Below are 60948 nucleotides of genomic sequence, written 5' to 3'. Positions count from 1 at the left end.
GAGCCAGCCTTTGCCAAAATAAAAAAAAAGAACAGTAGGGATCACCAGTAAAAACACGATGCTGGGGAAACTCAGCTGGTCAAACAGTGCACTTCATATAGCAAAGATAAACCAGTGGGGCTTTAGCCCTTCATCAAGGTATGAGCAAAATGTAGGGTGGGGGGGTGGGGGAAGGGGCAGGGGGAGGAGAACAGTCACACAGGCAGGAGGTAATAGATGGATAAGAGAGGGAGGGCAGAGCAGCAAATCTTTATGGCGTCTGAGTGATAACTTCACAACAGCTTCTTTTGGGTTTTGCATCCGAAGAGTATTCATATTTAATGGACTGGTATTTAAGTTGTGTTTCCCTTCCCCATCCTTTTGCTGCTGCCCAATTTCCCACCATAGCATGTTGAGTTTGCAGTCACTTTATGTGCTCAAATACCTCTGCAGCCGCACAAGGCTCTAGTTCAGTTCAAACCATCGGTTATCCTTACCTGGATCCTTCAAGCTTGCTACTCCAACATTCTACAACAATAATTTCCATTAAAAAAACTTCAGCATCAAATTATCCTCACTACACCTGTCTTCAAAAAATTGGCAACAACCTCACAATGGATCACGGCCCTATATGCCTGTTACTGGGCACTGTTGAACAAGCCCCGTTGTGATAGAGGCCCATTCGTGGGTTTCTAAAGCACTGACCTAATTCAGGATATGGACTCCTTTGACATGATTCTGTTGCCTCTAGTGCCACATGTACCATCCCTGCTTTGATCTCCCTGGTCCATGGCAGTGAATTGTGCGACCAGGCATATCAGCAGCGGGTCAGGGATCAGAAAGAATGTATTGAAACTGCGCTTTATTGATTTTGTGGTTTCTGGAGAAGCAGATATTCTCCTCAACAGTTCACATACATAGTTTGGGCCCTGGCAATCCATTCACACTGGCACCTTCTGCACTCTACAATTGTAGGTTAAGGCTGGTGCCCAACTCAGCATGGTGGCACCGCTCTTTCCTTTGGGTAAGAAGGATGTGGACAATACTGGAGCATAAAACCCAGACTGGCCCTCTATAGAAGAGCATGCCATTGGTTTTGTATCTTTATCTTTCCCTATATATATATATAAACCTGTTTGATTTTCTCCAGGTTTGTGTTTTTACTTCAATCATGGTGTCTGCAGACTTTCATGTTTTAATCTGCCCTGGTGGAGATGCCATTTATTGAATTAGATTCAATATGAGGCTCTCTTCAAAAGTAGATATTCCCAGAGCACATCTTAAAAAATAGCAAAAGCATCTTGCAGTGGTCTGACTGGTATTTACTCCTCAACTGTATCATCAAAGTGAAATACTCGTTCTTTGTGGGATCTCAGTGTGCAAATTGGCTGCCCCATTTCCTGCATTACCACACTTTGAGAGATATTGCTGTAAGGTGATTTGGGGTATTCTGAGTTAATGACAGGTGCTATATAAATCTCAACACAGTAGCAACATCAGCTACCATCCCAACTTCATAAAAGTGGCGATGGATTCTCCATGATACGCGGCATTTGAAAGACGTCCTCCTTTGTGTGGTGGAGCGAGGGTATCATTTTTAACTCTGAAGTCTTTAAGCAGCTCAGGCACGTTCTCGTGGCCCTCAGAGGATCAATGGAAGGAATTCTTTTGTATGGCAATCACTCTCCTTTAGGAAAGATTCCTGTCTTTAGAGAAAGACAAAAGTGTGTGAGTTTGAGGAGAGGGGAGAGAGCAACCAGCCTGCCAGCTGCAAGCAGTACAAAGAGAAAGACAACCTCTGACCCACGTGCAAAACTCCCGAAAATGGTACATTCTCCTCTTATTATAGCAGTTTAAACAAAAGTCCACTTTTGTTAACTTTGTCAGTTGGTGACTAGTTAACACAGGTCTCTTTTGAAGTTACATGCCTCAGTGCCTTCCCATTTATTTATCCTTGGGAATCTTTGGCTTTCTGCCTTAAATGTCTATGCATGAGTGCCGCAAATTCAATTAGTTATGGCCAACTGCAACCTAAAGTTGGAGAAATCCCTTTAGATCCATGCAAAGATGGATTTATTTTGGAACTCTATTTTGAATGTGAAAAGTGTGTGGGATTGGGATTTTAGCTTGGTGTTATACTGGCTTCCTCTGCCAGTTTACGCATTTTATGGAGAAGGTTTTGAAACCTTGTGGATCTATTCTCTCTGCTGTGTTACGTGGAAATAACAAGGTGACAGTTCTAGGCCCCAAGCAAAAATGCTTCAAAGTGCATGATTTTGAAAGGATTGATTTGCAAATTATGCTGCACATATAAAGGAGAGGATTGAAGGTGTTTTAGGGGTAGAATTTCCTCTTGTTTCCAATTGTTATATGAGTTACCAATCAGGCAAAAATCTACATAACCAGCACATGCAGGGAATTTAAAATATGGATTGCACCCCAAAACACTCAAACTTGCCTTTTGCAAGATCTTTTACTCTAGTTCAGGGTTTGACCTGCCTGACCATGTGCTCCTACTCATAAAGCTGGCTGCACACCCAAGGCAAAAATGAAAAGATTCCAATCATTGCACGGTATTGGATGGCTCTTCAAAATAATCTTGCAACATGGCGCAGTACGGTTGGTCTAGCGGTCAGCTCAACGCTGTTATAGCGCCAACAATCGGGACCAGGGCTTGAATTCTGCACGCTCTGTAAGGAGTTTGCATGTTCGCCCCGTGTCTGCGTGGGTTTTCCCTGGTGGGGGGGGGGGTTCCGGTTTCCTCCCACCATTCAAAGCGTACGGGCATTGCAGTTTGTAATTGGATGGCACAGGATTGTGGGCCGAAATGGCCCAGTTACTCTGCTGTATGTCTAAATTTGAATTTAAAAAGCAATATTAAATTTACAAAAGAACAGAACACAGCTCATGATTTAATATGCCAATTAAATAATTTGAAATCAGGTTCATTTATTAAAAAGAAACTGTATAATGGATTTGTTTATCACTGTTCTTAAAACTTTACTTAAAACAATTCCACATTAGCGTATTTTCTATTACCTTGCTTCAAAGAAGAGTTGGCTCTGCGATTCTGAAAATGGATTTTAATAGCTCCTTGAATGGTAGCTAACATGTGCATTTAAGTGTAAGTTGAGCACTGTTTCGCAATAGTATCTAAAGCAAAAACACTACAGCCTAGTTTTACACTGATAGCTGCTGGGTTGAAGTCAGTGGATTCAATCAGTGAACCTCAAACGCTCCTGGATAATGGCAGATGGCACCACATCTGCTCTGCGGCTGAACTCAGCATGAAGTCTGAGAATGAAGGCAGATCTTGCTGCGATTCGCAGTAATAGGCTGGGGCATCAGCCAGCTCACACTTGGCATAGAAGTAGAGTGATTTCAATGGAATTCCGAGCCTGAGAGAAAGTAATTTTTATTACATCATTGTAATTACTTCTGACTTTCTTTTGTTTAATTGATTTTTTTTAAAACTTAAAATGTAATTTTAATAAACATTTATATAAGTTTAACTTCATATAACTATTAATGTGAATTGAACTAGTTTTTGTTAAAAACTGTTATAATGCCTTGCAGAACTCAAATTGTGTCTCAAGCTTCCTTTTTTCAAACTATATTTAAAGATAGAAAAAACATAACATACAGTCCAATAATCGTCAAAAATTGATTTTACAAAGATATATATGTTTAAAAAACAAGAAAAAAATGTAAAATAAAAGAAAACCAAACCCCACTCTCCCACCCCTTTAGCCAACTCCCTTAAGGGGAGCCAAAAATATAAATTATATATTAAAAAATTATAAATGTTAAGAAAAATTCAAAGTATATCTAAATGCATATATTCCAAATGCGGAGACCATTTGCTAAGAAAAAAGGAATAATTATCATGTAAATTATAGGAAATTTTTTCCATAACAATATAAGTTTTAATTCATTATGCCACATATTAATCTCTGTATTGTCTTTCCAAGTACTCATAACACATTTACGCGCTACTGATAACACCAAACGTACAAAAGCAATTTGAATTTTATCCAATCCTAATCCCCACAACGAAATCAAATTACCCAACAAGAAAATCGTTGGGTCTAATGGTGATGTAAAGTTATACAATTTTTCCAAAACTACTTTAATTCCTTGCCAGAAGGTCCAAACAGCATGTAAAAAAGTTCCAATACATGAATCACATCTAAAACATGAGTCTGAATTACTAAACCCATATTTTTTCAGTTTCTCCGGAGTCAAATATAATTGATGTAAAAAATTATAATGAACCATTCCATATCTTACATTAGTCAATTTGATTACATTGTCCTGGGTGCGGTTTAAACTAATTTGGCAGGGAGGAGGGAACCTGTATGATAGGGCAAAGGACAGAAAAGATAAAACAGGAAAAGTTAGGTTAGGCAGTGAAAGTAAAAAATCAGAAAGAGCAAGGAGGGTGAAAAAAGCAAATCTGAAGGCTTTATATCTTAATGCAAGAAGCATTCGGAACAAGGTAGATGAATTAGCTGTGGAAATTGAGATAAACAAATATGATTTGATTGGGATTACACAAACATGGCTGCAGGGTGGGCAAGCCTGGGAACTTAACATCCCGGGGTATACGATATTTAGGAGGGATCGGCAAGAAAGAAAAGGGGGTGGGGTAGTATTGATGGTGAGAGAAGGGACCGACCGACACGATTGACAGGAAGGATATTAACTCAGAAGATGCGGGATCTATATGGGTAGAACTGAGGAATAGCAAGGGGCGGAAAACGTTAGTGGGGGTGGTATATAGGCCTCCAAATAGTAGTGTAGAGGTGAGGGAAGGCATTTAAAGAGAAGTTAGAAAAGCGTGCAATAAGGGAACAGCTGTCATCATGGGAGACTTTAATTTGCATATAGATTGGACTAGCCAAATTAGTAAAAATACAGAGGAGGAGGAATTCCTTGAATGTTTACAGGACGGTTATCTAGACCAATATGTCGAGGAACCAACTCGGGAGCAGGTCATTTTAGATTGGGTATTATGCAATGATAAGGGGCTAATCAACAATCTTGTTGTGCGAGGCCCTTTGGGTAGGAGCGATCACAATATGATCGAATTCTCACTCGACATGGAGAGTGATGAAATTAAAACCGAGACTAAGGTCCTGAATTTAAATAAAGGGAATTATGATGGTATGAGACGGGAGTTGAGTAAGATTGATTGGGTGGTGTTTATGGGGGAGTTGACTGTGGATAGACAATGGAAAGCATTCACAGATCTAATGGAGAAATTGCAAAAATCGTTTATACCGGTTTGGCATAAAAATAAACCAAAAAAAGGTGACTCAACCGTGGATAACAAGGGAAATTAGAGACAGCATTGGGTCCAAAGAGAGAGCATATCAATTGGCCAAAAAAGTACCGCAACCGAAGACTGGGAGCAGTTCAAGATGCAGCAAAGGAGGACAAAGGGATTAATCAAGAGAGCAAAAATAAATTACAAAAGTAAGCTTGCGGCAAATATAAAAACCGACTGCAAACGCTTTTATAAATATGTCAAGAGGAAAAGATTGGTGAAATCCAGAGTAGGTCCTTTGCAGTCGGAATCAGGGGAATATATAATGGGGAATAAGGAAATGGCAGACCAATTAAATTCTTACTTTAGTTCTGTTTTTACAAGAGACGATACAAATAACCTCCTAAGGATGTTGGGAAACATAGAGACTAATGCAAGGGAGGAAATGAAAGAAATCAGTATCTCTAAGGACATGGTCTTGGGGAAATTGATGGGATTGAAGGCAGATAAATCTTAAGGGCCTGATAATCTACATCCTAGGGTACTCAAGGAAGTGGCCATTCAGATAGCAGATGCTTTAAGAATTATTTTCCAGAACTCGATAGACTCAGGATCAGTACCCATGGATTGGAGGGTGTCATGATAATGAATATGTATGAGATGTACCGGAAGTCACGTGGTATGAGAGAGAGATAAGAGCACAAGCAGGAGAACAAAAGAAACTGGAGAATAAAGACTCGGAGAAGTTTACCTGATAAAACTTGTGTTTAATGTTTTATTAACTTCACATTTCGGGCCACAAATGTGACATTGGCGACGAGGATGGGATAAGCTTGAAGAAAATTAAAGACTAAACAAGATTACAGAGGATTACAGACAATTTCAAGGTGATAAGAATTTTCTCTTTGTCTCAGTACTTTTGGGGCTGGAATATTTCCTTATGGCTGGGGCAGACGGTGACTTTCTAACACATAGTGGAATTGCTCATCTTGACCCAACGGGTGATGCAAGCACTTTAAGTGTGAAGTGGAAGGCATGGCTGGAAGAATTTGAATCCTACGCCGACAGTCGTGGCCTATTTCTAGATACTGGTACAGTTGAACAAAAAGCGCAGAGAAGGGCGTTACTTCTTTTCACCGCAGGATCCGCAGTTCGGGAAACATTTAAGACACTTTTGAATAGTGGAAGAAAGGATGAGTACCGGAAAGTGGTAGATGCATTAAATGCACACTATGTAGTGACACCGAATGCTACATTTCAACGCCATTTGTTTCGGAGAACGAGACAAGAAGATGGCCAGACAATTGCTCAGTACGTGACGAGACTACGCCAGCTAGCTGTTGGATGCAATTACATGCCAGCTGATTTGGACAACCAATTACTGTATCAAGTCGTACAGCACTGCAGATCAGATAAACTCAGAAGACGTCTACTGGAAAGAGGGAGTGAGTTGGAACTCACCGATGCTTTAACCATTGCTGCTGCATTAGAGGCTGTTGAAGGGCAATTTCATACCATGACCCTGAAAGACAACTCAAGCCAGCAAATTAAGAGACTCTCACATCGCCATAACCAGCCAAGATATACGTCAACACAGGACGTGGAGTGTTATCGATGTGGAAACCGAGGTCACTTTGGAAAAGACCCATATTGCCCAGCCAAAGGCAAAGTTTGCAGAAAGTGAGAAGGTAAGGACCACTTTGCAAAGAAGTGCAAAAGCAAGTCCAATGCAGACCAGAAGAGGAAGAGTACAACTTCCAAAGGAAAAGCCTGGGGGAAAGGAAAGTATCCTGGAAAGAAAGATACCATTCGCCAGATAGACAGTGACGATGATGATACCCAGGAGGAACAGAGTTGTTACCAATTTACGTTGAATGAAGTACATCATGAGAAGGTCCCAGTGATCATTGGTGGAGTGACAGTGCAGGTCATTGTAGACTCAAGCAGTGACAGTAATGTGATTGATCGACATTTACGGGAGAAGTTGAAAAGGAAAAAGATCATCTGTACCTCAAAGAAGTGTTCCAAGAAACTGTATCCATACACAGCAACCAAGCCATTGCAGACCATTGGATGTTTTACTGCAACTGTTGAAGCTGGAGATAAGTACACCGAAGCAGAGTTTATGGTCATAGAAGAGAGGGGAGAACCATTGCTGAGTAGAAACACAGTGCAAGACCTGGCAATACTTCATATTGGAGCTTGTGTCAATTCAATTCAGTCATATGAGGATATGAAGCAAGAATTCCCCGCAGTCTTTCAAGGAGTAGGAAAGCTGAAAGGTCGACAATTGAAGCTAGCGGTAGATGAAACGGTCAAACCCAAGACACAACCAATGCGCCGAACTCCGTTTGGACTTCGTGGGAAAGTCGAAGCCAAAATTAAAGAATTGATCGAACAAGACATTATTGAACCAGTGGAACATTCGACACAATGAGTCAGTCCCGTAGTGATTGTGCCCAAACCAAAGGGTGACATAAGACTATGTGTAGACATGAGAATGGCCAATGAAGCTATAATTAGAGAACGACACATTATACCAACAGTGGAGGAAATACTTCAAGAACTAACTACCAGTAAGGTATTCTCAAAAATTGATCTGAAATGGGGCTATCATCAATTAGAGCTGGATCCAGGTTCCCGAGATGTAACAACATTTGTGACTCACTATGGATTGCATCGTTACAAGAGACTATCATTTGGAATTAATGCAGCTTCGGAGATCTACCAGTATGAAATCCATCGAGTGATTCAAGGCATTCCTGGAGTTGCCAACATTTCTGACGACATCATAGTCCATGCACCAACGAAGGAAGAGCATGACAAACGGTTGAGGCGTGTACTATCTAGACTACAGGAGGCAGGCCTTACCGTGAATGGAAACAAGTGCCAGTTCGGTGTGTCAGAAATGGACTTCATGGGACACAGACTTACACGGGAAGGACTAAACCCTGCAGAGGCCAAGGTGAAAGCTATTGCAGAGGCACGTGCACCTCAGAACGCAACAGAGGTGAGGAGTTTCCTGGGATTGGTCAATTTTTGTGCAAAGTTCATTCCTAATTTCGCTACAGTGGCAGAACCACTAAGGAAACTAACCAGGAAAGGTGTACCATTTCATTTTGGATCTGAGCAGAAGAAAGCGTTCACAGCGCTGAAGCAAAGCCTGACAGATGCAAAAATTCTTGGATATTACGATCCGGCGGCATCAACCAAAGTCATAGCGGATGCCAGCCCGGTTGGTTTAGGAGCTGTGTTGGTCCAGATGCATGATGGAGGACCAAGAATCATTGCCTATGCCAGCAGATCGTTATCAGATGTGGAAAGAAGATACTCTCAGACAGAGAAAGAAGCACTCGGACTTGTATGGGCCTGTGAGAGGTTCCATGCATATTTATACGGCATTGAATTTAAACTCATCACAGATCTTAAGCCATTAGAGGTGATCTATGCACCTAGATGCAAACCATGTGCCAGAATAGAGAGATGGGTACTCAGACTACAACCCTACAAATATAAAGTAATCCACATTGCAGGGAAAGCAAACATTGCAGATCCGCTGTCCAGATTGGTGAAGGATGGAAGTCCACAATTGGGAACAGAAACAGAGAGCTTTGTATGCTTCGTAGCTATTCAGTCGATACCGAAAGCTGTGACTACGAAGGAAGTCGAGAGAGAATCTGAACGTGATCCAGAACTCATGGAAGTAAGAGAATGCATACAGAGTGGACAATGGGACAAGTGTACTCACAAAGCTTACATTCCCATTAGAGACGAACTTTGTTGCATTGGACAGTGTTTATTAAGAGGTTGCAGATTGGTGATACCACAAAGATTGAGACCGAAGATCGTATCCTTAGCGCATGAAGGACACCTAGGTATTGTTGGTACCAAGCAAAACCTCAGGACCAAGGTATGGTGGCTAGGTTGTGATAAGGACGCAGAGAAATTTGTTAAAACTTGTCACGGATGTCAAATCACAAGTAGGAGTAATCCGCCAGAACCGATCCGGAGTACGCAACTCCCGACAGGACCATGGATCAACGTAGCTGTTGATTTTCTTGGACCTTTACCGACGGGTGAATCAATTATGGTAGTGATAGATTACTACAGCAGATACTATGAGTACGTGGTGTTGAAGTCCACAACCACTGAAAAAACAATACAAGCATAAGCAGAGATATTCGCAAGATATGGATTACCTGTTACATTATACTCTGACAATGGTCCACAATTCATTTCAGAGACATTTACGGATTACATGAGGACCACAGGTATCCACCATCATAAAGTAACTCCGAAATGGCCGCAAGCCAACGGAGAAGTTGAGAGACAAAATCAATCCATTGAAAAACGATTGAGGATTGCACACGCAGAAGGACAAAATTGGCGAGAAGCATTGCTATCTTATGTGGCTGTCTATCGAGCAACGCCTCATGCAACCACTGGAAAAAGTCCTGCAGAAGCATTTTTTGGGAGAAAAATCCGCACAAAAATCCGAGACGACCAGGAGATGAGGGACCACGATGCTGAAAAGAAAGGTGCAGCAAAGCTGTACACAGATTCAAAACGTGGAGCCAAGTACTCAGACATCATGCCAGGAGATAATGTTCTAGTGAGGCATGAAACTGGTGGTAAGCTAAACACACCTTATTACCATCAACCCTATACTGTCGTATCCAGAAGTGGCAGTATGGTGACAGTCAAGTCTCCGACTGGAGTCCTGTATAAGAGAAATGTATCAGGTGTAAAAAGGTACCAGTCCAGAGATACATCAAGCGAAGAGGTTGAAAGGCCAATACGAGATGCTGAAACTGAGAGACCTGATGATGTTCCAGAGGCAGTTACCAGCACTCCCGATGAAATGACTAGACCGCCAGAAACACCCGAAGCCGTGGCGAGCAGTATTTCCGACGCCGAGAGTGAACAACCGAGAAGCGACGACAATATCGCAGGCAGGCCGAAACGAAACCGGAAAGTGCCCAAACAATACGAAGATTTTGTGCCATAGTTTTAATAAGAACTTTGGGACAGTATTTAATCTTATATCATAAAGTGCATGTATGAGTGCTGTAGGAAGTAAATTTTATGTAGTTGAGTTATAGTATTACCATTAGTTACGATGTTTGTATGTTTCCGAGGGATATTGGTAAGTGAAGGTAAAGTTTATTTCTGATTAAAGGAGGGATGTCATGATAATGAATATGTATGAGATGTACCGGAAGTCACGTGGTATGAGAGAGAGATAAGAGCACAAGCAGGAGAACAAAGGAAACTGGAGAATAAAGACTTGGAGAAGTTTACCTGATAAAACTTGTGTTTAATGTTTTATTAACTTCACATTTCAGGCCACAAATGTGACAGAGGGTAGCTAATGTTACCCCACTATTTAAAAAGGGGGGGGTAGAGAAAAAGCGGGGAATTATCAGCCGGTGGGCCTTACATCAGTAGTGGGCAAAATGATGGAATCCATTATTAAGGATGTAATAGCGGAGCATATGACTAGCAGAGAAGGGATCGGACGGAGTCAACATGGATTTACAAAAGGTAAATCGTGCGTGACAAATCTATTGAAATTCTTTGAGATAGTGACAGGTAAAATAGATGGGGGAGAACCAGTGGATGTGGTGTACCTGGACTTCCAAAAGGCCTTCGATAAGGTCCCGCATAAACGACTGGCTTCCAAAATCAAGGCTCATGGGATTGGGGGCAAAGTATTGATGTAGATTGAGAACTGGCTGGGAGGTAGAAGACAGAGAGTTGGGATAAATGGCTCATTTTCTGAGAGGCAGGCGGTGACCAGTGGGGTGCCACAGGGATCTGTACTGGGACCACAGCTGTTCACAATTTACATCAATGATCTGGATGAGGGGATTGGATGGAATATCTCCAAATTTGCAGATGACACTAAGCTAGGAAGAGGGGGGTCAGGAAGCTCCAGTGTGATTTGGATAAATTGAGGGACTGGGCAGATACATGGCAAATGCACTACAATGTGGATCAATGTGAGGTTATCCACTTTGGTAATACAAACCGGAGGGCAGATTACTATTTGAATGGCAATAGATTAAGAGATGGGGAAGTGCAGAGAGACCTAGGGGTACTTGTACACCAGTCTCTGAAGGCGAGCATGCAGGTACAGCAGGTGGTTAAAAAGGCAAATGGTATGTTGGCCTTCATATCAAGAGGGTTTGAGTATAGGAACAAGGATACCTTACTGCAGCTGTACAGGGCCTTGGTGAGACCCCACCTGGAGTATTATGTGCAGTTTTGGTCACCTTATCTAAGGAAGGATGTTCTTGCAATGGAAGGAGTGCAGAGGCGATTCACCAGGCTGATACCTGGAATGGCAGAAATAACTTATGAGGATAGATTGCGCAAATTGGGATTGTACTCGCTGGAGTTTAGAAGATTGAGAGGGGATCTCATAGAGACCTATAAAATTCTGGCAGGACTGGACAGAATGGATGCAAATGGGATGTTTCCAAGGATGGGAAAATCCAGAACCCGGGGCCATGATTTGAGGATAATAGGCAAACCATTTAGGACCGAGATGAGGAGGAATTTCTTTACCCAGAGGGTGGTGAATCTGTGGAATTCATTGCCACAGAGGGCAGTAGAGGCAGGTTCATTAAATATATTTAAGAGGGAATTAGATCTATTTCTTCAGTATAAGGGTATTAAAGGTTATGGAGAGAAGGCGGGGATGGGGTACTGAACTTTAAGATCAGCCATGATCTCGTTGAATGGCGGAGCAGGCTCGAAGGGTCGAATAACCTACTCCTGCTCCTATCTTCTATGTTTCTATGTTTCTATATCTGACCAATCGTCTTCAGGAAAAATAAACACTAAATCACTCTCCCATTTAAGTTTAAATTTTTCCCAATCCAATTTATCCATATTATCTTGTAACAAATTGTACATAACTGAAATATAACCCATCTTTTGTACAGAGGAAATCAAAGACTTAAATCTCGACAAAGTAGGTAAATTCATCTCTCTACCCTAATTATCCTTTACCAAGGCTCTAAGTTGGTAATACACAAACAAAGAATTTAGAAATTTATCAAATCTCTCTCACATTTGATTAAAAGAAAGAAAGTGTCCCTCTTCAAACAATCCTGTATTGTCTTTATACCCTTTAAATCCCAACTCTTTAATTAATAATTTGGGTTTGGGGATCAAAAGATAAATTATCAATTTTAACTCCATTGAATGTTTAATAAGTGTCTCAAGTTTCCTCGATGCCAAAGTCTGTCGGGAAGTTCCGGGAAGAAGGTCTCAGGCCCGAAACATCGGTAATGTATCTTTACCTTCTAGCAACACTGTGAAACCAACAGAGTTCCTCCAGCATTTTTGTGTCTTTAACTACACACTCATAGCATGTGCCGACTTGCATTTTGCACTCCAGGAAGTTCCAGGGTCTAGTCTCCGTCCAGACCACACTGCCTGCCGCAAGTGTGCCCGAAGTGTGAAACAAGGCCATCTTTCTTCCTCCAGATCAGGAGAGAGTAGGGATTCAAATAGTAGACTGGATCAGCCATTATTTTACCATTTTTCACCATTTTACACTGGGATCAAGATGCCAAAATAATCTCCCTTCACAAGTTTCCTGCCTTTCTATTTAAATCTGCCACTAATCTCCCATATCATTTAGAGATTGATTAGCTGTACAGTTTTCAAACCCACTCACATTGCCTCATGGAAAAACTATTATTTCCAAATCGTATAACTTCCCTTTCAGGATTTCCCACTACAGTTGCTGATATATCTTCTGACCTCATGTTGAAGAAGATTCCTACACACAGATGAGTTAATGGCAAAAAGGCTTTCATTCTGCAGTAGAATGTGTAACTGTCTGCTCATCTGGTGTTGCTTAAGTTAATGAGAATATCCTACAAATGGACAGTCTACCATTACCCACACTGAGTCCTGAAGCATGGTTTCACCTTGAAATGTCCACTGTTTCCTTTCATGAATGCTGCCTAGCTCGCTGAGTTTAAGTGTGGATGTAAGCGTAGACATACAGCATGGTAACAGGCCATTTTGGCACATGAGTCTGTGGCGCCCAATTAACCTACAATCCCCGTACACTTTGAAGGGTGGGAGGAAATTGGAGCCCCCGGGGAAAACCCACATAGACATGGGGAGAACATGCAAACTCCTTACAGAAGCACGAATTTTTGAAACACGGTCCCGATCTCTGGTGCTATAACAGCATTGCGCTAACCGCTAGGCCAACCATGCAGCCCAGTGTTTCTCCAGCATTTTTATTTCTGCTCTTTAAACCCAGAACAAATCTTTCCCTAGAAGTGCTGGAGAAATTCAACAGGCTAAGCAGCGTCTACAGAACGTATAGGGACATTTCAGGCCTGAGCTCTTCATCAATGTACGGGCAAAGGACAGGCAGGCTCCTGGATAAGAAGGTGGAAGGAAACGAGGAGAGAAGGGAGGAAGGAGCAGGGGGAGTAGCACAGGCTAACTGTTAAGAGGTCATAGGCAGGGTAGAAAAAAAGCTGAGACGTGATGGGGAGGGTAGGAGAGGATGTAACGGCACCAATTTACCGCAGCTAACAAACAAATAAAGAATACACTCACTCACTTCTTTCAGCACACCGAGAAGTCTACTTTCTTTTATTATCCATTCGACACAACATTCCATTCTTAAAGCCCCAAACACCTTTATACAGATGCTTAACACACCTGCACATGTGCACTATTTACCCCTGCGCGTTGCATCGCTTATGTTATCAACAGCGGCCAGCAACGCTCCCAACGAAGGAAAGTACATGACCCCCAACAAGGGAAGAGAAGGGGTTAGGAGCTGGAGGAAAGAAGACAGGGAACAGAGGAAGAGAGAGAGTCGAGGAAGGGGTTTAATGGAAATTGGAGTTCAATGTTAATGCTTTCTGGATGGGGAGTGGCCAGATGAAATATAAGGTGTTATTCCTTCAATTTATGGGTAGCTTTGGTTTGGTAGTGCACGAAACCATGGACAGACATGTCTGTGAGGAAATGTGGAGGTAAAATGGTTGGCCACCTTGCTATTGTGGGCAGTCAGAGCAAAGGAGCTCAACAAAATGATCTTCCATTCTGCATCCAGTTTCACCAATGGAGCACTTCTGTGAATTGCTTTTCAACTCAGAGTCTGCAGACTTACATATTTGAAACATTTCCCTGGCCCCACCAGGCAGTACAATCATTCCATTATACTTGGAAGTCTCAGTGGGCTTGACCCACTAATTGGCAGCGATTATTCCACCTCCCACCGACATGGGACCAGCTTTATTCCCAAGCAAGTGGTCAGAAGATGGCTAGCTTGGCAAGCCACAGTACCAATCCATCGATGTCCTGAAGCTAAGCACCCCAGTAATTGCTGGTCCACAGATCCAATGCACAAGATTAAGGGTTGATCTAGTTGAGATGGGCAAGTTATTTACAGAGTGGATGGGTTAGAAAATAAGTCATTTTCATGAAGTGAGTAAGGACCTATTTTTTTTAATGTGTTAGAGCAGGATATCAAACCAAGATGAACAATAAAAGTGGAGATCAGCCAAGATTTATCTGAATAATGGAACTGTCACAAAGGGGTGAAAGGCATAGTTTTGTTCCTATAAGCCTTCCTGTCTTACTCAGGACTCAAGCCCTGAAAATGTCTGTGTTTTGGTAAGTAGAATTGTAGTCTATGTGAACACAGTTTCAAAGTTATCAATGAGATTGTGACTTTTTACGAAGTATTTGCTATTTAATGTTCCATTCTTCTCAGTCATTTCAACAACAGGAAAAGATGCAAAACATGGCATCGCTAGGGCTTAAAGCTGTAAGTCTTTTGTACCCAGAATCCTGCTGTAATTATTCATGCATACAACGCTGGGATTGACTTCTAGTGCATCACACAGATGAGGACTGCACAAGCGACTGGCAGGGGGTAGGAAAGGGAAGGAGAATGAGACTACAGTCTGAGCATTCTTAAATTCCCTCCAGAAAAGGGCCTAGCAACTTTCCAATAGCTGGCACCTCGTAAATGGTGGCCCAGTGGCGCAAACGTCTCGTTCATTTCCGTGTAAAAATGTACTTGTCCTGCCAGCCTATTTGCATGCATGGGATATTATTGTTTCCAGCAAAAATGCTCTGTTGTGGAAAGTTGTAATCTTTAAGTATTCTGAATGTTCAGGATAAGATCCAGTTCTAATAGTAATTTAGTGGATCAGTAAAAGAGTTTGGATAAAGGCAGTGGTTCCAACAAAAACCACATTGGTTTAAATTGTGATGTGAAGCCTTTGGCTAATGGAACCGTGAAAGAAATGAAGTTCCATTCCGATGATCCAGTCAGCATGTGAGCTCACAAGTTTATGTTTCTAGCAATTCTTTTTTATCTTGGAATAAGAGTGGAAGGAATTCCACTCCTCATGGCTTGTCTGCCATTCAATTAGTTCATGGGTAACTTTGCAGAAATAACTTGGCCCCTTAACCCATTCTTGTCCTGAAAATCTACCAACCATACTTCAGAGACACACACGGGAGAAGACCAGCAAAGTCCACGTTTCCGTATAGTCCCTAGACATTTACATCATTCCATTGATGTAAATGAATATATCTGTCTCAGTCATGCACAAATTCAATAAATAAACCCTTTGAAGTGGAGAATTCGAAAAGATCTACAACTCTCTGCACTGATTTCCATTGTAAATGGCCGCTTCCTTTCCCTGAGTGCCTAATTCTAAACTTTACACTGGAGGAAACAATCGCTCAGCCACCCCATTTCAATTTGATCACCTCTCATTAATGATTGGAGGTCATTCACCTCCAGAAGCAGCCTCAGGCAGTGGTTCTCAACCTTTTTCTTTCCACTTTAAGTAATCCTTATACCATCAGTGCTCTGTGATGAGTAAAGGATTGTTTAAGGTGGTGTGTGAGTGGGAAGGGAAGGTTGAGAACCACTGCTCTGGGCCCAATAGTTGCTGAAATATTTTGCTTGAGAAAAATTGTCATTGGCCCATTTCGTTTGGAGTTCTGAAACCGTGCACATAACGAGTCAATGAGGTACAATTTTCAACCTTTTTCTTTCTACTCACAAAGCACCTTACCTCACAAACCCTTACTGATCACAGAGCACCTACTGCATAGGGAATACTTCAAGCGGTATGTCAGTGGAAAGGAAAAAGGTTGAGAACCACTGGAAGGAACCTTTGCTTCATAGACTCCAAGCCAAGTGTACCCATTTTTAGGTTCACACATTACTTCAAATTAGGACTTACTAAAGCTCTGCAGTGCACCACCAAGATTTTCTCACTTTTGCATTCCAACCCCTTTGCAATAAACACTAAGCTGTCATGTTATGTCCCACAGTTTGCTCTCCTTCCATGATTTCTTGCTGTGTCATTGGTCTATTGATCTATATTTTGCCTCTGAAACTGTTTTAAACTTTAGTGTTGTATTTCAAATCAACTAAAACACGGAATTTTGAAATAAAAACACAAAGTACTGGAGAAGCTCAGCAGGTCAAACCGTGTCCTTGATGCAACAGAACTGACCGGGCTTGAGCCCTTCATCAGAGTAAATGCTGGCAACTGTCTGAACAAAAGTGAAGGGGGGGGAGGGGGAAGGAGGGATAGAAGAGGCAGGAGATGATAGGAGGAGAAAGGAGGGAGGGGACAGCAGCCATGTGGGGGCAGGGGTATGGCTGGGCTGGGTGGGAGAAAGAACTGGAAAGACAGGAAAAGCGGGGAGGGGAAAGAAAAGGCGAGCAAGTTTGATCAAAAGCAGTAAAGTCAGTGATCATGCTATGTGGCTGGAGGGTGTCCAGACAGAAAATAAGGTGGTGTTCCTTCAATCTACAGGTGGTCTGGTTGCCTGCCTGTCTGGCATCGGACTTGTCAGTCACCAACGAGCCTGCAGCAGACGTGGACATACCCCTCCATAAATCTTCGTCCGCGAAGCCAAGCCAGAGAGAAAGAGAAGGTCTGGTTGGGACAGTACACAAGGCCATGGACAGACTTGTGAGTGCGGGAGTGTAACTCACAACTGAAAGATCACTATTTGTGTAGTTACATTTTATCTTCTTTCTTTGGCTTGGCTTCGCAGATGAAGATTTATGGAGGGGTAAATGTCCACGTCAGCTGCAGGCTGACATTTTATAGCAGTATGCAATCATACTGCTATTGGTTTTTCCATTACTTTTTCTTTTGTGAGGTGAGTAAGTTTCAAATCATTCCCAGAATTAGGCTTTGGCCCCCATTCTATTTCTGCAACACTATTCTCTCCTCTGCAATGAAGGCTGATACACTTTAATGAAACAGCTATGTTGTGGTGATATGGCTGTATGCACTAGCTGGTCCGCCCTCCAGGATTTCCCTGCCTTGATCCTACCCATGTGACCCTGGGTCATAAAGGTCGAGTCCCCTCTCCTTCCCACTCATTTCCTAGCCTAGACCCGGGCCAGCAGTCTCTTGCTCAATAAAGTCTAACATTCCCCTCAGTCTTCTGTCTGCATCATTATTGGGGTGACCAATAGCGCCCAACAATTTATTAAGCAAGATTTTAGAGCTCTCCAGTTATGGAGAAATTGCTGCACCCTGAAAGGCTGGAGGTAGACCAACAAGTCCTGGTGCATCAGAGCGTTTCGAGCAGTGGGTGAACTGTTTTAATAATTTCCTTGACGCCGCTGCAGAGGTGGTCGACTCAGATGAAAAGAAGCTCAAGATCCTTCAAGCATGAGTCAGCCAGAAGGCCTACCTGACCATCCAAAGCAGCGCGACCTACACTGAGGCGATGGCTGAGTAGCGGGAGCTATATAAACCCAAGGTGAACTCGGTTTACTCCCGTTACTTGCTGGTGTCCTGGAACAATAGTCTGATGAGTCTGCTGAAGAGTTCGTCTGATCTCTGGTCACACTGGGAAGAGACTGTTTGGGGGTTCTCATAGGCCTGGGCATGATATCGCTGAACCAGTGCATGGAAGAGCTGATCAGAGGCGCCTTCGTGTCAGGGTTAAGGTCAGACTACATCCGGCAAAGACTCCTTGAGGAAGACCCGCACCCTCTCAAAAGGGCTATCAAACTGGTCAGAACTCTGGACTCAGCCCAGCACCAAGTGGTGTTGATCGCGGGCAGAAGCGGGCCAACTGTGTATGTTCCACCATGAGGGCCATCGGGACTTAACGTCAGACATCAGCGACCCGACCGCGGCCGCAATCATGCCGACCCCATTGTCGAGATGCAACTTCTGTGAGCAGACCAGGCATGCGAGGCGCCTCTGCCCCACGAAAGGAGTGACGTGCTTGGGCTGTGGAAAGAGGGGCCACTATCTAAAGGTCTGCATGTCTCGATCGCAGCCAGCGAGCAGTGCGTTGTGTGTCCCTGAAGAACTTCCGGCACTGACCACATGCGTGGTGGGGGGAGCGCCATCTTACCAGCCATCACTCCCAACCTCGGCACCTCAGCCTACTAATATAGTGATCTCACTTCCGGCTGCCTCGACTCCACTTCCGGCTTCTTCTTCATCCGATGCTGCATGGTCAACATGGAGGACGACATCTTGGGCGAGCCTCCCCACCGACGATGACGATGAAGGAATGCCGCTCCTCGCTTCAGTGACACTGAACCAAGCCAGACCTCACCCGATCTCAAACTCAATGATGCAGATCGAGGTGAATGGACATAAAACTAACTGTCTTTTTGATAGCGGCTGTATGGAAAGCTTCGTACACCCCTATGTGGTCCAGAGACTCTCCATCCCGCTCCGACCCATGACCGAGATGTTTTCAAAGGTGGCTAAGGACCAACAGATGAGTATCTGGGGGTATTGTGTAGTGTCACTGATAGTTGGTGGGGAATGTTATAACGGCTTTGTGTTATTAATCATGCCCTGCCTCTATGCACCGATCCTCCTAAGCCTTGACTTTCAGAGTCAGTTTAGGAGTGTGATGATGGCGTTCAAAGGGTCCCAGCCACCAGTGACCATTTTCAGTCCACAGCATTTGGGTGTCCATCCCCAACTGGATAGCTAGACCCCGTTACCGTCCTGTGGCCCCGGCATCCAATCTCCGACACCGTCCAATGGTATTGGCACTCGGTCCCCGGCACCATCCAGCGGTCCCGGCACTCAGTCACCGACTATGACCTGTGGCCTCACCACCTTAAGGGTGCCCCTTCCGTCACCCCGGATTGCAAACCCTCGCCACCAAGAGTCGGCGCTATAGTTCGGAGGATATGCAATTTATCCAGGCTGAAGTCCAACGACTCCTAACGGAGGGGATCATAGCCCCTAACACCAGCCCCTGGAGAGTACAGGTCCTCATGGTCAGAGGGGCTGGCAAGCCCTGGATGGTAATTGACTATAGTCAAACCATCAACAGCTTCACCCATCTGGATACGTACCCGCTCCCCCGTATAGCCGACTTGGTCAATAAGGTTGCCAAATACAGAATTTTTTCAACTATTGACCTCAAGTCGGCTTACCACCAACTCCCCCTCTGTTTGAGCGATTGAATCTATACTGGATTCAAAACCGACGGGAAACTCTTCCATTTCCTGCGGGTGCCCTTTGGTGTTACTAACGGTATTTCTGCTTTCCAGAAAGTAATGGACCAGATGGTGGAAGAACACGGGCTGACAGCAACATTCCCCTACCTCGACAATGTCACCATTTGCAGCCATGATCAGCAGGACCACGACGTAAATCTCGCCAAGTTCTTGCGTACAGCCAAGTTACTTAACTTGACGTACAACGAGGACAAGTGCGTGTTCAACATGGAGCGCCTGGCTCTTCTTGGATGTATCATGGCACATGATGTCATTGCTCCCGACCCTGACCGCATACGACCCCTTCTGGGACTCCCTGTCCCGAACACCCTGAAGGCACTGAAAAGATGCCTAGGCTGTTCTCATATTACGCGCAGTGGGTGCCCAACTACACTGATAAGGCCCATCCCCTAATTCGGTCAACCACATTTCCACTATCGGCCAAGGCCCAAGCTGCTTTTAATCAGATCTGTGGGAACATCGCATGCTGTGGATGAGTCCGTCCCCTTCCAGGTGGAAAGCGATGCCTCCGACTTCACACTGGCCACCACATTAAACCAGGCAGGGAGGCCGGTAGCACTTTTTTCCCGCACCCTCCATGGCCCCAAACTCTAGCACTCCTCTGTCGAGAAGGAGGCGCAAGCGATCGTTGAAGCAGTGCGCCACTGGTGGCACTACCTAGCCAGTAAAAGATTTACCCTGTTGACTGATCAGAGGGCAATGGCCAAACAACGGGGTAAAATCAAAAATGACAAGATTCTGAAGTGGAGGATTGAGCTATCCACCTACAACTATGACATCTTGCACTGGCCAGGTAAGCTCAACGATCCCTCAGACGCCCTATCCTGAGGGATGTGAGCTTGTGCGCATCTCAACCATTTCCAAGTCCTGCACAACAGTCTGTGTCACCCCGGAGTTATGAGGTTGTATCATTTTATCAGGTCAAGGAACCACCCGTACTCTGTCAAGGATGTCTAGTCCACAACCAGATGCTGCCAAATCTGCGCCCCCAGTTCTACCGGCCAGAAAAGGTACACATCATCAAGGCCACTTGCCCCTTCGAATGATTCAGTGTCGATTTCAAGGGCCCCCTCCCGACCACAAATAGGAACACCTACTTCCTGACAGTTTTTTAGGTTCCCCTTTGCAAAACCCTGCCCGGATATGACCTCAGCCACGGTCATCAAGGCCCTGAGCACTATCTTCACTCTGTTCAGGTACCCCGATTATATTCATAGTGACCGGGGGACCTCGTTCATGAGTGAGGAGCTGCGTCAGTACTTCATGACCAGAAGTATAGCCACCAGCAGGACCACCAGTTATCACCCGAGAGGTAATGGCCAGATGGAAAGAGGGAACGACACCGTCTGGAAGGCGGTGCTCCTGGCCCTAAGGTCCAAAAACTTGCTAGTGTCCCGCTGGCAGGACGTGTTGCCCAAAGCCCTCCACACTATCCAGTCATTACTCTGCACCGTTACTAACACCACCTCACATGAACGCCTCTTTTCCTAGGAGGTCAGTGAATGGTTCTTCCATTCCTCCTTGGCTGACATCCCCAGGGCCGGTTCTCCTTCGGAGGCACATCAGAGGCCATAAAATAGATCCACTGGTTGAAGTGGTACACCTCATTCATGCAAACCCCAGTATGCATTTATGAGGTACCCGGACGGCCACGATGACACTGTGCCCATACTAGACCTAGCAAGGGCTGGAGACCCAGAGGCTGCCTTGCCAGCTGCTGAGCACGCCGCGAACCCGATGGTGCCACATCCAAGCACAGGCCTGGAGTCCGAGCCACCTACTTTGCAGCGGACATCTAGGCTCCTACCCTTCCTGCAGCTGTGAAGGACCCCCCAATACTCCAGAAGTCTACTTCCAGCATCCCAACCCCCACAGTGCCATACTGACACACCGGTTCCCCGGCAGTCCGGTCCAGTAGACGGAGGAGGCCGCCTGTGTGGCTCAACCTCTAGCTGGTGGGGGGCTCCCGCTTCTTCAACCTGGTTGTTCTTTAATTGTTAAATATTTCTGTATTGCTCTTTTATTGTATCCAGGTTTTGTTGTTACCGGTGGGTTCTTTTTTAAAAAGGGGGAGTGAATGTGGTGATATGGCTGTATGCACGCTGGCCAGCCCTCCAGGGTTTCCCTGCCTTAGCTCCTACGCATCAGAGGCCCCGGGCCATAAAGGTCTAGTCCCCTCTCCTTCCCGCTCATTTTCCTAGCCAAGACCCGGACCAGCAGTCTCTTGCTCAATAAAGCTTATCGTTCCCCTCAGTCTTTGTCTGCTTCATTATTGGGGCGACCAATAGTGCCCAACATATGTCTTTATTATCAACCCTCACATAACGGTCTGCACAACGCTATTATAGCGCCAGTGACCTGGGTTCAAATCCAGTGCTCTCCCCACATCTGCATGAGTTTCCTCCGGTTGCTGAATTTTCCTCCCACCCTTCAGAAACGGGGTTTGTGGATTCATTGGTGTATTTGGACGGCACGGGCTCATGGGCCAGAAGGCCCTGTAACTGGGCTGTACTGTATCCCTAAATTAAAAAATATATATACAAATTTTCCTTTCATTTCCTCACTGGCTTCCACATTTATTTTTACTTTACATTGTTGCACAATTTCTTATAATCTTTGCTCTACTACTTTGTTATATACCTTGATGAAGGGCTCGAGCTCGAAACGTTAGTGATGTATCTCTACCTTTGCTACATGAAGGCACTGTTTGACCTGCTGAGTTTCTCCAGCAATTGTGTGTTTTTATTACACTACTTGTTCACCGTATCCTCTCCTTGTCATTCTTCCAATTATTTACTGCTGCAGTCTAAAGTATCCAAGTTTTCCGCTTTACCATACTGCTTAGGAGCACAGTAAGATTATTTCTTCAATATAATTCTAGCTTTAATCTCCTTTGTTTACCAGGAGTGACACATCTTTCTCATGGGGTTTTTATTTATGTGTGTGCATTCATTGAGAAATTTTAAAAATTTACTTTAGTAATTGCTTTTCTAATAGTAAGCAAATTTTAAATGCTCCTTTCGCCTTTGGAAAACCCCTTTAATTTTCTTTGCCAATCTTTGAGAAGATTTGACTGAAGTTCCACATTTTAGAGGACCTGCATTTAAGATGAGGTGGGGTTGGAGTTTAAAGGAGTTGTTTGGAGCAGTTTTTTTTTAATGCAGGTATCTGGAACAGGGTACTGCAGTGATAATGAAAGCAATTACAAAAATGACATTTAGGAGTCTTCTAGATAGACACGCGAAAATGCAGGGAATTGAGAGATGTGTATCGTGCAAGCAGCAGATTTTCGTTTAAAATGGGATTGTGCACCTGCATTGTACTGTTTTGTATTCTATATTCTATTTACAACCAAGGAGGCCATTCCACCTATTGCATCTGTACAAATCAGTAGATCAACCCAAAGAGAAGCCTAATAGCTTGAATATGTTCTTGGGGAGCTAAGCAGACTCAGGCCTGGTCATTTCTTGCAGGGGAGACCACCAGGTGCTGTAGGTTTCTGTGAGGGGCACTGAACAAAAGCGGTGACTCTCTGTCTGCCTTACAGTAGACAAAAGTTAAAGAATTTCATGTATGTTAGATTCTAAATGTAGTATTAGGTGTCAATAATGGGGCCTTTACCCATTCCTTGCAGAATATACAGAATTCCTTTTCAAGGACACATACAATAATTCCATTGTTCTTCCACCCTTCAAGAGAAATAATGTGTCCTCTTCTCCCCTCTAACCCTCAACCAATTACCTTATGTATTTGCCTCCTAGCTTTTGACCCCAACATTAAGGGAATTGGGTTCCTTCCTGGAGGAGTGGGAATGGTGTGATTACCCTGAGAGGTGACATAGATTTCATGGGTCAAATGGTCTCCTTGTCATAAGGAAATATATTCCTCACCACACAAAAATAAATGAAATTTTAGTTTATACCCTGCTTAAGCTAAAATTTATATCTTGTCTCCGTACACCAGCATTGAATTATACCAACGTATCTTTCTACATTGTAATCATCAAAATTATGCCTGGGAGCTTTCAGAAATAGAACACTTTCCAGCTTTGTATAATGGTGTCAGGATCAGGAAAAAGCCATTTTGGTCAGGCATCATTCAGTCCTCTCTATCCCAGGATAATCTCTGTCGAATAGCCACCCCTCCATGTTACTGTTCCTTTCTTATGTCAATGACGCTGCGGGTCAAACCACTTCCTGCCTGATCCATCTGGTGTTGAAAGTGCACTCAGTTTTTGAGGTGACAGGTCCCTGCCTCAATCTGCTTCATTATTCAAAGTTTATTCTGTAATCTTCATGCTTAGCTTCTCCCTTTAAAAATAAAATGACCCTTTGCTCCATATGCAGTTGAACAGAAATGAAAAGTCACAGTTGGTCAATATTATACACTATTTCTTGTTGTTTCCTGTCAGTGTTCAGAGGATCACAGGGAGAGACTGTGTTCATTTCCAACATTCAATCTGCATGATCTGATGGCGGCATCAGGTGAAACCTGATCTGATGTTTGCTTACCAGTTCTCTAAGATTTTAACACAACATAAAAAAGATCCACGACATCACAACACCTCTACAGTTGGCGGTGTCTGGGGGGGCTCTCAGTTGGTCATGGAGGGCCGCAGCGCACCCAATAGGTCTGGAGAGACACACTTTAGCAAAGCGGCCTTTCTTGTCGCCTCGGGAGCAATGTGAGTTCCTCGCGGGGCATTTCTTTCGGGGGTGTCTGTCCAACCCACACCGGGACCCGCAGTACTTACAGCCGCTGACTGCATTGGCAGTGGCGATCATCTCTTCCATGTGAGGCCCCTCCGCAACTGCTGTCATTGGCATCGACCAGGCCGGAGGTTGGGGGAGTCGAGTATCAAAGGCCTCTACATGGTGAGCTGCAGCTTCTAGGGACACCTACCCACTGCCCCGCATCGCCAACATGGTCATTGAGATAGCCCAGTACAGGATTTTCTCCATGACTGACCTAGTCGGCCTATCATCAGCTCCCCATCTATGCCAAGGATAAACCTCATACCACCTTTGAGGTAGACGGGTGGTTCTACAATTCCCCCAGGTTCCTTTTAGGGTCACAAATGGGGTCTCCATGTTCCAGTGGGAGATAGACCAAATGATAGACTGGCACAATCTAAAAGCGACCTTCCCATTCCTGGACAATGTCACCATCTGTGGCCACGACCAGCAGAACCGCAATGCCAACCTGAAGAGATTGCTCCGAATGGCTGAGGCGCTGAACCTCAACTACAATAGGGAGAAGTGTGCGTTCAGCACTACTTACCTCGCCATCCTGGGGTACATCGTGGAACATAACGTCATCAGTCCCGACCCCGAGCGCTTGCATCCACTAAAGGAACTGCCCCTCTCCCACACACTCAAGGCTCTCCGCAGGTGCCTAGGGCTCTTCTCTTACTATTCCCAGTGGGTCCCCCACTTCTCGGACAAAGTCTGTCCACTGGCCCAAGCCACCACCTTTCCCTCCCCCCCCCCACCGAGTCACAAGTGGCCTTCACCCACTTCAGACAGGACATTGCCAATGCCACGATGCATGCTGTGGGCAAGACCACCCCATTCCAGGTGGAGTGCGATGCCTCTGACATTGTCCTCAATGCCACCCTCAATCAAGGGGGAAGATCCTTGGCCTTGTTTCTCCAGGACCCTCCACAGTTCAGAGTTCAGGCACTCCACCATCGAAAAGGAAGCCCGGGCGATCATGGAAGCAGTCCGCCACTCGTACCGCTACCTGGCTGGCAGAAGGTTTACCGTTCTCACAAACCAGCACACGGTTGCATTCATGTTCAGCACCAGCCACAGGAATTAAATCAAAAATGACAAGATCTTGCACTGGAGAGTCAAGCTGGCCACCTTCAGCTACAACATCCAATACAAACCGGGGAAGCTCAATGACTCCCCCGACGCCCTGTCCCAGACCTGCACCAGTGTGCAGTCCGAACAGATTCAGTCGCTGCAAGACACCTTCTGCCACCCGGGTGTCACATGCCTGTACTATTTTATTAAGTCCTGGAACCTCCCCTTCACTGTCCAAGAAGTGCGGACCATGACTGCATCCTGCAGAGTTTGTGCGGAGTGCGCTTCTTTCACCAGCCACAGACCATGTAGACAAGATCACTCGGCCCTTCGAGCGACTCATCGTCAACTTCAAGGGACCACTGCCTTCCAAGAATAAGAATAAGAATAAGAATGTCTATTTCCTCTTGGTCATAGACGAATACTCCCATTTTCCCTTGACAATCCTTTGCCCTGACACCTCCGTTATCTGCCCTGACGCAGATCTTCACCATGTTTGGATACCTGGCATTCATCCACAGCGATCGGGGGGTCTAGCTTCATGAGTGAGGAGCTGCACCAGTACCTGGCGGTGCGAGGCATTGCGCCTAGTCACACAACTAGCTACAACACCATGGGCAACAGGTCGGTGGAGTGCGAAAATGGGATGATCTGGAAGGCAGTCCTCCTGGCTCTGAGATTGAAAGGCTGGTCTATCAATTATTGGCAAGAGGCCCTTCCCGAGGTGCTCCACGCCATATTGTCACTCTTGTGCTCGGCTACCAATCAGACCCCTCACGAATGCCTTTTATCCTTTCCTAGGAAATTGATGACTGGCATCTCACTGCCAGCATGGCTGATGTCTCCGGGACCAGTACTCCTCCGTAAACACGCGAGGACCCACAGATCTGACTCTCTGGTTGAGCAGATGCTCTTCCTCCATTCAAACCCAAACTATACCTATGTCAGGTACCCCAATGGACATGAGGACACTGTCTCAACCAGGGTTCTGGCACCTTCTCACCCTGGGCACCCCTGGCCCACTCAGGATTTCCCAGGAGCTGACCACTTCCCTCCGCCTCTCTAGTGGGCCCCACTCCTTGCAGACTCGCCCCATACCTACGTCACCTTGCTGCCAGACACCATCCTCCCCACACCGCCGGCTGACCCGGCCACCCTGGACCCAGCAAACCCTAAGCAGCCCTGTCCCTGCCAACCAATGACCAGGAGCCAGCCCTGCAACAGTCTCAGAGGCACAGATGACCTCCAAACTTCCTGAACTGCTAAATACTACCCAGTGCCAAAGGATATCTCCCCACCAGTACTCATTTTAAAGAATGAGGTGAATGTGGTGATATAATCACAACACTGGTTGCACTCCTACCAGCCTACTACAGGGGGCAACCATTGTACCTGCAGGTAGGCAACCTGTATATAGACTCAAGCCGGCCCCTGCAGGGGTCATTCGGGCATGTGGAGCCAGCAAAGGAGAGCTAGGCACACGTGGAGCCAGCAAAGATATTAAGACTGGTGTGTACAGAGTTTGATCTGATGAAAGTCTGTAGTACAGTCTTCTCGCGTTTTGTGTTTGCTTGATGCACCACAGGACATCACAGAGGTAATTATGAAAGATCTATCTGCATCAGTGGATGGCCAAACTCCATTTTAGTGGGAAAGATGAGGTGAAAAGGCTAGGTCTCCTTATTTACCACAGGTGCAAAACTCTCCAGATGAGGTCTGCTTTGCTGTGAATAGGTTACACAAATGCAGAAAATCATTTACAGAATTGTCTTTCCTGTTCATGGGACTTAGTTTTGCAGGTTCTCTGTGCAATGATAGATTACTAGTGATCCTCCTGACCACTAGAGGGAGTAGAGACAAGTTTGTTGCAGCTTCGGTTTGGTTCAAGATGAATGCCTCCACGCATGGCCGTGTGTGCTCTTTAGCTAATTAAGTATAGTTGTTTGAAAAGAACCCAGGTTTATTCACTACAATAAAAGAACCATCATACCCTACACTAAAATTATGACCGCTGTTCAAAATTAATCACATTTTGTTTTATTGTCGAGGAGGACATGCAAATCCTTCCTTGTCTCACAAATATTTGCGAATCCAAAACAAAATGCATCCATAAAATACATGGCCTTTATATTGTGCGCTCTCTTTGCCAGTGGTTAGCAATGCAGGAAAGCTTATTTGGATCAAAATAATAGTTTAGCTGAATGATACATGGTGAATGGCACATCCTGTCTTATATGACAGGAAGTCGTCCCACGACAAAGCCCACACTCCTGTGGGTGGTTTGTCAGTATATTTTCAGATTATTCAGAGTGCTGGCAGCAGGAAAACATTTTAGACCTCAATTCACTCTCACCTATAGGAGTGAATAGTTTAATGATGTGTAAAAACAATCCACAGAAGAGAAACCTAACCTGTGCATTTGGGGAATTTATAAAATGAATATTAATTGGATCATTATATCCTCAGCCCTGGTACATTTTCTGCTGTGTTTAACAAAGCCTTAAGTGGTATTTTTCCAGGAGAATTCAATGGGAATACGTATGTGGGCTATACATTGCACAACCCTGTGATATTGAGAGAAATCAGCACAATTCCAGTTGAGATTAAATATCTTGGACTGGATTTCTGATCTTTATGATTCATTTATTGACTTAACCTGAAAAAGGAATGCAAACCATGCATGGAGATATTTCATGGCTCTGAATAAGGATGTTATTAGTTCAAAAGGGGAAAGTTTAGGGGGAACATTAGGGAGAACTTCTTCACACAGTGAGTGGTGAGAATGTGGAAGGAGCTGCAGGATGAAATGGTTAATGCGGGCTCCATTTTAACATTTAAGAGGAATTTGGACAGGCACACAGATGGGAGGGGTTTGGAGGGCTATGGACTGGGTGCAGGTCAGTGGGACCTGGCAGAAAAATAGTTCAGCACAGGCCAAAAGGGCCAAAGGGCCTGTTTCTACACTGTAATGTTCTTTGGCTCTATGGTTCTAAGTCTAACTGCAATGAGTTGGATACCAGATAGATGCTCCCCTCCAGTGTATTTCTGTCAATGTGGTTCACTGTCAAAGAGACAGATGGATCATGAAGTTAAATTTACCCTCACAATTAGGCATAAAAGACCACAAGACATTATTCTTAAAAAGGCCTTAGAGATTCAGAGTCTCCTGGGCAATATTTATCTCACTAACAATGTCACTGAAACAGATTATCTGGTGTCATTGCTGTTTGTAGCATTCTGTCGTGTGAATGTTTCATTTTCTACTTCTCAAGTGAGACAGCTTTCTAAGAGTTCATTCATTCTTCCATTGTCTATCAAGGTGATGGTGACCTGAGATTATGGAATTTTTAAATTAAATTTTATATTCAAATTTAAATGTAATCATACATACATTCATTGGGGCAGAATGGTTGACGTAACGGTTAGCACAATGGCTTTACGGCTCCAGTGATCGGTACTGTGGTTCGAATCTCACACTGTCTGTAAGGAGTTTGTACGCTCTCCCCATGTCTGGGTGGGTTTTCCCCAGGGGTTCCCGTTTCCTCCCACCCTTCAAAACATACCGAGGGTTGTAGGTTAATTGGGTGTAAGTTGGGCGGCACGGACTCGTAGGCCGAAATGTCCTGTGACCATGCTGTATATATGCCTTGTCTAAATAACAGGCCCTTTTGGCCCAATGTCCCCCAATTACACCCAAGTGACTTACTACCCCTGGTACATTTTTGATTGTTGGGAGGAAACTGGAGCACCTGGAGGAATCATGAAATATAAAAATAGGGGCCAATGCTACGCTGTGCATTTTTCTTGACGTTGAAGAATATGCCTTTGATACACAGAATCCACTCTGTGAATGAGGGGACAGTTCTTCAGGCAGTGGGAGGAACCGGTTGAAGAGAAACTTGGCAATGATTTTCTTTGGGGCAGACAGGGAATGGTGGAATAGTGGAACTTGTCCTTCTTTGGTTGGTTCTTTACTGCATCTCTGAGATTCCCAGAATCCCCTCATCTTCCTGGAATTGTGATGGAAGCTTTTCACCTCTGTAGTTTCAGAGTTTACTAAAAAATGTCTTCTGAACAGAAGTTTGACAGGAATGAGAACAAATTTAATCCAAATAAGTTGCAGTATCATCAGCTCATTTGAAAAGGATGAGGTTCAGACTCAATATCGGCCAGATCAAGGTCCTCTACCCTACCCTCCAGCAACAAAGGCAGGCCACTTCCCATACCTCCCTGCAAATGTAGATATCAGTGATAAAACTCACCACCATCTACAAATGGAAGTCAAAGGTTATTGAAGGTGAAGACCTCAAATCTGGCACTAAAACATGGCCCACCATGCACAGGGACCCCTACCTTCCTTTACACTTTGAGACTGGGTTCCCCACAGATGGTGATCTCAATGGAAAATCGATCCACAAAGTCTTCCAAATTCACTTGAAGGGCAACATCAGCATTCCTGGCTCTGACCCTCTCCACTCTCTTCCCAGCATTGTGGCACAAGTCACACTGAGTCCCAAAACAGAGCTCTGTCTCGGAGAGGAGATTACTGAAGGGGTCAGAGAAAACTCAGCACCACCTCATAAAGGGACACTCATCCACCCCAATCAACCACCTCCTGCCCTGTCTGTTGATAGAGCCGGCAGTGCCCATATCGCCCACATCAGCTGCTTGAAAGCCCAGGGAATTGGTGGGGACCAACAAGTCATCATCTGTCCGATGGGAATGTCAAGGAAGAAGATGCAATCATGTGATCCAGCTTTGTTGAATAAACTATGAGAAGCTGGGAATTGGTTGGCCTCTGATCATTGTAAATATGTGAACTTCATGAGGCATGAGAATGTGCAGAAACCTGGAACTGGATTTGTTTCCCTGCAGCTTTCTATTGTATTCTGTTTGTCAGCTTTGAGTGAAAACATACTCACTGTGCTCTTAAAGATTGGATGCTGTCACTTATCAGCATTGGGCCCAATTTTGGCAGAGTTCAGCCCCAGCAACCCCGCTGCTGCTCATCTCTCTTACCAGCATTGTATTGGGGTAGGACAACAATGAAATGATGGTATTGTGACAGAGTATATAGAGGTGTTTGTGAGATAAATTGGGAAAGGTTTGTTGGAGCAGGTCACACACAAACACTTTAAAACACAGAATTTTTGCAGGAGCTTTTGCAGGAGTGCTCAGGGATTCATGGTGGATTGTCATTTGCCAAAAGGACAACCAATATAACAGCAGGCAGGTCTGGAAAACAGAACTTACTTACTGTCTGGAAGGTCATATGATCTTTATAGGCAGAGAGCAGAAAAAGCAGGCTTTGCTCTCAGAGTTGGAGAGTGAGTGAGAGAGAGAGAGAGAGAGAGAAGGCACTTTCAGGTGGGCAGAATACCCTGATGTAAAACTGTATATTCTACCCCAATGTGGCTGTTGGGAGGCCTCCTGAAAGTGCAGAACCTGGCCAGGAGGAGCACTTACCTAACCCTCCTCCTGTAGGTATAATCTTCGGCTCCGAGAATCACCCGTTGCACCTGAAAGCAGTGGTGGGACTAACGGTCCACAGTCCACGGGAGCCGACGTTCGCTCAGATGCGGCTCTCCTTCAGCTGGCACGTTCAGGTGACGGAACGGCGTCTTCTCCGCAGCCACCTGAACGTCCCAGCTGCACTCCCCCAGCTGCATCTGCCAGCGCATTATCTACGTCCGAGCACCTGAAAGTAGTTACAGACATCAGCTCCAGAGGGACAAACTGGCCAGCTTTGGAAGATGGCCTGGTCAAAGGAGAGGACTGGCTGTTTAGTGTTTCCCTTGAAATAGGAGAAACAGAAAGGAACTCTGTGATGACATGAAACAAGACAAACTCTCTAAAAAGCAACAAGAACCTTCCTGAGTGGTAACCATTTACCTGTTAAGCACCAAAGCCTGGTGAACTTTGTTAATGTTAACTTCTGTGACCCGTACAAGAATTGCCTGCAACCAGTGAGATTGGACTGTGAACCAAAGAACTTTGCTGAACTTACACACACATTACACAGATGTGCGCTTAGCATTAGAAGGGGGTTAAGTAGGTTAAATAGAGATAAGTTAAAGTTTGATTCTATTTTCTTGTTCAAAGATAATTAAAAGCAACTTTTCTTTAAGTTACCCTTTGTCGTGGTGCATATCTATTGTTGCTGGGTTTTGGGGTCCTCTGGGGTCGTAACAGTATATTTAGGGTTCTGACATCCACGCCAGCTGTGCAGAGTTAATGGAGGACATTCCAGCATCGAGAGTGATTATGTGAGATGATTGTGGTCCATTTAAACACAGGGATCATGTACTTGCTAGTTTGAAAGAAGCACACAGGTGGCAGTAAAAGACTCAACCTTTCTATATTGGCAACACCTCCTTTCCGATGGCTGAATAATGCATCCAGTTAAATCAGTTAATCGATTGCAGATTGTACTAAAACTAGCCCCTGCAACCCCTCAAAGATGTCTAATTTCCTTGATAAGGGCTTTAATTTTATTTCTTTCTAACAAATGTAAAACTGCTTTGAGAAACAAAACAAATCTATCTTTCTTTAGTTTTTATCTCATTTTATATGCTACCGGAAGGGGGAGGGGGAGGATTGATGGCACATCATATGCCCCACACCATTTCTTGCCCCACCTGCCCATGATGTGTCCCTGCCACAGTTGTATTAAACAAGCCAAGTCGTCAAGTTTGTTGACATCTGATTGTGCAAGTACAACCTGATGAAACAGTGTTCTCCGGTCCTAGGTGCAAAGCATGCAGACACATAGCACGCATGGAGACAAACAATACAGTTTCAGGACAAGTACTTCATATGTACAAATAAATAAATATTGTTTTGTAAATATGAGAGTCTTGGATGGTCAGTGTGAGCAGTTCCTTTGGTCATTCAGCATTCTCACTGCCTGTGGGAAGAAGCTGTTCCTCAGCCTGGTGGGGCAGGCTCTGTATCTCTCATCTGATGGGAGCAGCTGAAAGATGCTGTGTGCGGGCTGGAAGGGGTCCTCAATGATTTTGTCCACCTTCTTCAAACATCGATCCCAGTAGATCATGTCGATTGTTGTGGTGGGGGGGGGGGGGCGGTGTGGTTTGAAGGGAGACTCCCTGCCACTCTCATGGTCCTGCGGATTGACCTCTGATCCATTTCTGTGCAGCAACCCTACCACGCTGTGATGCAGCCGGCCAGGGCACTCTCCACAGAGCTCCTATCGAAAGTTGATGTAATGGTGGCCAGTAGCCTTGCCCGCTTCAGTTGAGAGATGGATCCTAGAATCCTCGTTTTGCTAAAGCATGTTTCTTATAATACCACAATGACTTGTACAATTTATTTGGTAACCATTAATAATGATCTAATAAGAGTGCAGAAGAGAGTCACAGGAATATTTCCCGTGTTAGCTTAAGATACAAGGAGCAATTGGTTAAGATGGAACTCTTTTTCATTGAGTGAAGGAAACTGAGAGGTTTAGAATATTATGAAAGCCAATGGATAGGGAAGATATTTGAAATTTCTTTCCCTAGAGTAGTAAAGTCTAAAACTAAAGGGCACAAATTTAATTTGGGAGAGGAAAGATTTAAAAGGGATTTAAGGGTCACGTTTTCAACATAGAGGGTGGTAGGTAGCAGGAATGAGCTGCCAGATGAAATGGTAGAGGTAAATACAATTACAATGTTTAAAGAAGATTTGGACAGCTACACCAACAAGACAGGTTTAGAGGGATATAGGCAAATAAGATTAGCACAGACAGATATCATGGTTGGCATGGACGAGTTGAGGCCAAGGGCCTGTTTCCATTCTGTGTAACTCTGTGAATCACTTATTTGAGGCTTGTATACCTTTAGAAAAAAAAGGTGCTTCTGTGAAAGCCGGCCACAAGGGAAGATGGATCAGAATCGGAATTTATTGTCATGAACACGTCACAAAATTTCTTGTTTTGCAGCAGCGACACAGGTGCAAATATTCCTCTAAATTACAGATTTTAAAAAATAAATTAGTGCAAAAAGAAGAGAAAGTGAGGTAATATCTGTGGTTCATGGTCTATTCTGAAATCTGATGGCAGAGGGGAAGAAGCTGTTTTTTATATGGCTGGGGGTTCATCTTCAGATTCCTGATGGTAGCAGGATGAAGTGGGCACAGCCTGGGTGGTGGGGGTCCTTGAGGACAGAGACTGCTTTCTTAAGTCACCGTTTCTTGTACTCTCTCAGTGAGTGTGTAACAGATATTTGGACACAAGAGTTTAGTACCCTTTCTGTGTAATCAAGTTTTTTTTTGCAGTGTGCCAAGTATGAAATAAGTTTGAAACTTTGTAAATAATTTTGACTGTGTGGTTATGCAAAACAGATGAAAAGGAATACTGGCTTGTATAAGATCCTTCCTGGCCTTGACCTGCACAAGAAAACAGCCAGTAGAAATGAACACAAATTTCTGTGATCCATCTAGTGACCTTGTCCAAATCCAAAATAACTTCCATTAGATGTGAGATCAATGTATAGAAAAAACACTGGGATCACTTTGCAGAGCAAGGATTGATTTCCTCTGCATAGTTTTACCCTTGTACACTTGAATCATTATCCATTATTATAAGTTCATGGGTACCTTTAAGCACTCTGCAACAAAACTCAAAACATGAGAAGACAAGCATCAGGCTGTGTGATTATTTAGAAAGAGCACCAGAAGCCTGCCAATAGCCTTACTCATGCATGAGCCAGTAGTTTAAGGAGATCAACGAATGATGAGGACAATGGGAGGGGAGAAAAGTAGATGAATCATGTCGGTGAAAATGAAGGTTTTAACCCGTGGGCAGCCCGATTAGCATAGCAGTTAGCACAAGGCTATTACAGCGCTCGTGACCGAGGTTCTCCCCTGGCTTGCTTGATTTCCTCCTGCCCATCAAAACGTATGGGGGCTGTATGTTAATTAGGGAATTTGGGTGGCACGGGCTGGTATGCCAGAAGGGCCTTTTGCTGTGCTGTATGTCTAAATTTAAATATAAATAAGCTCTGATGAATATTCAATCAGAAATTAACTGGAGGTTAACACAGATTTACCATATCTTTCTTTTCTTTTCTTTGGCTTGACTTCACGGACGAAGATTTATGGAGGGGTATGTCCACGTCTGCTGCAGGCACATTGGTGACTGACAAGTCCAATGCGGGACAGGCAGGTACGGTTGCAGCAGTTGCAAGGGAATATTGGTTGGTTGGGGTTGGGTGTTGGGTTTTTCCTCCTTTGTCTTTTGTCAGTGAGGTGGGCTCTGCGGTCTTCTTCAAAGGAGGTTGCTGTCCGCCGAACTGTGAGCCGCCAAGATGCACGGTTGGAGGCGATATCACCCCACTGGCGGTGGTCAATGTGGCAGGCACCAAGAGATTTCTTTAAGCAGTCCTTGTACCTCTTCTTTGGTGCACCTCTGTCTCGGTAGCCAGTGGAGAACTCACCATATAACACGATCTTGGGAAGGCGATGGTCCTCCATTCTGGAAACGTGACCCACCCAGCGCAGTTGGGTCTTCAGCAGCATGGATTTGATGCTTGCGGATTCTGCCAGCTCGAGTACTTCAATGTTGGTGATGAATGTTGAGGATGGAGCAGAGACAGCACTGATGGAAGCATTCTAGGAGCCGTAGGTGATGCCGGTAGAGGACCCATGATTAGGAGTCAAGCAGGAGTGTGGGTTTGACAATGGCTCTGTACACGCTGATCTTTGTGTGTTTCTTCAGGTGGTTGTTTTTCCAGACTCTTTTGTGTAGTCTTCCAAAGGCGCTATTTGCCTTGGCGAGTCTGTTGTCTATCTCTTTGTTGATCCTTGCATCAGATGAAATGGTGCAGCCGAGGTAGGTAAACTGGTTGGCTGTTTTGAGTTCTGTGTGCCCGATGGAGATGTGGTGGGGCTGGTAGTCATGGTGGGGAGCTGGCTGATGGAGGACCTCCGTTTTTTTTCAGGCTGACTTCCAGGCCAAACATTTTGGCAGTTTCCACAAAACAGGACGTCATGCGCTGGAGAGCTGGCTCTGAATGGGCAACTAAAGCAGCATCGTCTGCAAAGAGTAGTTCACGGACAAGTTGCTCTTGTGTCTTGGTGTGAGCTTGCAGGCGCCTCAGATACCATATAACCATATTACAATTACAGTATAGAAACAGGCCATCTCGGCCCCTCTATTTCGCACTAATTTAAATGATCTCCTCAACTCACACTAACCTGCACCCTGCCCAAAACCCTCCAATCCCCTCACATCCATACACCTATCCAACTTTTTTCTTAAATGACAAAATTGATCCTGTTGCAACCACCTCTTCCGGAAGGTCATTCCATTCAGCCACCACTCTCTGTGTGAAGAAGCTCCCTCTCATGTTACTTCTAAACTTTTGCCCTCTATCCCTTAACTCACAACCCCTCGTTCCAATCTCACCTACCCTCAAGGGGAAGGGCCTATTCACATCTACTCTATCAATCCCACACATAATTTTAAATACCTCTATTAAATCCCCTCTCAACCTTCTACACTCCAATGAATAAAGACCCAGTCTACTCAGTCTTTCTTTGTATTAGATACTGTAATCCAGGCAACATTTTAGTAAATCTTCTCTGCACCCTTTCTATGTTATTGATATCCTTCCTATAATTTGGGAACCAGAACTGCACACAGTATTCCAAATTTGTCCTCACCAATGTCTTGAACAGTCTTAACATTACTTCCCAGCTCCTATATTCTATGCTTTGATTTATAAAGGCCAGCATTCCAAAACCGTTCTTCACCACTCTATCCATGAGATTCCACTTTCAAAGAATGATGAACCATTACTCCATGATCTCTCTGTTTCTCTCCATTCCTCAATGCCCTCCCTTTCACTGCATATGACCTGTTTTGATTATTCCTCCCAAAAAGAAGCACTTCACACTCATCGATATTAAACTCCACCTGCATCTTTCAGCCCACTCTTCTAAGCAGTTCAAATCCTTCTGCAATCTCTGAAAAACATTTTCACTATTCACAACTCCCCTTATTTTTGTATTGTCCACATATTTACTAACCCAATTTACCACTTCATCATCCAAATCATTAATGCAAATGACAAACAACAAGGGATCCCTGAGGCACACCGCTTGTCACTGGCCTCCAGCCTGATGGACAGTTATCCACCATGTCTCTCTGGTGTCCATCTTCTAGCCACCGTTGAACTCATCTGACTATCTCAACATTAATACCTAGCGTCTGAACCCTTCCTTACCAACTTTCCATGTGGAACCTTATCGAAGGCCTTACTGAAATCCAATTAGGCCACATCTCCTGCACTACCCTCATCAACCTTCCTAGTCACCTCCTTAAATAATTCAACAACATTTGTCAAACATGACCTTCCCCGCACAAACCCATGTTGGGCGTCCCTGATCAGTCTCTGCCTCTCTAGACACTTATAGGTATTATCTCTAAGAATACTTTCCATTAGTTTACCCACCAGCAACATCAAACTTACTGGCTATAATTGCTGGGCCGACACCTGGAGCCCTTTTTAAACAGAGGAACCACGTTTGCGGTACGCCAATCCTGCGGCACCATGCCCCCCCCTTCTAGTGACTTTTGAAAAATCACTGTCAGTGATATATTTAATCCATCACTTGGTAATCATCAATTTTAAAACTCGCAAGAAAAGGATTTTTATAAGATTTAAAGGTTAAAAGTCTTTAAATTTGCCCTGATATAATTTTATATATTTTTTTGTCTTTGTTACCAAAAAAATTCTAATTAATATTTCTGCATTGTTTTAGAGCCAAAGCACTCATGAAATGAGAACAATATGGATGGATAAATCCTAATGAGGAGAAACTAAAGTAACAGGTCGGCATCTCGCCTACAATTTCCCAAGCGGTAAAGTGAATGGAAAGACCTCAAGTAGGTCAAGTGATCTACTTTCACTCCTTTGTCTGTTGTAAGAAACATCTGTTAAACCACACTTCAGAAGTTTCCAAAGAAACTTTTCAAAAACTCTAAGGAAAATATACATTTGTGACATCCTAATATTGCTGTTTGCACAATACAATCTATAGAACATATGCATTTAAGTCATCATCCTGAGAACATATCAGTTGAAGGTGTGAAACTTCAAATTAATTTTAAAAATATACTCATCCTATATCAATATTGATCATTCTGGAGAACATGGTGTTTATTATGCAGGAACATGGTAGGCAGGAACATGGTAGAAAGTGGGAGGCGGCGGCCCCAGTCCAGGCACAGGGTGAGCTGCGGCGGCCTCGGCCCCGGTCCGGGCAGTATGGACCGACCTAGGAGGGGAGGCAGGCCCCTCCAGCCCGGGTAAGAAACCTGCATAGGAGAAGGCCACTCCGATATAAAACCTACGACCCAAGGACCTCGCTGCCACGTCCCAGCTTGCTTGGCCACGGCACACGAACCATGGGTGTAAAGGGTGGGGCCAGTACTGCGCGCACTGCACTCCACCTAAAAGCTCCTTTGCGCAGGCCCGAGGACAGGTCCACGTCCTCCACCTCCACGTCCTCCCCCTCCACGTCCTCCCCCTCCACGTCCTCCCCCTCCACGTCCTCCCCCTCCACGTCCTCCCCCTCCACGTCCTCCCCCTCCACGTCCTCCCCCTCTACGTCCTCCCCCTCCACGTCCTCCCCCTCAAAAGATGCTCATAAACTCAAGCTAGCATGCTGGAACATCAGAACCATGCTAGACAAGGCTGACAGCCACCGACCTGAACGTCGGTCTGCCCTCATTGCACATGAACTCCTCAGACTTGACATCGACATAGCCGCTCTCAGTGAAGTCCGCCTGGCAGATGTAGGCAGCCTCCAAGAACACGGCGCGGGCTACACACTCTACTGGTCTGGCAAGCCTTCGGATGAACGACGCCTATCTGGTGTAGGCTTCACGGTCAAGAGCTTCATTGTCTCCAAACTCGAAAACCTTCCGACAGGCCTCTCGGACCGAATCACGTCCATGCGACTCCTCCTTCAAAACAAGCGTCACATCATCCTCATCAGTGTCTATGCTCCAACCCTCCAGGCGGAACCAGCAGAAAAGGACAAGTTCTACACCGACCTGCGCAACCTCATCCAACGCACCCCTACAGCCGACAAGGTTGTCATCCTGGGCGACTTCAACGCTCGTGTCGGCAAAGACTCAGAAACCTGGCCAGGAATCCTGGGCAAGCATGGCGTCGGCAAGTGCAACGACAATGGGCGCCTCCTGTTGGAGCTCTGCGCAGAACAGCGGCTTGTCATTACAAACACCCTTTTTCAGCAGAGGGACAGCCTTAAGACTACCTGGATGCATCCCCGATCCAAACACTGGCACCTCCTGGACTACATCCTGGTGCGAGAAAGTGACAAACAAGATGTGCTCCACACCAGGGTCATGCCTAGCGCGGAATGCCACACTGACCACCGGCTGGTTCGCTGCAAGCTCAACCTTCACTTCAAGCCAAAGCCCAGGAACAATAAAGCCCCCAGAAAGAGGTTCAATGTTGGAAACCTGCAGTCAGACGAAGCGAGAGGAAACTTCCAGGCAAACCTCAAAGCAAAGCTCGACGATGCAACCCGCCTCACGGACCCGTCCCCTGAAACCCTCTGGGATCAGTTGAAGACTACCATACTGCAATCCACTGAAGAGGTACTGGGCTTCTCCTCCAGGAAAAACAAGGACTGGTTTGACGAAAACAGCCAGGAAATCCAGGAACTGCTGGCAAAGAAGCGAGCTGCCCACCAGGCTCACCTTACAAAGCCGTCCTGTCCAGAGAAGAAACAAGCCTTCCGTCGCGCATGCAGCCATCTTCAGCGCAAACTCCGGGAGATCCAAAATGAGTGGTGGACTAGCCTCGCCAAACGAACACAGCTCAGCGCGGACATTGGCGACTTCAGGGGTTTCTACGAGGCTCTAAAGGCTGTGTACGGCCCCTCACCCCAAGTCCAAAGCCCGCTGCGCAGCTCAGACGGCAAAGTCCTCCTCAGCGACAAGATCTCCATCCTCAACCGATGGTCAGAACACTTCCAATCTCTTTTCAGTGCCAACCGCTCAGTCCAAGATTCCGCCCTGCTCCAGCTCCCTCAACAGCCCCTAAGGCTAGAGCTGGATGAGGTTCCCACCCTGGATGAGACATATAAGGCAATCGAACAACTGAAAAGTGGCAAAGCAGCAGGTATGGATGGAATCCCCCCAGAAGTCTGGAAGGCTGGCGGCAAAACTCTGCATGCCAAACTGCATGAGTTTTTCAAGCTTTGTTGGGACCAAGGTAAACTGCCTCAGGATTTTCGTGATGCCACCATCATCACCCTGTACAAAAACAAAGGCGAGAAATCAGACTGCTCAAACTACAGGGGAATCACGTTGCTCTCCATTGCAGGCAAAATCTTCGCTAGGATTCTACTAAATAGAATAATATCTAGTGTCGCCGAGAATATTCTCCCAGAATCACAGTGCGGCTTTCGCGCAAACAGAGGAACTACTGACATGGTCTTTGCCCTCAGACAGCTCCAAGAAAAGTGCAGAGAACAAAACAAAGGACTCTACATCACCTTTGTTGACCTCACCAAAGCCTTCGACACCGTGAGCAGGAAAGGGCTTTGGCAAATACTAGAGCGCATCGGATGTCCCCCAAAGTTCCTCAACATGATTATCCAACTGCACGAAAACCAACAAGGTCGGGTCAGATACAGCAATGAGCTCTCTGAACCCTTCTCCATTAACAATGGCGTGAAGCAAGGCTGTGTTCTCGCACCAACCCTCTTTTCAATCTTCTTCAGCATGATGCTGAACCAAGCCATGAAAGACCCCAACAATGAAGACGCTGTTTACATCCGGTACCGCACGGATGGCAGTCTCTTCAATCTGAGGCACCTGCAAGCTCACACCAAGACACAAGAGAAACTTGTCCGTGAACTACTCTTTGCAGATGATGCCGCTTTAGTTGCCCATTCAGAGCCAGCTCTTCAGCGCTTGACGTCCTGCTTTGCGGAAGCTGCCAAAATGTTTGGCCTGGAAGTCAGCCTGAAGAAAACTGAGGTCCTCCATCAGCCAGTTCCCCACCATGACTACCAGCCCCCCCACATCTCCATCGGGCACACAAAACTCAAAACGGTCAACCAGTTTACCTATCTCGGCTGCACCATTTCATCAGATGCAAGGATCGACAATGAGATAGACAACAGACTCGCCAAGGCAAATAGCGCCTTTGGAAGACTACACAAAAGAGTCTGGAAAAACAACCAACTGAAAAACCTCACAAAGATAAGCGTATACAGAGCCGTTGTCATACCCACACTCCTGTTCGGCTCCGAATCATGGGTCCTCTACCGGCACCACCTACGGCTCCTAGAACGCTTCCACCAGCGTTGTCTCCGCTCCATCCTCAACATCCATTGGAGCGCTTACACCCCTAACGTCGAAGTACTCGAGATGGCAGAGGTTCACAGCATCGAGTCCACGCTGCTGAAGATCCAGCTGCGCTGGATGGGTCACGTCTCCAGAATGGAGGACCATCGCCTTCCCAAGATCGTGTTATATGGCGAGCTCTCCACTGGCCACCGTGACAGAGGTGCACCAAAGAAAAGGTACAAGGACTGCCTAAAGAAATCTCTTGGTGCCTGCCACATTGACCACCGCCAGTGGGCTGATAACACCTCAAACCGTGCATCTTGGCGCCTCACAGTTTGGCGGGCAGCAACCTCCTTTGAAGAAGACCGCAGAGCCCACCTCACTGACAAAAGGCAAAGGAGGAAAAACCCAACACCCAACCCCAACCAACCAATTTTCCCCTGCAACCGCTGCAATCGTGTCTGCCTGTCCCGCATCGGACTTGTCAGCCACAAACGAGCCTGCAGCTGACGTGGACTTTTTACCCCCTCCATAAATTTTCGTCCGCGAAGCCAAGCCAAAGACATGGTAACAAATTTATATTCATTTGTTTCTCTCTAGTTCAGCAACTCAAACAAATATCAGGTCACTCTACATCGCAGATTTTCACAGTTGAAAGCATGGTCATTGGGGGAGCTTAGATGTAAAATTTTCAAAAAGCCAGCCAGAATCAGTCGTGGAGCTGCAATGGAAACACTGACGCATGCGAATGAGACCTTACACTGAACGTGAATGACACAGATTCATTTTTCCTTGCTGTGTTAATGATAAGTTATTGAGATGAAAACATCAGAGTGATGTACTGGTGATCCTGTGTCACTTTCCCAAGGTTTTATTGCACAACATAACATTGTCTGTTTATTGAAAAGAACATGCTTGGACTGCTAAATAGTGCAGCCATGATGTGATTTAAATGTGATCATTTAATTGTCTTCCCTTCCTGTTTTAAAGCCCATATTTTATGCTATGTTAAGCTACCTGGTGCAAATGCCTATAGTGATGTCTGAACTAGGATAGAGAATGTGAGAAAGCCTTGCAGGCAAGCCTGATCCTGCCTTCACCTGACATAAGTGTGTGAGCACTTCCTTGCAGGGTCACTGGATAGCACTGAGGGTTCCTGCCATCTGGCACATTCCAACCCAAAGACAATGGTAAACAATAACCATAGAAATACTTCAGTGGTCATGTTTTACAAAGTAAATAGTGAAAAGATAAATTGAGATCTGGAACTGCTCTTAAAAGTTAAGATGCTTGCAGGGTATCTACCCAAGGAGGGGCCCATGTTTCCAGCCTTTGATCACTTCACAATTTTATCATGCCTTAAGATTTATCACCAGTCAGTGTATGTGTTTCTGCATGTCTTTTGTTAATTATCAGTTAAAAGGTTGCATGCTATAATTAGTAATCATCGGTAGTCGAAGGTAAACTGAATAAACAAATTTTTTCCCAAGATCAAACATACTGAAATTGGGTGGGATAGATTCATTTTTTCTCTGCCCCCAGCCCCACCCACCCCCCCCCCCCGCCCCCAACTCTGACCCATCACAGCTCTGCAGCAAAGTTTTTCTACAACTCAAACTATGAACATGGCTTATTACCACTGACTCATGTGCAATGTGGAATGAACAACATGCACTGAGGCTTTGCCATGATGCCATATAAGCAGGGTGTTACTTTTCTAACATTTATACAGGAAGCATTGCAGAATATTGTGTTTCTCTCAGCCCTCCACTAATAACAACATATCCTATTCCATTGTGAAGGCACGTGAGCATTGACATTTTTTTCCACCTTGCTGTGCTGTCTTTAAAAAATTTGACAACTTTTTCTCTTTCTTCTAGATTCCATATAATGACCAGAATGGCAAGAGCTGATTGATTGCTCTATCGGCACGAACCCTCTCGCATCCTCGATGCCCCTTCCCTCACTCCAGCTTGCTCCTGCAAGGAGTCTTCATGTCATCTCTATTGCTCCACATGCAACATGTGAAGTTACAGGTCTTTGTTAGTCTTCTTGGCTTGGTCGTCTTCATCATTACCATCTTCTTCCTTTGTCCATTAGTCTGGGGATCAATGGCAAATGGAAGCACAAGCTATGACTAATGGAGCACCAGCACCTCAGATGTCAGAAGATAGGAATGGCAACCTTGCCATCTCTCGTCAAAGTGAGCACTGTGCCCTTCTCTGAGAAAAGAGGAGCAGTATAAATCGTGTTAATGATGGTTTCAATGTATATTTGCAACATTTATAAAACTCAACCTGGTTTTCCTGTTGCAACCCATGTTCCCCCCCTCCCCCCCACCAACATCAGGCACAGCATGCATTTCTGCACCATCTAATATAACCAAGAGTTCTGATTTCCAGATCATGCTACCTAGCTTCACTTGCTATTTAACGGCACTTTCTGTGGACATTGGCAGACCTCACAATGAAACTTCAGAACTGACTGCAGACTGTCCAAACATTTCCCAGATTCTACAGGGCAGCCAATGCTGCATTTCACTGCTGAGTTGGTCATTCAGAACGTGCATCAATGGCAACAACTCTGTCAGCTCTCCAATTCTGGAGGAGGCTTTGGATAAGACTGAAGGCAATGCCGGGAGGGTATGGGGGGGCCCATGGGGTGGCATCACAAATTGTTTAGATGCAGAGACCCAATGCAGTGAGAGCTTTTAAAGTCGCTACTGTAGTGAAACACGAAAGTCTGCAGCTGCAGTGATTTTAGTAAAAGCATAGAAATGCTGAAAGAACTCAGCAGGTCACACAGCATCCATAGGATAACCGGCATTTTGGGCCTGAGACCTTCTTCAAGTGTCGGTTATACATCTTTACCTCCTGTGGATGGTGTGCGACCTGTTGAGTTCCTCCAACATTTTTGTTTTCACTAGAAGCATCACTATACCCAGATTTCCTTATTGGCCACTGTCTGTGCAAGCTCAGGTTAGCAAAGATTAGGGTGGCCCGGTTAGTGTGGCAGTTAGCGCCACGCTGCTACATCACCAGCGATCGGGACTGGGGTCTGAATGCCACCATGACTGTAATGAGTTTGTGTGCTCTCCCTGTATCTGTGTGGGGTTTTTTTCCCCAAGGAGCCTGATTTCCTCCCACCATTCAAAACATACTGGGGCTGTAGGTCAATTGGGTGTAATTGGACAGCAGGGACTCGTGGGCCAGAATGGCCTGTTATGTCTAAATTAAATTATAATTAAAATTACATTAAATTAAAACTTTTTAAAAATGTGTGACATCTTACAGCTCAATCTTTGGCTGTGTCCTGGTGCCCAGTGCCTGGACTGATCTCTCTCTGAGGTCGTGATAATCAACTTGCTAACTGCTGGCTATTTCCAGATGATGCCACTGAACAGTTCGATATTGCTCAGGTTTCTGCTTGCCGCAGCATTAGCACGTTCTTTCCTCATGCAGGAAGGACCTCATTTGTTTTGATCATGAGGAGGCACCTTGACCACTGCCAGGCACTTGCAAACCTTGGCCTGATCTCCACACAGAATGAAGGCAGCAACCAGCATCCGAGCAGGTGCAGTTGAGACACTGGAGCCTATACATCAGGAACTACATCCAGGGACCAGCAGGAATGAGAGCAACAGAAGGATGATGAAGTAAGCAGTTTCATCTTCCAGCTGAACAAATGAAGGAGGGAATGTGGACATGATGGGCTTCCTGTGTAGAGTGATGTTTCTCCTAGACACCCCTGCAAACCAACTGCTCTCTCCATGAGTCATTTATCATGACCATTGCTTCACACAAATAAGTAGCTAAAATGCCTAGACCCTAGATGATGTATCATGTTCCCCGACACGTTGCAATTACATCAGCTCAGCTCACATCACATCAGTGAATGAATCCCTGATCCCATAATTACTTCAATTAAATATGGCAAAATCTCTGCATTTCTTCATTGGCTCCCTTAAAGCATCTGATCTCCACACAAAATGCACCTCCACTGAAGAAGCTCCACTTCTTAGGTACTAACAGTAATCAAAAGATTGTCCTCTTTGGCCGACTGATTATTGTCAATGATAAAAAAAATTCCCCACTGCAGCCAAACCAGATGAGAGACAGAAACCAAACTCCAGCTGGATCGCATTGATAGAGCACAGGAGCAAAGAACTCTTGTATGGCCTGTCACGGGTGCCTCTCTGAAAATTGTCACCCAGCACAATGTTGAGCCCTTGGAAAGGAGTGCACACTTTCAGAATGGAGGTTAAAGTCACCTAAGCCTTTTTTTCTGGATCCAACCCATAAGGTCCACAACGAACACTAGAATTACAGGGCAAGAAAAACATTGGCCAAGTGTGTGTATGGAAGGGAGGGAAAAGTATTATGTGAAGAGACTTCTTCTCTTTTGTTCCACTCTGTAACTGTCTGGCTGAAACAATATTTCCTGCAGATCAATGTTCCTGAAAGGAAAGCTCTTCTCATTGGCTCCTGGCTCTGGCTTTGTCCCCGTTAGGATTCTACCTCCACATAGGTTTAAAGACCTGGAATACGGCATAGCTAGGCTTAAGGAGTGAATGCTCCCACGTGCGTTTTCCTGGTGACAGTGAAACTGAGTGTCTTTCCCTTCTGAGTATAGCTGAGTGTAGCTGCATGGTGACCCTCCTCTCCACCCTTGCTGTCCTCAGATGAACTCCTCCTCTGGGGAAGATTCAGGCAAATGTTTTACAAGGTTCAGGATTGTGGAATGGTTGTGCTTGGAAATTGAGTATCACTATTTTATAACACCCTATTACCTCAACTTATACCATGTATGTACCCACCTATTACCTAAACGTATACCATATACACACTGGGATTTACCCACCACACCTAAACAAGTCATGAAATTGGGTTGGTTCTTACTTAGAATCACATGCTAGCCATTGATGGAACCACACTCAACGCAATATTCTTTTTCCACAGGCTGGGGTGGGGAGGATGGAGTTGGAGGTTAAAAAGAGCAGGCAAGGCCACAATACAAAGAGCCTGACCAGAGATGGCATTAGCTGTAAACTCGATGTGTTAGAATGGCCACTCATTCCAGGAATATTGGAGAAACATTGCATGTCCACTTAAGTCAGAGTGGGCTACTTCAGTAATTAAATCTGGGATTCATTCATTGAATTGCAAGGCAGCATGTGAGGGAATATCTTTTATCATCTGGAATTTCTCTTGGGGAACCATGATGATGTTAGGCATAGTGTGGATAGGGTGAAAAATTATTTTGCGAAAAAGTCACTCCATGAGAGAGGCTCTAATAGCCCATGTAGTCATTCTTCTGAAGAGAGACAGCACAGCCATGTGTCCTTCTTGGCTACTTGCCTTATCTTCTACCCTCTCTCCTGTACCTCAACCTGTTAGCATGTGCTTGTCCCCATTCCTTTCTCCTCTCCTCTCATCCACTCTCCTTCCCCTAAGTTTTTATTCAGGTACTTACCTGCTATTTTTATACCCGGAGAAGGGCCCATGCCTGAAATGTTGGTTCCCTTTTACTGTATGACCTGCTAAATTTCTCCAGCACATTTATGCACTTCACTTGTTCACAGCACCAGCAGACTTTCTTGTTGTACGTCATGCATGTGTCTAAATGTCTATTAAATGTTACACTTGTATCCACCACTTCCTCCGGCAGCTTGTTCTTCATCTCCACCACCCTCTGTGTGGAAAAGATGCCCCTCAGGTTCCTTGCTCTCTCACCTTAAATTTCTGGCCTTTAGTTTTGGATTCCCCTATGTGGGGAAAAAAAAAGACTTTGCCCATTTACCATATCTATGCCCCTCATTATTTTATAAAACTATTTTTAAAATTGAGTCCCTTGGTGCATATTGCTGTTGAGGATACTTTATGAATGAAGTTGTCTTCACCATTGCCTGATCCAATTATACTGTATATCTCATTCTAATTCAGAGTTCTAAAGACTGCAATATGAAACAAGGTGCAGAATTTGTAATCAGGCGAAATACAGATCTATCAGGCTGCAAGGGAATCTCTGCTCACTCTTTGATTTTGGGGGGGATCTATTAAGTTTCTAATTGTCTCCTACGGTTCAAGAAAAGTGGTCATCTGTGACCTTACACAAAACTCTGTGAAAAGCTTCTCTGATCTTCAGATCCCGCCTTAAAAAAAACAGGGGATGGTTTTGAACGGATCTGCTCTTACTTGAAAGTTAATAGTTTAAAAGCCTGGAGATTGAACCAAGACAATAGCCACTTTTGTTGTGTCTGAAAGACCAACCATGTGTTGCATTAATGCCATACTCCAGTACAGACAAGCACACCACTGGTTGTGTATTCAGGCTTGATTAGTGAAGCTATCAGGGTTCGTTTAAGTATGGATGATTTCCCCCATGGAGCCTGGGGGTGTGAGAATGGATGAGAGAGTGAGTGGACAGGCCAACAGGCTGGTACCGGCCAATCGCCATGAATTGTAGGTCATTGCAGAACCCTGTTCCCACAGTAGCAACAGGTCTACTGAGAGGTCATGTGACCTCCCCTGGGCAGTTGGCTGAGGGGATGTGTGGGAACCAGTGCAGTGACAGAGTACGATAGAGAATTACAAGGTTCAGTAACCAAGCCTTTTCAATCTGTGCACTGTGCTGTGCGCACAATAGAAGACTCCCACAGGCCCCCCACCACCCCCCCTCTCCGTAGGCTGCCCTGAATTAAGTACGGCTGATTAAGACAGACAAGCAGAGGAAAACTTATAGGAATGAAAGCCACTGTCTGGATAATATATGGGATTGCCACTGATTGAAATTGTGTGTTTACACCTGCTGTTGACAAGAGTGGGGAGAATTGACCTAAATATTAATAATTTAGCAAATTCAGCTTACCTTATCTGTGCTTTGTCTAAGTGACTGCGACTATAGAATTTATATTTTTATGTAATGGATTTAATGTATTTAGTAGTAAAAAAAAAATTGACATTCTGGTATATGCAATTTATTACAATTTATTCATCAAACAAACAATATGGTTTCACCGGAACAACTTGATATGTAAAATGCAGACACGATTGGTTCATTTTTTTATTAGTTTTAATGAGGCAAAAAAACTGGAAAAAGCCATATAAAAGTAGGAAAATCTGCATCTGCCTCACAAATGATGGAATAATTTCATTTCTATTTTCTTAATTTAGTGTTACAGCACGGTAACAGGCCCTTCCAGCCCATGAGTCCACTCTGCCCAAATACACCCATGTGACCAATTAACCAACTAGCCCTGTACGTCTTTGGAATGTGGGAGGGAACCGGAGCACCTTACAGGAGCAGGCACAGGTAGAGCGAACACATTTCTTGCAGAGAGTGCTGTAAACAGTTTCTCCCAGTTACACGAGTTTTAGGACACTTCAATGGCACAGAATTGCTTCTCAATGATGATGCTCCCACTGGCCTTCAGTCTTTGGGTTACGTAAGAGTTACATTCCTGAGAATTGTCCATGTCAATTTCTCTGTAAGTCAGAAACACAGGTCAGATTAAGAGGAACAGGGGCCAAGCAGTTTGGACTAGTCTGTGTGGGACATGTTGGTCAATTTGGGCAATTTGGGTCTATTTGTTTTCTAAAGCTCCTCTTATTGCATCACTTTAGAGTGGCACGGTTATTGTATTAGTGAGCACAATGCTACTACAGCGCCAGTGATCGGACCGGGGTTCGAATCCCACGATGTCTGAAAGTAGTTGGTGTGTTCTTCCTGTGTCTGCGTGGGTTTTCCCTGGGGGGCTCTGGTTTCCTCCCACCATTCAAAACATACTGGGGATTGTAGGTTAATTGGGTATAATTAGGCGGCATGGACTCGTGAGCTGAAATGGCCTGTAACCGTGCTGTATGTCTAACTTTAAAATTTATTTATACACTTGCAATAATTCTTTAATTTCAGATTTCAGATGTATTGTCAGAGTACATGAATGACATCCCATACAACCCTGAGATTCCTCTTTTCCTGTGGGTGCAGCAGAATTACCACTAGTTGGTAGTGCAGAAAAAACTGTGCACAGAGTAAACATGTAAACAAGCAAAGAAGTGTAACCAGATAATGAATGTAAACAAACTGACTGTGCAATACAGAGAGAACAAAAAGAAAATCAATAAAGTGCAAAAGTAAGAATCCTTAAATGAGTCCCTGATTGAGTTTGTTGTTGGGGGGTCTGATGGTGGAGGGGGAGCAGCTGATCCTGAACCTGGTGGCGTGAGTCTTGTGGCACCTACATCTCTTTCCTGATGGCAGCAGCGAGAACAGAGCGTATGCTGGGTGGTTTCATTGAATTGGGTGGATTAATTGAATGATCACTTTAACTCTACATATAATTAAACTAATGCAATATATTCCATACCAGCCATTAATTTTTACAGAATTAAACGTGCAGTATGGTAACAGGTCCCTCCAGGCCATGAGCCCGCACCTACCATATACATCAATGAACCTACAAACCCTGTAAGTTTTTTTAAGGGTTGGAGGAAACCAAAGCACCTAGAGGAACCCATGTAGTCATGGGAAGTATGTACAAACACCTTCAGACAGCGTCGGATTCGAACCCCAGTAACTGGATCTGCATTTGTGTGGCACTGGCCACCACATTAACTGTGCTACTCTGAACATGGAATATATTATTATTCTTGTAATTACTGGCTTGAAAAAACCAGATTTCTGTAAGTCATGTCATCTGTAACCCAGGAAGCAAGAGTGTGGGATCTGCTGCCATCAATCTGTACATCCTCATTCACAGGGTCATGTGGGAGAGGTGATAATGAGCACAAACTCCTCTGAGTTCAAAGTCAATTAATAATACCTTTAAAAATTAAAAACCTAACTATCATCAATGGATTCAGAAAAAAGTTAAAAAAGTCTTCCCTCCCTGCCAGCTGTTCCTCTTCAGGTTGTTGTAACAGGAGCAAGCCGGAACAGACTCTGCAGTCCCGACTCCCACCTGAATTTTGCTCTTTTCTCTGGACTCCGCATTCAAAATCTGAATGTGGTCAGCTGGAGGTTGGAAAAGGGCAGTCAGCCAGACTGGGACTTCCACCTTTACACATGAATCTCAAACTTGATGGCACTTTCTCAGGGAAACACTGGCAAAAACAACTGCTGGTAAAACCCCTCAACATCTGGCTCATTATCTGGGAGGCATTGTATAAATTCAGGTTATTCTTAAATTTACATTTTTAGTTTTATATGTTCTTTTAAATTTAGACACACATCACAGTAACAAGACCCACGAGTCCATGCTGCCCAATTACACCCAATTGAACTGCAAGTCCTATTCGTAGCACCCAGACGAAACCCTCACAGACCCAAGGAGGAGGACATACAAGCTCCTTTCAGACAACGCTTGCACGGTAACCTCTATTGCTGCTCTTGTTATTGAAATATTTGTACTGTTTTGCCTATACTAACAAATTCATTAGGTTACTGCTTCTCATCATTCCGTAAATAAAAATTATATTTAATGCACTTGAAGCTTTATCTGCTTGACCTTCCAACCATAGTTACTCAGTGCCAAGAAGGACACTAACTTCAGGCACGTGGAACCACCAACACTTGCAGATTCCCCTCTAAACCACACATAATCCTGACTTGGAAATATATTGCTGGTTCTTCACTGCTAACTCCCTATTCAATAGCATTTGGTTGGGTGTGGGGGGGTGGGGGGTGTTGGTCAGCAGAAGAGGTTGAAAAGAAGGCTCTCTGCCATAGACTTCAGGGTAATCAGTCATAGATAAAGAAATGCTGGCCTCACCAGAATTGCCCTGATCTTAAGATATTATTAAATAAAGGAAAATAAGAGGAGAGACATTCGGTGAACCATCATGTTCCACTGCCAGGCAGTATCCCATGAGGTAGGAACAGCAGTGTCGGTGTTTATACTTACCACGGCCTTGGAACATTTGGCCAATTGTGATACAAAGGAGATATTTGACAGGGAATTCCATTTGCCAAACTCCCAAAAGGTCAACAAAATAAATGACCAAAATGTCTGTCTTTTGGGGATTGGTTAAACGACATAATTTTGGGATACAGCGTACACATAACCTGAGACATGGTAATTAACAATAATAATGTACATGGAAGAAAATGTAACTTCTGGCTTCTGGTTTTCCAGACTCTAAAACTCTCCCTAGACTGTAGTTTCTTTCAAACAGACTGACAATAATTCAACTACCAGGATGGTAGAAGGCCAAATAGAAACTCATATTTTGCTCATTAATCCCATCTTTCAACAAACGCAGTAGTTCCTTTCCTTCTGCTATCAGACTCTTGAATAGCTCTCTCCAAATAGGATACTCCTGTGCTAACTGTACCTTTCTCTATATCCTGCACTTTGTCCTGGTAATCAGGGGTGCAGAGCTAATTTTTTTAGGGGCAGGAGCTCACCAGAAATAGCCACAAGGTGGTGCCAGAGCGGCCCCCTGAGTTGCCTAGAGCGGCCCCCTGAGGTGCCGGAACGGTGCTCCTGTGAGCTCCTGCAGCCCTGCACCCCCACTAGTAATACTATACCCTGCACTTTATGAGTCTCTGTTTCACTATACCCTACTCCTTTGCTTCATTATTGCACTGACTGCTGTACTTAAATACAGGTTAATTTGCCTGGGTAGCACACAAACTAAAGCTTTTCACTGTGTTTTGGTTATGTGTAGCAATTCACTTCAACCCAGTGTGTAAACCAGGCAGAACAGCACACAGACTGGAAGGCTCACGTATGTACTCAGTTAACTGATTGCAGTGGGACCATCAGTTTGTGGTCTGCATTGGGTTTTGATCCTGGGGTCAGAGGAGAAGCAAACTTGGTGCTGATTAGTGTTCAATGAGCATCACTGAAACACATTTAGAGTCACCAAACATGAGGTTGAACATGTCCAGCATTTATTGCCTGACCACCTGGACGCACAATTAAATATATTTCATTTTTTCATTGTTATGGTTATGAATGAAAATTCCTATATTTTAAGATTGCATCAAGAAAAATATATACTTGCTTATGTTTAGATCTGACATTGTCAATTCTAATTTCTTAACAGAATGTGACTGTGAAGAAGGACGTCCCCTGCTCGTGGATGACATCGCTTGTGTAAACTCAATTTAAAGGGGCAATTAAGCCTGTCAGAAAAGATTTAACAAACTCAAAAGAGACCAATTTATGCTCCAATGCATCGACAGTGCAACATGGAAGAAACTGACCTGCTTTCCAGAAACCAGCAAGCGAATGAGAGGTGCAAGACATGATCTGAAACCAGACTTTGATATTTTACTCAGCAATAATGTGGTAGATTTGATCAGATGATTATGATCCCTGCTGATGTGTCACCATCTGTTGCAGTCACAGATGAAAAATTGGCAGACCTGGTATGAACTAAGATCTGATGTGAGAATATTTTAGCATTATCGTGCCTCTTCCAAGAAACCAGTTATTCCCACTAAAATATGAATCAAATATTCCATCTGGTATGGTCAAATCCCACCTTTGATCTTAACCAAAGCAGGAATAGAGAGTTACTATTGGCCTCAATGCCCCACAGTTAGGCAGGTGAATTGGAATTCAGGGTTGTCGTTGTCCACCTTGCCCCTAAAGTCCAGCAGCATTGAAATCGATCAAAAGTTAAAATGGTCCTTCGATGGAAGTCTTGTAGGCGGTCAATGGCAATGGGCTTTCTCCCAGCATACTGTCAGTAGTGTCTCTGACAGAAAAGCAACATAACCTGAGACATGGTAATTAACAATAATAATGTACATGGAAGAAAATGTAACTTCTGGCTTCTGGTTTTCCAGACTCTAAAACTTTCCCTAGATGGTAGTTTCTTTCAAACGGACTGACAATAATTCAACTACCAGGATGGTAGAAGGCCAAATAGAAGCTCATAATTTGCTCATTAATCCCACCTTTCAACAAACGCAGCAATTCCTTTCCTTCTGCTATCAGACTCTTGAATGGCTCTCTCCAAATAGGATACTCCTGCGCTAACTGTACCTTTCTCTATATCCTGCACTTTGTCTTAGTAATCAAGGGTGCAGAGCTAATTATTTTAGGGGCAGGAGCTCACCAGAAATAGCCAAAAGGTCATGCCAGAGCGGCCCCCTGAGGTGCCTGGAGTGGCCCCCTGAGATGCCGAAGCGGTGCTCCTGTGAGCACAGTAGGAGGCTTTTATGTGATTCTCCTCACACTCTGGTCTCAAGTTTAAACCATATCCAAGAACTTCAGAAAGAAAGGGATAGTTGGATTTATATGTTGCCTTTAACATCCTGATGACTTCATGAAGAACTCTACAAGCATTAAAGCCGTTTTGTTGTTTGGTCCCCGTAGTGTGGATTGGGGAGGGTCATGGGATCTCTCTACCTGGATCTTGGCAGGAACATGGATCATGGAAGGTCACATGACTTCTCCATCTGGAACCTAGTCGGAAGTTGTTTCACCCATCAATCAAGGTTGGACTCTGCCCACCTGACCTTTTAATCTTCTCATGATTACCTGGGCTGAATCCTCCAGCTTACTGTGGAGGTACTGCTCAACTTACGTCCATGTTGTGTTCTAGTCGAACTGTCGTATCTCGAAATGGGCCTATGTTTGAAATGCACTGTTTCCTTGTTATCATTCATCAAATACATTCTGCATAAAAACCTGCCCTGCACATCTCCTCTAAACCTACTCCTCTCCTCATTTAAATGCATGTCTCTAGTATTTTCTGTGTGTCTTGGAGATAATAGAGTTGGCATTATCAATCAGAGATTTTATATTACATATGGCTTTATTTTCTGGAACTGCACCAATCATCCTCCCATTCTGTTGCCGTGTGAAATGAGGTCATCCCTCTTTGCAGAATAACATCCAAATGAAAGCCTTTGAGAGACTTACTGTGCATTTAGAGGGACAAACCACATCTTTACTAGTTTCAGGAAGCTCCAAATTATTGTTCGTCAAATACAACATGGTGGCCAACCACTGGCGAGAGGTGTTACTTTCCATTGATAGGCCTGACTTTCACCCTTAAATGCTTAATTTTTATATTTTTTCTTTATTTAAACAAGAATTTCAGTCATATGTAAAGATGGCCATGGGTGGTAAGTCGGGGAATACCTGTACTATGAAGTCCACCATGTGCAGTAGCTCTTTCTCTTTGCTCTTTGGCCCTGAGATGAACCCTGCTGTGGACAACGCTGGAGGAGTCATTGGTAAGGTGTGTACTACATAGGGATTGAGGCTGTTGTACACTGATGTAGTTGTCGATAGCATCGGAGCCATGCCCATATTAGAAAATAAGCAGCGGGTAATGTATTGTAGTCCTTGGTTGTAATAAGTCTGTATAAACAGTTGCTAGCATTGGTTCCATGTGACTGGGTTGTACTGTGCTTGTCAGAGTATAAGCAGTTGCTGGTAGCGGTAAAGTTGAGTCCAATGTGAGTGGTTGCACTGTGCTGTGTGACTGAAAATACTTGCATGTGTTATCCCTGTGCGATCCCTTATGTGCGTTTCAAAGATTGTTTCTGCATTCAGCCTGTGTTCAGTCCTGCTATTCTTTGAACCCACTGAACTTTTCCCTTCCAACACCACAGTCCCCCTTGTGTTGTAGGAAATGTAGTGTGCACAGGAAGCTACCACAAATTGCAAAACAATGAACAAGTTAGTTTGTTTTTAGCTACACACTTGCTTTTTCTAAAATGGAATCTGCCTCTGACATTTAATAGATTCATTTGCTCTTCAGTTAAAAGTCTGAAAGGCAGTTCTTCCAACAGGGCAGCACTCCCTCAGCACTGCATGGCAGTGGAGAATCGGCCTAGGTTGTTTAATTCCAATTCCTTGTCTAAAAGAATTTTTGATTCAGATGTATGAGTGCCATAAACAGAAGTGGGCAAAGCTTTTCAATAAGGCTTAAAGGTTAACAGGATAATTATGGGGCAATATTGTAAATGTTCCAGGATGGATAACATATGACTGATGTTTGAACTTCAGCTTCTTGGTGCTCTTTGTATATAAAATAGCAAAAGAATATGTTTCAAAGAGTTATCACATGTTCTTTAATTGTAAATGCATTTAGTCTAACTAAATTAAATAGGGTCACTGAAGGACAACTGGTAATTTGGACAAGAAATAATTCATTTCTCCAAATGTTTAAAGAGCCATCGTCTTGAATTCACAGGACAAGAAAAACTGTTACAGGATGACCAACGCTTGGCATGGTCAGGTGAATCTCTTAAAAACAGGTCTGAATTTTTACATTGTACATTAAAAAGTAAGACCACACACAATTGGCTGGAAGATCTCAGTGGGAGAAAAAGAATGGTTAACTTTCCAAACATGCATTTAAAGTTAGGACAGAAGCAGTGTAAAGAGGAGATAGGGGCCCCCACACAGGATTGGCAAAACAAGCAGAGGTGACAGGGGCAGAGGAGTGGCAGATGCCAGAGAAAAAGAGTGTGAGATGGCGAGAGAGAGAGAGAGAGAGAGGCAAGATAAACAGAGGGGTCAGATGGAGATAAAATGCATCATACAGGGTGGAATGGGTGATTAGAAGACAAAGGCCACTAATGCTGTCAGCTGATAAGCTGAGGATGGCAGTGCAAAGACAAGAGGGGTGGAAGGGGAAAGAGGAGCTCAGGATGGCCATTGCAGACAGAGCATAGACGCTCTTGGAAACAGTCCCAAAGTCTGCGTTTGGTCTCACTTATGTCACAGAGGCCATATCGGGAGTGTCGAATGCAGTTTATGATTATTATGGATGGTGGTGAGCAGGGAGGTGAAAGTGAAAGAGCAAATGCTACACCTTGAGGTTGTTGGGGAAAGTATCGGGCATTAACAGAGAGGGGGATGGGATGAATGAGAGAATGACAGAGAAAGCAATGAGTGTGGATGATGGATAGGGGTGGGGAGGGGTAGATGTGCCTGCTGGTTAGGGTCCCTTTGCAGAAATGATAGAGGTTGATATGCTGAATATAGAGGTTGGTGGGGTGAAAGGTGAGAACAAGAGGAACACTATGCCTGATTTTTTTAACAGGAGGATAGAGGGAGTAAGAAAGAAGTGGTGGAAATGGTTCTATTAATCAGAGTAGAGAGGAAGCCACGTTATTGGAAAAGGAGGACTTTTTAGATGTCCAGGAATGGAAGACCTTATCTTGAGAGCAGACATGACAAAAGCAGAGAAGCTGGGAGAAAGAAATGTCATCATTGCAGGAGACCAAGTTGAAAGAAATATGGTCAAGGTAATCCAATGGAATGCAAAGTGGCAGAGGTCTATACATCAACCTACAACACTTCTTCCAGCTATAACTGGACCCCTCCACCAGACACATCTACCCCTCCCCACCCCTTTCCACCTTCCACAGATATTGCTCTCTCTGTGATTCTCTTGTTTGCTCATCCCACCCCCAACCTCTCTGTTACATCTGGTACTTTCTCCTGCAACTGCAGGAAGTGTAACACCCTCTCTTACACCTCCTCCCTCACCACCATCCTGGGTTTTAAAAACCCCCTTCCGGGTAAGGCAAAGGCTCACCTGCACCTTGCCTAACCTCATCGACTTGACTCAGTGCTCCCCACTTGGCTTCCCCTACGTCGCTGAGAACAAACGCAGACTTGGCGACCGTTTGGCAGAGCATCTACTCTCTATTTGCAATGACCATCCTGAGCTCCTGGTTGCTGCCATTTTAACTCCCCATCCCATTCCCAAACCGACCTGTGTGTCTCGGGCCTTCTCTACTGCCACAGTGAGGGCCAACGTAAACCAAAGGGATAACTCCTCATATCCCATCTGGGCAGTTGACAGCCCATTGGCTTGAACATAGATTTTTTTATCTAATTTCAGATAATGAGCCCCCTCTCTTTATCGTTTCTACTCTTACCCTCTCCTCTTTGTTTTGTCCCCTTTCCCAACTCCCTCATCCAACCCCCACTCATCCTCCATCCTCTTTGGTTCTATTCCCCCACCCCCATTTCCCCACTGGATTCTTCAGCTTCCATTCACTCCCCGCCCCCACCCCCCCGACCATCCCTTCGGACCTTCCAGTTTGTCTTTATACCACCATCCTCATCTCCTCTATTCAGATTTCAGCACTGGTGGATTTTGTTTTCTAATCACCCTCTCCACCCTGCATGATTCATTTCCTCCATTTGACACATCTTTTTCCCTTGCCTCTCTCTTATCTGGCATCTGCCAGTATGCTTCAGTCTGTCATATGTCACCTCTGCCTGTTGTGCAGCCCCTGACTCACTCCTCCCATGCCAAGTCTGCGCTTTGTCTCAGGGATGTAGACAAAGCCAAACAGGGAACACTGAGTGAAGTCGATGAGGTTAAAAAAGGTACAGGTGATTCTTTGCCTCTGCTTTGCCCTGCTTCTGCATTCACATCCCTCAACCCTGATGAAACGCCTCGGCTCGAAACGTCGACCATTCTTTATCTCCCACTGATGCTACTCAATCCTCTAGCAGATTGCGTTTGGGGTGAGATTCCAGGATCTGCAGTCTCCTGCATGTTTAAATCAACAAATGAAATACGCCTGGTTCTCCATTTTATGCATGTTTTGCACCTCAAGCTGTGGTTTTACCAACAGAAATTAATTCAAAGACTTCTTATTTTCTACTAACGGAAACATTGTCAATTTTTCCTCAGTCTGTCTTCAAGTCACAGAATCTTAGTCATAAATGCTACTTTCCATTCAAAACGACAGAGCCCACTCTTGCCACCCTGCTCAATTAAACCAACTCAAAGACTAAAATCTTCTCAGCCACACTGCACATTAATCCACTGGAAATCCCCAGGATGTTTATTGTCATGTGAGGAGCTAATTCAGATATAAACCCTAATCATCACTTATTATTATGTTCTGGTCCAGTCAAAACATTAAAACATGACTTCAGTCTAACTATCTTCCACTTCAATTGCCTCAACCCAAACTGTTTTCTTTAAATGCCATTGTCTCACATTTCTCCTGTAACTCCCTCACCCCTTCTGCCAGCAATAAAGCAGCAACTGCCAACATGCAGGAGAGTCATCTCTTTGTGGTAAACCATAACCAATCTCACTCTCAGCAACTCTCCCTGCCCACCATTGACACTACTCTTTCATCAAAGGTAATTCATTTGGAATGTGTTTCTCTCTCTCTCTCCAAAGATCATGCCCGGTTTGTCAACTATGTCCACATTTTCCACTTTTGTTTTCCATTTTTAACATTTTCATTATCTTTTGGCTTTTGGTTTCAAAGACTGTAAGCTTCATTCTGATAAACTGTCTGAACAAGTTTTCTCTCGACCTAGTTTGTCTCTTAAATGGTAAGATGGTAGATGGTACCATTTAGTAACATTTTTTTAAAGATGCTACATAAATGCAATTATTCTGCTTCGGATGACTTGAGTTATAAGGATAGATTGGATAAGAAGGATCAGATTTCCCTTAAGCAAAGGAGGCTGACAGGTGACATGATAAAAAGGTACATAAAATGATGAGAGGCAAATATAGGGCAGATAACCAAAATCTGTCTCCCATGTCAAAAAAGAGAAGACTGGTTTAAGGTGAGAGAGAGAGCAGGTTTGAAGAAGATCTGAAGAGTACGTTTTTCATACAGGGTAGTGTTGTGGAATATGAGGCTGCCAGAGGAAATGGAGCAGACACAAACGGTAACAATATTTAAGCGGGATCACAACAGTTACTGGTTAATGAGTAAGACATAGACGGAAGTGGAATTAATGAAGGTCTTGAAGGTTAGTGTCGATAGGCCTGACATTAGGCATAAACACAAGAGACTAAATGGCCTGCTTTATAATGCTGTGCTTCTCAAATAATCTTGGTCTTAGATGGAAGACGATCTAGGACATTTAGAGGTTCTTTGCAGTCCAGATGTTGGAATATTCTATTTTTCACTTTTATTCTGATATTGATCCACTATTTGATAAATGTAAGATTTTTAAGGCTTCATTGATATACATGTTTTGGGCTTGCCCTAGTTTAGAAATTTTTGGGAAACATTATTACCAAACTTTATCAGTTATTTTTAGGGTCAAATTAGAACCATGCCCCTTAATTGCTCTATTTGAGGTTTCTCAAGGAGATGAAATACTACTGACTTCATCTCAGAAGCAAATTTTAATGTTTACCTCATTGATAGCTAGATGGGCAATTTTGATGAAATGGAAATAGACAGTACCCCACCTATAATAGACAATGGAAAGCATTCACAGATCTAATGGAGAAATTGCAAAAATCGTTTATACCGGTTTGGCATAAAAATAAACCAAAAAAGGTGACTCAACCGTGGATAACAAGGGAAATTAGAGACAGCATTAGGTCCAAAGAGCATATCAATTGGCCAAAAAAAGTACCACAACCGAAGACTGGGAGCAGTTCAAGATGCACCAAAGGAGGACAAAGGGATTAATCAAGAGAGCAAAAATAAATTACGAAAGTAAGCTTGTGGCAAATATAAAAACCGACTGCAAAAGCTTTTATAAATATGTCAAGAGGAAAAGATTGGTGAAATCCAGAGTAGGTCCCTTGCAGTCGGAATCAGGGGATTATATAATGGGGAATAAGGAAATGGCAGACCAATTAAATTCTTACTTTAGTTCTGTTTTTACAAGAGAGGATACAAATAACCTCCCAAGGACGTTGGGAAACATAGAGACTAATGCAAGGGAGGAACTGAAAGAAATCAGTATCTCTAAGGACATGGTCTTGGGGAAATTGATGGGATTGAAGGCATATAAATCCCAAGGAACTGATAATCTACATCCTAGGGTACTCAAGGAAGTGGCCATTCAGATAGCAGATGCTTTAAGAATTATTTTCCAGAACTCGATAGACTCAGGATCAGTACCCATGGATTGGAGGGTAGCTAATGTTACCCCACTATTTAAAAAGGGGGGTAGAGAAAAAGCGGGGAATTATAGGCCGGTGAGCCTTACATCAGTAGTGGGCAAAATGATGGAATCCATCATTAAGGATGTAATAGCGGATCGGACGGAGTCAACATGGATTTACAAAAGGTAAATCTTGCTTGACAAATCTATTGGAATTCTTTGAGGTGGTGACAGGTAAAATAGATGGGGGAGAGCCAGTGGATGTGGTGTACCTGGACTTCCAAAAGGCCTTCAATAAGGTCCCGCATAAACGACTGGCTTCCAAAATCAAGGCTCATGGGATTGGGGGCAAAGTATTGATGTGGATTGAGAACTGGCTGGCAGGTAGAAGACAGAGAGTTGGGATAAATGGCTCATTTTCTGAGTGGCAGGCTGTAACCAGTGGGGTGCCACAGGGATCTGTACTGGGACCCCAGCTGTTCACAATTTACATTAATGATCTGGATGAGAGGATTGGATGGAATATCTCCAAATTTGCAGATGACACTAAGCTAGGAGGGGTTGTGTGCACGGAAGAGGGGGGTCAGGAAGCTCCAGTATGATTTGGATAAATTGAGGGACTGGGCAGATACATGGAAAATGCACTACAATGTGGATCAATGTGAGGTTATCCACTTTGGTAATACAAACCGGAGGGCAGATTACTATTTGAATGGCAATAGATTAAGAGATGGGGAAGTGCAGAGAGACCTAGGGGTACTTGTACACCAGTCTCTGAAGGCGAGCATGCAGGTACAGCAGGGGGTTAAAAAGGCAAATGGTATGTTGGCCTTCATATCAAGAGGGTTTGAGTATAGGAACAAGGATACCTTACTGCAGCTGTACAGGGCCTTGGTGAGACCCCACCTGGAGTATTGTGTGCAGTTTTGGTCACCTTATCTAAGGAAGGATGTTCTTGCAATGGAGGGAGTGCAGAGGCGATTCACCAGGCTGATACCTGGAATGGCAGGAATGACTTATGAGGAAAGATTGTGCAAATTGGGATTGTACTCGCTGGAGTTTAGAAGATTGAGAGGGGATCTCATAGAGACCTATAAAATTCTGGCAGGACTGGACAGAATGGATGCAGATGGGATGTTTCCAAGGATGGGAAAATCCAGAACCCGGGGCCATGGTTTGAGGATAATAGGCAAACCATTTAGGACCGAGATGAGG

General features: G+C 44.5%; 2 long non-coding RNA genes across 2 annotated transcripts; one reads left to right on the top strand and one right to left on the bottom strand.

Annotated features, from left to right (window-relative positions):
- Nucleotides 1-826: 826 nt before the first annotated feature.
- On the bottom strand, nucleotides 827-30605 carry LOC138746974 (uncharacterized). The gene is made up of 3 exons (XR_011347218.1): nucleotides 30517-30605; nucleotides 3019-3377; nucleotides 827-1685 (listed from the first exon to the last, which is right to left on the bottom strand). It is a non-coding gene; the product is annotated as an uncharacterized lncRNA (long non-coding RNA).
- Nucleotides 30606-30745: 140 nt separating this feature from the next.
- On the top strand, nucleotides 30746-43291 carry LOC138747168 (uncharacterized). The gene is made up of 4 exons (XR_011347343.1): nucleotides 30746-30827; nucleotides 34686-34757; nucleotides 37358-37481; nucleotides 42806-43291. It is a non-coding gene; the product is annotated as an uncharacterized lncRNA (long non-coding RNA).
- Nucleotides 43292-60948: the final 17657 nt, after the last annotated feature.

This window comes from Narcine bancroftii, chromosome 12 (assembly GCF_036971445.1).
Source record: "Narcine bancroftii isolate sNarBan1 chromosome 12, sNarBan1.hap1, whole genome shotgun sequence".
In the NCBI taxonomy this organism is placed as follows: Eukaryota; Metazoa; Chordata; class Chondrichthyes; order Torpediniformes; family Narcinidae; genus Narcine; species Narcine bancroftii.
The sequence above is the reverse complement of the archived record's forward strand: the minus strand, read 5'-3'. Positions and strand labels throughout refer to the sequence as shown.